Consider the following 72,089-nt stretch of genomic DNA (forward strand, 5'->3'; position numbering starts at 1 on the left):
CTTATCACCAGTAAGCAGTGAGAAACATGCACTTGTTCTATCTGAATGTCTGGGTTGTTCCAGAGACCACAGACGATGCGATCGGCCCCGTGCTGTGGGTCGGCCTCCCAGGCGGTGGACCAGGGCTGGGGACCAGGGCCCGGACCCTGTGTGGGAGCTGATACGGATCGGTCTGACTGCAGTGCTGGGGAACTTATCTGGGGGCTTATCTTCTCTCGTCATTAGCAGGGTCAGCCTATAATGTGTGCTAGTTCCTGAAATAATTATTCTACACTCTCCAGTGTGCATGAGTCAGAAAATTAAAAAAATGCACAAGCATTCCTAGATCAACACAATGCTGAAACTCCCCTGAATTAAACTGACAAATGAAAAGCTGTAGAAACTTTATAATGGCATTTAGTAGCAATACATCCACCTATGCTTGTTCAACTGGCAGTCCAAAACCGATAAGGTAATGACAAAAGGAACTGGTCTAAATAATTGCCTGGAAATCTGGAAGGCAGATCTAAAACATCCTGGTGATTGGTAGGGCTAACTATAATTTAACCATAACGCAAAAGTAATAATTACAAATCCTCCCTTGTCTGTTCTTTAAAGGATTACTTCATATTTATATGACATTTAATTGCTGGAATTTGCCCTGTGCAGCCTGTGTAGCATTTGTCCTTGAGACTATGTGAATGGATAGTTTTATCGGACGATCAGACGTCTGGCCAGGCCAAGTCGGGGACAGCCAGCCTGAAGCTCCACTGGGAGGATACATGCTGCCCAGCTGCTCCCTGCTATTACTCTGTCTACAGGAAGCGCAAAGGATGTGTTTTCACCCTGATTTCCTCTGCGTGTCAATGGCTGCCAACACTAGCCCTGCTTTGACTGTGATCTTATAATATTTCTGACAGACCAAAGGGATTGAGAAGTGTTATTTATTACACTTATTAAATCATTTTCTCCTTTTGAGTTCAAATTAGTCATCGTTGTCATGACCATTCATAATGAGAACAAACTGTTGACAAAGCAAGCACCCTTCGGTGTTTTCTCTTCCTTGTGGCCACAGCTGTACTCACAAGACAACAGAAAACAAAAAGCAAGCTGAGCTAATTACTGTTAGTGCCTATGAGACGGTGATATTGTCAATGAAGAGAATGTAGCCGAAGATGACCCCAGAGCTCCACTGGTCTACCCTGTGTGAGAAATGGTATGCGATGCGATTCTGTGAACATTGATTGGATCACTGTCCCCACGGGGGGCAGGCTCAAAAGGCCACAGCTGGCTGGGGGGCATTGTTTGAGTGCTCCAGCTCAGTCAGCTGTAATTGGACCAATATTACTGTGCTGTGTTTTCTTAAGCAATGTCCATCCCATATCGTTGTTGAAGTAAGGCAAGCAGCCTGTTTATAACTGGGAGTGAATAGTTTGTAACCAAGTAGAAATTTGTTGAATGTTCATCTTGAACTGTGCCTCCAGAGATGATGCATGTAGTAGGCTGACAATCTTCTCTGTACTGTAGCCCTGCCATTTATTTTAGACATATAAACTACTTTTTAAACTCTTAAAACTTTTTTTATATGTTCTTGTCAAATGTACAAACTTTACTTTCCTCATGATGTTAATAACGTACTTACCAGACTTTCTTCTCACAGGTTCAGTCATACAGCTCTCAGGATGATATAAAGGCACACCACAAAACCAATATACACATGAAATCCTGTTATTGTGCTTTTGACTCATGCAGAGCTATGCTGTCTTGAGTGTCTATTATCTCACTGCCAGATTTGGAATTGCATTCAATGGCCTTCATATTTTGAAGATGCTACATTTACAGAGAAAAATAGCATGTTATTTTCCAGTGCTTGAAGAATGTGGTCACAAATTGGCAGGAAGTAGACATTTTCAGGATGGAATATCCCTTCAGACAGCTGGATCATTGTGGAGAGCCATACAGAGACATAAATAGTCAAGGGAATAATTGGGTAGGCCTTCATTTATTTGTTTAACTGGAATGTAGTGGTCACAGCCCAAAACCAGATTGTGTATTCTGTTGTGCTACCTATGAATGCCCTTTCAGTTTAACTGACAGGAATGTGGCTGCGGTCAAGGTCCGGGCTGGTGGGTGAGTCAAAAGGAAGGGCGTAATCCAGAGGAAGGACAAGAGGGCATCAGTAAGCCAGCCACTGTGCCTACTGATATCCGGGTGTGCCTATTCCCATTGTTTAAATCTGGGCTGCCCAACCCTGTTCCTTGAGATCTACAGTACTCTCTACTAGTACTACTATATGCTTCATTTCAACCCTAGCTTGGCACACCTCGTTCTACTAAGCAGTTCAAGAAGATCTCTAGCTGTTGAATGAGGTGTGCATTGTTAGGGTCGGAGTGAAAACGGAGTGACTGTCCTCTCATGATAGCAAAAATAGCAATGCTGGAATATGGAAGCTATGTGACCATAAGATGCTTAAGCAGTTGCTCAGTATCAGATGTTGCTTTTACCACCGCAGGTATTCAACCACAGATATCAGCTGGCTTGCAGTACAGTATGTAAATATGGAGATAATTTGATTGTATTTGAACATTTGTCTTACATTTTACCAGTTGGTTTAAATGTTGACTATTTTAACAGGATACTTTATTCTGCAGATACCGGTGATGAGAGTTGGAACAATGATTATCCGTGTTAGCTGTGATTCCTGCAAACCAATTCACTAAACATACGTGTAACTTTTGTAACTTTTTCTGCATTCATGTAACATAATGTAATGTTTATGTATTTGTTCTGTATGTTTTCATGTTTATTCTTGTTTATTATTCATTTTTCATAGTTACCTGGTTTATGTTTTCCATTACAGTTCTCTATTGTCCTCCCCTGTTATGTCTGCGTCTGAATGTTTACCAGTCTAGTCACTCCCCTGTCCGCGTGTCCCACTATTCGGGTGGTTACGGTAGTTTTCGGGTTTTCAACATTTATTCTAAATTCTTCTGGATTCTTACTTCCTGCTTTTTCTTGGTAGTTAAATGTTGTAAAGCACGATTCTTACTAACTACTACTAATCTAGGTTTTGTACAGTACTAATCCGATTAATACACTTACTGTCTGTCTAACTAACTAACAATCACTTTTATTGGGTAGTTTAGAAATATTCACGTAACTAACTCACTAACGCAATCTCTTAGTATTTCTGCACTGTTCTGTAACTCTGCCTCCCTATGCTATCCCTGATTACTTGTTTAGTTTCAGCAAAGTGTTCGCACCTGTCTCTAACTATCACTACGTCTTCAAACTTTGCAAATGTCTACTCCCTAATCCGGAGCCGTATGTTTTACATGTTTTGTTTTGTGCATCCAGTCCGCGTTTTCTTCTCCCTCCGTTATTATGTTATTACCCTATTATGTTTCCCCACCTGTTGTCTATTTGTTTAGCCCACCTCTTTCTCTGCCCTGCCTAGATTGTCACCTTCCCTCTAGTATTTAAACCCCATTCTCAGTAGGCTTCTTTGTCAGAAGGTTGATCATAGTAAGTGCCGATTTTGTGTAAGCCTTATTATTGAGATTCTTGATAGACACCCCTTTGCCTTGACTTCCGTACCTGCCTTGCCCTCTTGTTTTGTTTGCACTTCTGATTTTTCGACGTTTTCACTTTGTGTTTTTGACTGCGAATTTGTTTTTGCCCTTCTGTACCTTCGCCCTGTGATTTTCTGGATTTTGACCTCTTGCTTGTTTTTCGACCATTCCTTTGCTTTTCGTTTTTGGCTGTGTACTGGATCTCTTGGCTTTTGACTACTGAACATTAAAACTACGATTTTGGATTATCCTGTGGTCTGCGTCTGGGTTCTCTGCACCGTACATAACACATAATTTGAATGGACTGTAACAAATTGAGGTGACTTGCTGTGTCCTGTTGCTTTGAGAGCAAATTCCAGGCTGTCCACATGGCAACTAAAAGCTCTGTCATTAAGACTCAGTAAAGATGATGAGGAACAAACATTAATCTTGTTTCCTTTGTTCAGGGTTGAGCTGCTGTCACATAGACAACAACATTCAAGTGAGGGGAGTGTACGAATTTGACATGTACGTAGCCCCTCAATATTTCATGGACCAAAGAAAAGACTACTTTTATTGCTCCCCTGCCAAGGAAACTGACCTCGGATACATGAAATATTCCATTATATTTCGAAAGGGAAGCTGTTATCTGTGCCAAATATGGTAATCAATGTTTACTGGGTATATTTTTTACATTTTGAAATATTTTATCATGCCTCAGAACATTTAACTCCACTTGAATAAACTTCTACAAACTGTATTACTTAAGGGTGAAAATATGGTCATGGAATGGTAACGTATTAATGATTGCAATGAAAATTAGGAAATGAGACCCCCCCCCCCCCCCCCCCACACACACACACACACACACACTTTTCTTGTAACACACCCTTTTCCTGAAACACACCCTAACTAACTTTCTTCTTTTCTGTCATGTAGATCTGTGTAATGCTGTTAAGGTGTAATCCAGACACAGGCCTCACAGGTTCCCTTACCAGTCTCTGCTGCCAAAAAGAGGTGGTATTGATTAAAGTAGTCTTTATTTTATCTGTGAATGTGGACTAATTCCTTACGCATGCTAAGATACCACACTTTGCCAGTACAGCCCCATGATGCCTGTAGTCAAACATCCAGTCCTTCACTATGATGCATTTAGCACCTGCACTCTCACTGAGCATGTGTGATATAATAGGAAAGAAATCCATCTTATGCTGCAGAAACACAGGCCACAGCATGACTTCCATGTGGATGATATTATTAAACTATTCCTTAATATCTCCTAGCAGGCTTGGAGCTACATGGTCATCAGTTTTACTAATATTACCAGCTGTGTTATTGGTTGCCCTGCTGTATATGGCATTTGTATGTGGATTTTCTCATGCATTTATTGGAGCTTATGACAGTAAACTTCTAAAACAAAACCTAAATATCAAGCTGGTTTATCTCAATGAGGTTCGTTGACCATTATCCACTGAAGCTTTCCAATAACTCCTGAAAAGGGCATCACATATGCTCCATTTCATGTAACTGCTGACCCTACCTGACTGAAAGTTAAGTATGGACAAGCGTTCTGAAACTGATGTTTCAGACAGAGAAAGTTGAGGAGGCCTTTAGATATACTAAAACAATATTTACACAGACCCGAGCATAACAAACAAGAGCCACAAAGACTTTAACTACAGCTGCGGCTTTGCTGTTGACCATGTATTGTATTCATTCTGCGACTGTTGCCTTCATGTATGACCAATTCACATTTAGTGGCATGCAATGTTTTAATGAACACTTCCTCTGTGGTATTTTGTTTTGAATATACTGAATGTACTGGGAGGATAAATATCAGGTAACAAGGGTAGGTTACAAAAGGTTCAGACGACGTCACCCTATGTTTTTATATGCCCCCCCCCCCCCCCCCCAAACATAGAATTCGCAAGTGTATTTTATCAGCGTTCAGTACTGTAACCTGCTGTCAATTCAGGCCAGAAATGCACATGCTCTCCTCTAAAGTATGTAATGTCAGTTACTGCTTCTTATCACACTGCTGTTTCCAAGTCAGGCTCACCCAGACATTAGTCTGAGTAAGACCTGTCATATGCAGCTTAATCGCTGGTTTTGTGGGTGCCTGGTCGACCACAGGGGTTCTGAAATTCCAGTTGCCTGCCAAACGGGCACACATTTTGCATAAGAAAGATACTGTAGGCAATCAATTATTTAAAAATGAATATGTGCCATCGGGCAGTTAAGTTGTTCTTATGCAGGTGCTGCATCTGTATAACTCTCCTAAAAGACATGTGACAAGAAATTGTTAGTATAGCAGGAGTCACACCTGGGACATATGCGCTGAATGTCAAAGCAATATGATGAACAACAACCACAAAAAACACATTTAAACGAGACATTCCTTTTAAACCAGAAAATGTTTGTCTCCAATAGACTGAGGAACTGTTTAATTAAAATATCACACACAGAGAAAATATATGTGATTATATGTGCCTGTACTTTTCATTGTGAAACCACATAAGACAGAAACACTCTCCCTTTCATTGAGCATTGCTGTGAAATGCTTTAAAAAGATTTTGCTTTTAATCTTAGCAAGAAGGACATGCCACAGCGACCCCACATCTGCACATCTTGGCAAAAAAAACCTAATAATTAAACACTGGGATGTTTGCCAAACGTGCATGGAGTACGGCAACTAGACAAATAAACACACAACTGAGTAAAACATTGTTTTACCCTGTTTAGATGTTATCCATGCAGTTGTATGTTTAACTGGGCTTCCCGGCGTGTATTTACAATTAGGTTTGTGAAATCTAACATTGAATGGTTGTTTGTATTAATGGATTCAATATGTTTTGTTCCATTTCTGGCAATGATCACTATGTGTTTAAATACATTATGTTTACCCTCTAATTAATTAAACGTGTTTAACCAGCATACTGTAACTTGTGTTTATGAATGCAATAGTTAAAATACTTAGAAGTATAGTAGTAAAATAAATAGAAGTTAAAGCAAAAGTAAATAAATTACTGAAAATGTTTATTTACAGAACAGTGCACAAAGATACAACATAGTGTTGGAACCATTCATTTTAAATGTCACCCCCAATTACAGAACAATAATTACTGTGGGTCTTGTTATAACTGCAATGGTTTTACGTGGGACTGGACTGAAATAACAATTAAGCATTCAAAATTGAGTATAAAAACTGGAAATTATAAGAAATACATAAAGAGCATCCATAGATTATAGAACGTAAGCAATTCATACGCCTTTGTTGAAAAGAGAGGCTTCATAGCTCTCCTAAAGTCACTGACACCTTCAGAACAATGAGGTAAGCAATAATCATTTAATTAAGACCATGATTAGTTGAATCAGGCAGTTCAAGCAGTTTCCTGGCAGAATGAAATACTGCAGACACTGTAGCACTCCTAGTATCTAGGTTGAGAGCCTGTCCAGTGCCCTGTCAAGTCAGAGATTAATTAATAGTAATTAAAACCAAACCTTTTGACAGTTGAACAGGTGTTAGATAAAAAATTGGCTTATCACTTGAGAAATGCCAAGTACCTGTCAAAACACTGAGCACTTCTGACAGATTTTTGAGTTATTGCTCGTGTGCTGAAAATACTGTAATATAACTGCCATCCATTGATATACTTCCAATGCCATGCCAAAACAACAGATGGAGCAATTATGGGTCAAATATCAGTCAAAGCACAGAGGGTTCTGCATTGAACTTTCATGACTGGAGAAGCAAGTAATTCCCCAATCAGTTTTGAGAATGTGAAGACTACCCTGTACATCCTGGGTGATACCAAGTCAACCAGCTGTTCCGGCTCTGCAACCTAAAATCTAATTGACTGCAGAAATTGCCCCAGAGGACAAGCAGCTAATGCATGTGGATTGCCAAGGGAAGTTACAAGTGAACAACATGCTACCCAGCCAACAGGTTATATTGTGGCTCATTTTGTTGGATTCCTGGGCACATGGTCTTAGACAGATACTTTTAGTCCAGATACATAATATCATACAGTTTAAATTTCAGTAACACACACATATTATTCTAAACTGGAAACATGCTGTGGTTAGCACATATAATATCATGTAAGGCATAGAATGTTAAGTATTGTAATTGTCTTTTACTGAAAATTATACACAACACATTATTATTCAACACATTTAATCCAGAAAGTATTGCAAAGTACGATTTTTGACATCTTTCTTGTGGTGGCAAAATACTTCAAAACAGCATCAGTTTAGTAGCTACTTTTCATTTATGTACAGGGGTATGTCCAAATTACAATGTTGTCATGTTGTCTTGAGACCTACTGGGCTGTACCTTTGCCCAAATTGCTAAATTGGGCTATTTATAAATAATCTTGACTGTTTGGAGATTATTTTCTTCACAAAGTACACAAACAGTATCTACCTCAAATTCCATTACTTTTAAATGAATCATGTTTACCTGGGAGGGCCCACTTCATTCCGGTGTGTAGCCCTGCTGTGTGGTGTTTGGTGTTGTGGTTAAGCCTTTATCCCAGCAAAAGTGAAACAGGAAATTTGTCAGGCTGGGCCATAATTATGGATTCCTATCCTCATTATTGACAACTAATTGGTGTAATTGGACTGAAAGCCTTGGCACTGTGGCATCTATGGCACACTAATTATATGATTACCTAATCACCTTTATCCCCTTAGTACTAATATGTAGTCTTCTAAGTGGAATATAAAGCTTAAGTGTTCCCCTGGCGACTCTGTAGGAGATATGCTCTAGTGATTAATGCTGGTTAAGAAATTATTCACAGATTTCTCAACTTCTAATTTGGATTCTCCAGTGGCTCTCGATTTGAAGGCACATATTTGGGGGTTGAGTTAGTTTTCCCTGGTTCTCCAGTGCAGTGGTCTTTCAACACATTCTCAGACCTGAGGCTCAAACAGAGCAGGACTGAATGGAGAAAATAAAAAGGTCAGTTATCAGAAATATTATAAATCATGTTAGGGTAAATGGTGTATAAGGGTATATGGTGAAACTACTGCATACTTAATATTTTTAAAAGACTGCAATTATAAGCAAACATAGTACATGACATTGTTCGGCCTCCAACTTTAAAATGAATGGTCACATTCTGGCTTGCTTTTATGTCTTGTAGTTCATAGACTTTCGGAGTTGCTTACATGGTTGAATAACAATAACCACAGGCATTTACATGGTTGAATAACTCAAACTTCTAAATGTTATAAAATGTATGAATCTACAGGATGTCCATCAATGGTTACTGTGTTTCTTTATTGAGCAGTAGAGACATAATTCTATTAATTATGATAAGTTCTTTACACCAGTTCTAACACAGATGGTAGTTTTTGCATGTAATCTTTTGCAATCTAGTGAGTAGCCAGGTAGAAACTAGCTAGCATGGTAATATTATCCACCTAATTGTTAGAAAGCTGCCCACTTGACCTATTTGACTGAGCAGCATTGATTCTTCCATTAGAGAAACCTTGCTCGCTCATGATTCATGATCACGGACATTACTAACTCAATGTGCAGCTGCTGTCTGTGGTCCCATTCATAGTAGCACACGCAGTCTTTTTTCCATAGCCTCATATTTTCCACACAGACACCACGTTGTCCCTGTTTGTGGTTCCAGTGCTGGACTTGATGCCACAACCTGTTGCCACTGCCTTTCTTGCTCTTTCTGGCACTTCCTCTTATCAACAGGCTCAAAGCAACAGGGATTACTGGCCTCATCAATGTCATCCATCCAATTGCTTTTGAATGTCAAGTTCATGGTTCAATGTTTTCTATATCTGGAAAAAACTTTAGACAAGAGGAAATGGTTGTGTATTGTGTGGCTGTGTTTTGATAGCACAGACAATGCAATATTTTAATGTTAATTCACAATCCAATAAAAAGAAAAGGGATGGTTTTAAAAACAGCTTGTGCCTGTTCATTGAGGGGTAGTTATAGGAAAGGCTTATTAACTCTTGGTTGGGGTCAACTATTTTTATACCTGTGCATGCCCTTAGCATGTGCGCTATAAATCACAGACAAGTGCAGTCAGCTACTTGTGAGTGAGCTCCCTAGAGCCTCTGGTTATAAAGGCACTTGCTATGACAGTAAACTGGGTCCAATAGTCATACGTTCTGAACTCAACTCTGTCTGTAGCACTGTGACACTGTTTACCTTGTTCTAAGTCCTCAGGGTTCTTTGGGTTATTGCTGCATTAGTTTCTTCTAACGATGTGTCAGCCTGTCACAGGATACCACTTGTTTTCTGTGAAAGATATGCCTCTTGTCTAGGACTGCCTCTTCTGCTAGAACTGCTAGTTTGTCATCCACACAGTTTTTTTAAATTCATTTCAGTGACTGCCAAGTCCATGACATTTTCTGACAAACAATATAAACATAACACTTGGTTTACCTGAAGCAGATTCTAGCAAGGTCATACGGTACAAACTGAAGGTGCCACCATTTTGTAAATTTTTCTCCCGAATGGTCGTCAGTGAGTCCTCGAGCCCTCTCCTCTCTGTTTGGACTGCAGGGCGGCAGTTGTTTGAGGCTCTCAACACCTCACTGTGAAACGCAGGCCAAACCAGTCAGAGAAACGTGCACAAGAGTACGAGCCACAGATGCGTCATTCCAGTGCCGGCCCGCGCCCAGTGATAAAACCTATGGCCAGAGATCAGACATTATGCTTCGGATAATGGGGAATCCTCAGGGATGAACTCCCATGTGCAGATCAGCATGATGCACAGATCAGCTTGTGCAAGCCCTGTTGGACGTCACACGCCCATGAATAATGTCCCACCTCCACTCCGTCTGGGCAGAGAGCCATCACTGGCCCGTGAAACTATTGAGGCTGTTCAGAGCACAGTGCTGATACCTGATCTTCCACAAATAACCCTGTATGTATTCAACCACTCTTGACATTGGTTTGATATAATTTAATTGAGGCCAATTTCAGAATGGCATGTCTCAGAATGTATACCTGTTAAATGCATTAATGACATTTACTCTGTTTGTTTTTTTGTGGATTGAGTTATCTGCTAAGCAAGCAAATAGTATTGAAAACGTATGTATTACATCATTTTAGTTATTCGTATAACATATTAACATATTAGCCAGTTTATATTGAGGAGTGAAAAACATTATGAACAAAAACGTAACTCATGACATTGGTCAGATATAGCAAAGTATGACCCAATAAGGTCAGAATTAATATAATGTCTCCCCACCACACACTAGACAGGACAGTGTTTTGCATATTTGTCAGCTGTGGCTTTCGTCTACTATTCTACAGCATGTATTTTAATGCTGAATATACACAGACAAATCCTTATTACACCCCAATATTCTAATTAAGAGTTCCCACTCTCAGACTGGAATATGTGCCACTCAATGTCCTAACAGTATGTGTGAAATACCCAAAGCCTTTACACAGTGTTCGACGTGCTTGGTCAAAATAAAGCAAGAGTTGTTGGTTTAAGTGTTTGGAAGATAATTCATATTTGGAACCTTGTTTAAACAGTTTCTACAGATTAATTTTGCCCATAAAAACGTTCTTGCCAAAGTGATGAAGTGCACTGTCTGTGTCACCTCAGTAGCCTATGTGTCAGCGTGCAAAAACTGAAGAAGAAGAGCAGCTGAGCTCTGTTGCATGCCAATGTGAAGTTGAGTAGAGCCTGCGGTTATTGTATTTATTACAGTGCTCAAGTTGTAACCGCGGTAGCATAGTTGCTGCATATGTCATCCACAGTTCAAGAATAACCTTTACACCTTTTTCCCCAAAGATATTAAAAATTATCTAGCTATTGAAATATCTTTCCTTTTAAAATAGATTTATGCAGAAAAGATTCAAATCCCCAAATTGGCAAGTAGACTGGAAACACAGCTGGCTTGGGAAGAAACTGACCTGAAGCTCGCTCCTGGCTGGGTAGCTGTTTTCTGACCCCACCCTGTTGGGAGAAAGCTCTAATTGTAGGTTAGCCGACTCCCAAGGCCAGCTGTAGTTTCACTACACGAGTGCACTGACAGTCCACCAGCGAGCGGCAAGGATAACTCCAAAACGTTTTGAGCGTTAGGGAATATACAAACGTATATTTTAAATGTGTTGATACTTTCGCGGAATATCGTTTGTACTTGCGTCTGTCAAAGCACGTTTATTCTCGTCATACTCTCACTATCCAGGGTGCATTCGTTGGCACGCGGTTAATTTGGCTGAGTATGAACTCGTGCGTGAACTGTCTTGTGCCAAAAGTGCCAAAAAGCGTGCCGGGGATCTCCTCTCCCTCAGCGTGAAACACCTTTGAATACAGGTAGGCTATATTTCCGCTTGCTCAGTCACGAACACGTATTACTTTTATGCAATTTTATGCCACTACTATGCAGTTTACTACACATTTCATTCAATTCTACGTTTTCATTGGCATTCCATAACGCAGCAACATTGTGTGTTCGTTAATATTATGGGTATTGTTGGTCTTATCTTTAGTGCGTAACCTACTAATAATAATCCAAATGAAGTTAATTGACATATTTGTTAACCTTTTGCTTGGAGACGAATAAGTTTGTGATACGTTTCTGTGTATTGTCCTAGGGACGAAAGTTTATTCGGAGATTTACGACATTGAACTGTTGATCTGCGTTTACAAAAATGCATAAATTATCAAATGCATGCAACACTGATGATATAAATTGTCATTAATTTGCGTAATTTAGTTGGATAAAATGGTATGGCATAGCATTAGCTAAATATTGTGATGACTGTACATCACAAGAAGAGAATACTGATTTTATTTAATGTTCTGATTAAGATGCTGCTTCCTCATTTTAAATATGTGGTGTTGTGAGAGGTGAATCACTGAGAGTTGAGAATTTAATAAAACTGTAGGAGACATGATTAAGTTCCATGTAACTACAACATAATTACATAAACAGGTTCCTGCAGGAAAATGGAAAACTAGGGTTCAGTTTTTGATATCTGATACGTCTTATAAAACTGTGAAAGTTTTAGGGCACTTGGAAGCACTTTGGTTGCCGAACATACAGAACTAACACTGCTTTTGAGTTTCTTCAAAAGCTTGAAGTTCTCCACCCACACTTTCATTCCTTCTCACACATTTGTGCCAGCCTTCTGCGTTGGGGCACCCAAGCCTTAATATTTGCTTAGTGAGTTCTCCTTGTGCCTTGTTAAAATGTAAAATTATCTTTTGTTCTATTTGTGAATATGTCTGGTTAAATGTCTACAGAAGTGTTTGTTTCAGACTAACAGCATAGATAACACATCTGCTTGATAGACTTTATGGGAACTTGCGCACTTCAGGGTTTTAAGGTATTTCTGAGTTTCAGCTAAGCTCATGAGAACCAGCCACACTGTATGCCTGCATCCTAATGCCTTAGCAGTGTCAGGATTCTTCAGCACCCCACCAAAACCCAAGGTGAGGAACGTGATGTTATTTAGATGTATCAAGCTGGCTGGTAAATGCATCTCGTGGTGACTTTCTGCCATGATTTTAAATGGTTTGTAATTAAATTGTTTTATGGAGCGTGATCTGATTACGATTTTCTGATTACGGTGTCTCCTCTTAAGCATTTTGAAGATTTCATATCAGCATATGCATTTCTGTGACTAAGCACATACAGTACAGTGTGAGAATGTCCCTGCTCTCTCTGGTTCCTCTCCTGCCTGCACATTCTGGGTTCTGTGATGTTTTGCTCACTTAGCCCGGGGCACTAATTCAACCAAGTGTCTTAACTCCTGGTACTTTTTCCCAGTTGTTTTGATTTCAGTCGACAAACACTGGCTTACTAGGGCACACTGTTTATAATCGTGCTCCTTTTTTAGAACTGGAGGCTATCCATATATGGTTGAGATCCCAGATTCCCCTGAACACGCAGATATGGCCTCTTTAATAAAACCCGTCTTCCTTTGTGTACTGAGAATCCGTAACACCAGTGTGTCACAGTCCCTGGTTGTCAGGCTCATTCAGCTGCTGAAGGGGGCTAGCCCCATGAGCTGTACAGAGATTTAGCCCAGGTGGGGTATTGCTATACTCTAGGGCTAAATTCCTTCAGTGAAACTCACATGTACTGTGCCGTACGTGTCGTGTGAATATTTTTCATTATCTCACTGGAATCAATGAACAATTAATCTCTCATGACAACACAAAACACCAGGCTGAAACAACTTTTTTATGATTTCATATCAAAACCTTAATTTCACAGAAGTGTACCCTGCAGGGTCTCCCTGCTGTCAGGAAGACTGATAGAGTTCTGCCCCACTTTGCACTGTCTGAATACAATGGGGCTCTGTCAACAGAGACAAGCAGAGCTGCAAGAAAAAAATGCAGTATTTATCATGGCACTGAACGCTTACTCAACATCACCTCTCCCTGTATTCCATCTTTTTCTGAACCAATGCAGGCTTAAGTGAAAGATATGCTCTTGCCCACTGACATGACAAATAAAAGAACATTTTGAGGTGGTATTACTTACTACTGATCCTTCTTCTAATTGAGAGGTGAAGATTAAGCGGTGCACTTAAGGCAGTGTTCATTTTGTCATGCACCATTAAGGGCATCGATGCAAACTTGCAGGGCGTCTAGAGTTACCAAGGGTCTAGTCAACCTCTGCTGGAGAATGTGAAAAGTTCTTTTAGTGGAGGGCCTCTCACTTTAAGGAATTTCTCTGAACATAAGGTTGTGAACATCTGATGTTTCCTGGCATTGCTCCTGGCTCGAACTGGTAGACGAATTGTGTTCCAAAATCTTGCTCCATTAAGATAAATGAGGATTAACACGTACCATTAAACAACTTGCACAAAAAAGAACAAGATGAATTTCTGAAGTTAGCATTAAATAACAGGCAGCTGTGTCCTTAATGGCAGGTCCATGTTGGCAGACTGAATCTTTGTTTTTACTTTTACTGGCTTTATTCTAAGGATTTGTCTCCATCTGGCCAAGTGACAATAGGCTCCAAAAGGTTCACTTGAATTGTGTCACATTCAGTAGAAGTTCCATATGGCATTTGAGTTTAATTGATTTGCCCAGTGATTCTCAGCTCTTGTCCCATGGGGCCACACTGTGTACATATGCTGGATTATTGCTCCAAAAATGAAAGTAATAAGCGATATTCTGCAGTTTTTTTTTCTATAATTTTGCCTTAAACACATTTTTGTCTGTCTCTGTATTGTATCATTGTTAATTAAATTAGTTATCATATGCCCAAAGCAGTTGACAATATGTCATTATGTTAAGCATGAATTTGTTTAAGGCAAAGAGGAACCAAAATTAATAGAAGAAAGAGTGGTAATGACTGTATTTCTTTCTGCATGATTTACTCAAATCACTATCAAATTAAGACATTAATAAAAAGTAAGTAATTTTGAGCTAAGTGGGAACAGTACTTAGTGTAAGACTGTGTGACCCTAAGACCAGAGCTCTTATACTGGACAGGGCCAGTTGTTGAGGGTGTCATGGCATGGCGACATATTTTATACCAAGTGCTTCAGATGAAATTCAGATGCAGTTCCCTATACAGACCCCACACTGTGCAATGAGAATTGTAATGCAAAATATCCTTGTTCAACTTTTCTGACTGGATGCCCCAGAATAGTGAATGGGAAGAAAGAAATTGGAGAGGTGGACAAAATATTAACATTCGGAAGAAAATACAATTTCAGAATTAGTTGGATAAAAGAAAATATAATTTGTCTCAGCAGGAAACATATTCAGTCTTGATATAGCATTTCAGTTCAATTTGTTTGTATTAATAGCCATGCAAATAATTAAGCCCTGGTCTGACCAAAAAGGGCTGCCAGAATGATGAATATGTTTTATTAGTGCTAAATGAGTAGAGTAACTGGAGCTTTTCCCAGCAACAAGGGAGCAATTTCATATATAAATTATATGGCTTATTGAATTTCAGTGGTTTGTATGAATTTAAAAAGAAGTTAGTTATTAACTTACTTAAATTCCTCTCAATTAATTTTGATGGGGATTTTAGTATGTTTGATTTAGCTGAACTGTGTGTAGAAAAAAGAGAACAATGTTCAAAGCCAGTGTCTAGTGGCATTCTATGCTGGTGTAGGTGTATATGAGGCATACTATACTTAAATGTTTTTCCAAGACTTTTCAGGTAGAATGTTGAGAAGTTCAGCAATGCACAAAAATGTGTACAGTGAGCTCAGATAACCAGACAACTATGTGAATACCCATCAATTTAACATGATATCCCTCAGCCAAATCCTGAGATTAAAACACAGACAGTGATATCTCCCAGTTGTTTATGTGTATATAGGGAATACCTGCATACTGTCATTTTTACTTTGGAGAGGATTAACAATGAAGAACAATGAACGTATTCCGCCTGCTTTCCATGGTTTTGTTTGAGTTTATTGTTTGCTATCTGTCTGGTGATAGTAATTTTACACTTTTAAAAGAAAAATCAGTGATGATTTATTAAGCCTGATGCTTTAATTCGGTCTGATGATAGCCCTATTTTTTTTTAGTCAGGAATTCAAATAAAGACTTCAAAGTGTAATTAAAGGACAATGCATTTATATAATAACCAAACTGCTATTTAGTGATTTCCTTCTTCTGTGTACCAAGCATTCTGTTCTTCCGGCCAAGAATAAGCATGCAGGGTAACTCATGTATTTGAAGTAATGCCCTGTACAGTGTAAATGTTTGCTGTTTGTCTGGAACATTTCAGATCATTATGAATGAAAGCCAACATCTAACAGTACCACGCAAACAGATACTGTACATACTGTAACTGTAGGAGGTTACATATTGTGAGTTCAGTGAGACTCATGAATTTATTCAAATGGCATACAAAATTTACTTATAGGGGCCTGTCATACACAAGGTTACACAAACAACATTAATTCTGAGCTTATTACAAACCAGGGAGCAACAATTTTCTGTTGTCTGCAAAAACAATTCCTCTATGTCAAAGACTTTGCTTTTGCCCCCTGTCTCAAGTGATAACAAAAATGAAAGGTTTTTGTTATCATTATTTTTAAACCAGATTTTACAGCAGATATGTTCAAATGTGTTTAATTGTGAATGAACTGAATCAACTTGTACCTGCTTTTAAGTGGAAAGTTTTGATGTAATTGAGCATACTAACTACTTAATAGAAAATGAAATAATCGTAAAAGAAAATGTCTTTGGTATTGGAAACACCAAGCTGTATTTTCCTTTTTACTGGGCACCTGGGCATTGGTAAAAAACATGGCTTTAATTCAGGTCTCTTTATTGTACCGTCTCGAGAAAAAAACTGTCAAGGAAGAGATTGAACATGCCTTTTTTAAATACATATAGGCCACAGCATTCGTTTCGGATTTTTCACCATGGCCATAATGTTTTTAACTGCTGTGCTTCAAAGATGGCCAATCATAACACTAAGTCAGGCGTAGCGTCCCTGGACGTTCGGATGTTGCTTTACCCATTTGGCACCCATTGAGTGATCGTTTGATCAGCCATGTTGAATTTCCCTTCTCATGAATGGTTCTTAGAGAGTACTCCTGACTTTTATGCAGTTTCTCTTTGCCTGGGACCCAGGGCCAGTGGCTTCGGTGTGGCTGCGGCCCTCAAACAGGCGGCCGTTTGTGTGCAGGTTACACAAACAGTGTGCAGTCCGCATGAGCTGCGTCCACTCGGGCGTGTTATAGCCTACGTCACTTCACAAGTGGGCTGATCAGCTCACACAAACGCACATTTCACAGGCTGCCTCTGAGAGAATTCCCTCAGTTATTTACCCACACGGGTACTGCCTGGGGTTGGAGAAAGAGACGGATCTTTGCTGTTTGCTCCTTACTCTTTTTAATGTTAAGGCCCACACACTACATTTCAGCTACAGTGCCACATTATTGCAAAGTTGACATGGGGAGTGTTAGTAATGTTGCCTCTCTCTTTACTACTGTCCAATAAATAGTTAATGGATATAGGGCTAATTACACATATTGTACCAAAGGAAGTTGTTGGTAATAGGATTTTGCAATACAATTATTCTATAATGAGGATTCATTTGACGTGCATACTGTTTTGAAAGAAGTGAGTGCTTTAATTTATTACTTTGCCTTCAGTATGAAGAAAAGTTTGAACTGGGAGCATAAATTCTCCACACAAGCATTGTTAGCCAGAGGAATTCAGTTGCATTGTTTGGATTGAGAAAAAAAAAAACTAAAATGGCTTGCTGCATTGTAGAGCATCTTTTTCAATTGACCTCAATTGCCTTTAGTGGGGTATCTACTGTACACTGATTAAGGTGAAGCTGAGTAAATCAGATGGATAGAATAACTTTAAGCCCTGGGGATGTTTACACTTTGCTATTGCATTTCAGAGTTGTTAATGTATGAATAATAAGGCGTCCCAACATTAAACACGCTTTCTGCATTAGAGCCCATGTCCTGGATTTCTGATGTATGGCGCCACTCGGATTACAGTAATATTTACACTCCAGCCTGTATTATATAGACTTCACAGGCTATAAACAGAAGTGATATGATACCTGTGAGTTTATGTGGGTGGATCACAGACAGAATATCCAGTGACCCCATGCCTTTCCTTGCTTTGCCGTGACAAGATGCGTACAATGGCCTAGCCTGCATGCTTTTTTCATAGTTTGGAAATTCAATGCAAGAATTTCCGAAGACAGAACAATGGTATGATATAAGAATATACGATAAGTAGAAAAGTAAATGAGAATGGAATTCTTTCCATAAAAAAAGTCTGGAGAACAGTTTGGAATGAGATGTTATATTGCACATGAATTTGCTTTGTGTTAAGACTTGCGGGGTGAATGACCGGAGGCTTTGACTGCTGGGATGAGTGGGAGCGATGGGGGAAAGGGATCCGTACCTTAGTGGGATGTGATCCGTGGGCCATCCTGACACGCGGGTGGGGGCCTGAAAGGGACTCTGACCCTGAAATAAAGGGTTGCTGGTGTGGCGGCAGCATTGGCGTCTCCATTTACCCACAAGTTCAATGGCGCTCAGCTGATTAACAGCAGCAGAATGGGCTACAAGAATACCCAGATGATCATTAACCAAGTGAGTCCCTTCGACAGAGTCCCTCCAACGCTTAGAGCATCGCTTAGCATGAGAAAGGGGGGAGGGGGGAGGGAAGAATGCGAGAGAAAGAGCAACAGTAAGAAAGACCTCTAATACGGCTACTTTTATTGTCAGGCTGCCCATTGTGCGTGCCAGAACGGATTTAGGAATGAGCATTTCTGAAGACAAAAGGAAGCGCTGGAAGGAGTCAGCAGCTGACGAGGTGGGGGTCTTGTAGGGGGGTACTGGTAGGACCCATCAAAGTGGATGGACATGCTTGAGAAGGGTCCATGGTAAACAGCTGAGTATTCGCACACCGGGGGTTCTCCAGGGCTCAGCCCCCCATCCCTACTCCCCACCCAGCACCCCTCCAGAATGGATGTGCGCCACTCCCTGGAAGTTATCTAACCTGCTCTTGCTCTCCCCACACAGGGCAGAAGACTTCACTGCGCTGCAGGCTGGTGTGCACCATGGATGCAGGAATGGAGGCTGGAGGGGTGAGCACCAGCCCCGGACGACCCGGTCCGCTCCGGGTCTGGACCAGGCTGCTCGCGCTGCTTCTGCTGGCCCTTCTGACGGACAGCGCCAAGCAGAGCATTGCCAGGGTCACGCTCGGGTACAAAGGTAAGGGAGTGCCGCACTCTGAGAAGCAGACTGGTGTAAATCTCTGATTGAGCCTTGCTTGCGGAGACTGGATCTGTAAATTACGGTTAATTTTAAAAACAGGATGGTGTCATAGTTTTTCATTTACCAGAAGTCATGGTTGGTGGAACACTTATATGGTACTGTGGTTTCAAGGTTTAGTGGTAAGTGGTCTCAGTTGCAGGAATGGGCCAGATGGTGCATGTAACAGAGATGCCTGAGGGACTGTGTCCCCGGTATATGCACAGAATTACCTCACAGGCTAAACCCAACAGTGATTTATAGCCAAGGGCAAAGCCGGCTATCTTGTGTGTACATGAAAGTTTAAAATTCACACAGAAGGATTATCAACAGCTAAGGTGGTCTTTCCACCTAAAGCCTCTCAGCTGTTGATTTGATTTCCGTCAAATATCCTTCGTTTATATATATCTGATTTTTTCCAGGGCCAACATGGCAGCTGGTATTCCTTTCTGATACTGCCAATTCAAGCTACTAACTGTGAATTATATCACCATATGGGGCCCTAAAGGTCTAACCATCTTTCCAGTCTTATGGGTGACTGCTGGGGAGTGTGTGATTATCATTATTATTGCTGGACGACAGGAAATTTACAGAACAATGGCTCAGCCATAAAACAATGATATATATATGATATAATATATTCTACCCAAAAAGCAGTCCGGAATTTCCGAATGATAGTTTGCTCATATGCATATGAATGATTGCTGCCTAAGTTGAAGTGGTACAAGTGGGTTATGCTGTATTTGATAATCAGCCATACTCCTCCACAGTCAGAAACTCTGTGTTACAAATGGAGATAATGACACTCTGCAACAACTATTGAAGTTTATTTGAAAGAATGTCATTTTCCATCTAGTGTCAATACATAGTAACACTGTTAACTAAAGTTAATATTTGTGTAGCAATGCGTTGTATTAACGAGGGAGTTCGACCACTGCATATTTCCCTTAAATTCCACAATTTGGAAACTGTAGACAAGAATAAAAATGAAAATGAAAATTTTAAAAGTTAAAAGTTAGCATCAGACATAATGGCCGCTGTGTTCCTGTAACATATTAATGTGAGAAGAATGTATGGCAGGTGTGAAGTTTCTGTCTGATCCGGAAGAAAAAACCGATATAAGAATGTAAAACAAATGTCTCCATCATTCGGCATGTTAGTGCAGACCTTTGTTCCTCTACCCTAAAGAACTGCTTTAATGATGATTGATAGACCAGCCAAAATGGAGAGGAGAGAAACAAATAAAAGAAGATTCCATCGTGCATTGTCTGGTGTGGAAGCATTGAGCAGTGCTAATGTCACAGCCCCTGTTAGTTGCAACTCTGAGATACCTCTTGAATCCATCATCTCTGTGTCACTTCACATTTCAACAACGGCATGCCCTTCATAGCCAAGAATGCTGGCTGACTTGTTGCTGTGCGTTCCTCTACTGAATGGATAAACCTCAAGAAAAACTCTTGAAGAGATTAAATGAAAAAAAAAAGAAGAGATTCTGCACATGGTGACAGAGGTGAGGGTTTAGCTTCGTCTCACAGCTTTAATGTTGCCCGATCCCGGTTTGGCATCACATGCAGTATCCATACAATGCACACATCCAAGAACAATTATCACATTATCCCGTGAAAATACAGATGGTTTGAAGGATCACGCTTTATCAACCTTCAAGCATCGTTCTTCCAATGTTTCCTTAGTGTGTCTGTATGAGTTCCCATTTCACTCTGAGAGATGAGCAGGAGGGATAGATCTAGTGGCTATTGATGCTTTTCCATTGTTCTTCTTCTCCTGGCGCCTTGCAGACTATATGACGCTCAACGCACTGGCTCCTAGGCCTTTTGAAGCTACCATTTCACAGCAAGACCAAGAGAAACAGTGACATTTTTACAAATGTTTTAGAGCAGGAGCAAGTCCCCTGTGGGTCTGCCTGACTGTGCTTTCCGGAAATAGACTCTGGACACGTGGCGTGATTAGGACAAGACAAATGGCTAGAATGTACTCATTGTTTAATGAGTATTTTGTCACCTGTCCTTTGTGTTTCTCTGTTTAAATCTGAAAAGCTTTAAATGAGAGGGAAGGAGGTTTACTGTATAGCCAAGCAGCCTCCATACAAGGCACAACTTGCACAACTTAATTATCTATCGAGAATTTAAAATGTAGGCAAAATACTGTACTCCTCCTTTCTACTTCAGTGATTATGACACAGGCAACAAATATACAACCAGCAATCAGAATATTATTATGTACAAAACAAGACTTTTTACGATCAGCTTGGATAACAGTGTCTCAGTGTTTGGTCTGCGTAATTGGAATTTTCCAGGGGAAATTTGTGACAGTTTAGAGTTTTCTAGAAAAGCTACAGTGTTGCCATTTAGTCTCTTTTCCACCCTGTCCTTTTTCTGAGTTTCAAAGGACTATATGTTGAAAGGACTATATGATAAAGGGGCATCCGCTCCACCTAATTCCTAATTAAACAGTGCAGTCCCACATCCTCAGTGAAACCCATAAAAATCTCCTGTCTGTCTCTTTGATCTAAGATGAATGCCTGGCTCTCCCTTCCTATCCTTATTCTATTTTAGACAGTGGGTGGCATTTCTTTGCCGTGCTGTGATATGGGATAATGAAACCCTGCTGGTGGTTTGATTCCCATCATGGCTTCTCTGAAGGCATTGAGTGCTGTGGCATTGAATAATGCAACTCCATTATAAGGGTTATCATGGGTTAGGCTGTAGGCTGCGGAGGGTTGGAGGAGGGTTGGTAAAGCATTGCATTAAGGTAGAAACACTTACATTGGTATATCATCTCCAGCCTACAGCCTACTGTTGTTTAGTATTTGGAATTTATGCACTGTGTTAATTGACGTACCTAAAATATGCACCCAGTAGATGAGGTCTATGAGGTATTTTTTTCAGAAATACCTAAACTTTTGCTTCTGGGTGTTGTTTTGGTCAGATGTTTCAAAATGTTTTTCTGTTTGCCCAACATCTGGATTCCTATGTATGTAGTATGTAAGTGTACTTTAACAATGGTCCTAATTTCAGCAGATCACATTCTGTAATTGAGAACAAAGTCTTTCTAACATCTCTGAAAGAAAAACAAAACCTTGCATCATCGTAGCCAACTGTTTCTCAGAGGCAGCCCGTAGCCTATGTGTCAACTGAGCGGCTATGTGGCATGTGATCTTGTACAAATAAATGGAAGGATTACGTTTTCAATGGCAGCGTTAATCAGATGATGTTGAATTACTATGAAAAGTAGTGCCCTACAGGAGCCCTTTTGATAAAGAGTTGGCTGGAGCAGGGCTCTTGGTAGTTTTTCACAGGCTCTTTACTCAGTGTGTTTACAAACTAGATTAGAATAAGTCCGGCTGGGCTAATCTGCAAGTGGTGTACCAGGGAGGAACCATGGATGTGCAAATATTGATTGTGAATAACTTGCTAAGCCCCTTGTGCCCGGAGGCCAAATCGCGCTGTCTGTCCTTTCAGCTTGCGCCTTCCTTTGTGGGGTTGCCGTGGCGATGTTTGATCCGGCCGTGTTCCTGCGTTCGGTACATGGTTCCACGCACGGTTCCTGGAGTTGTTGGGTCATGGCCTCTGCCGAAAGCTCACCGCCAGGCCAAAAGGTCTCCATGCAGATTGCAGTGAAGAAAGTGTCAGAAGGCTTGTCTAATCGTACCTAGCAGTCACAGAGTGACTTTCACGCTGGGTTTTTTTCTTTGTGCTAGACCTACCGAAGAGGATTGTGCAGAAATCCAAATGCAGGTGATTATTTCTCCAACTGGCTCAGAGTCAGTTGATCTTTGAAAGGGTTGTTGCGGCAAACCCTTGAAAGCAAGTGTCTTACTTCATTCTGACAAGAGCTTTATTTAATAAAATATAACTTGTTTGATTAAAGTGTTCAATTCTTACTTTGAGTAGTGACTTGTTAAGACGGCACAGAAAAGATAATTGTAGGTAAGCAGCCCTTTTTGTGTATGTTAGAATTATAGCCAGTCAGCAATTGCTTTTTGTTATGTCATAGCATAGTTGGATTGTGGGCTTATGAGAATACATTAAAATCTTCTCTCAATATTACACTTTTTTATTTTTATTTAATTAACCTAATGTTTTTGCCAATAAGAACAGTAAGCCCTAATTATTTTAACCACTGTCACAAAACCAGCATTCAGCTATAACAGGATTCCACAGTCTCGTATCATGAAAATATGATGTGTACAGGTAGTTTTAGATCACTGACTTCAAAAAATGTGGGTAAGAAATGTGGGAAATCAACTGTCTGAATATGCCAAAGTAGAGTATAAAGTAGTAATTTTAAATTGTTACACGATTCATGTTTGCACAGGTGAGTCGTCAAAGTGATTTCTTGCCAATTAAAAGACACTTTATTATGCATGTTAGAACTGGGATTTGAGTGTGAAATGCGGTTTAGAATCGTGAGGGAAAACAATAAAAAGTATTGCTGTCTTACTTAAAAACTTTAGAACTTAGTAAGCAAAACAGTAATAACTCAAATCACTGATGCTATCATTCAACTGCTGTTCAGCAATCAAGGTGTTGATCATCAAGTATTCATTTGAAAGCAGTGTTGCAAACAAGAGTGAGTCGAAAAAAGGCAATTTTTCACTCAAAGGAAACAAAACAGTGTTGATGACAATCTTTGGTCACGCCAGTCAGGTTCGTTAATACCTAAATCAGGTTCAGTTTCAGGTTATAAGCAGATAGATATCTCCCAAGGAGATGTGGTTTCTCTGGCCGGGAGGTTAGGCCCACTCTATGAAAGGTAACCTTTTATGGTGGATGTGCCATTTCAGAGTCTCTGGTATCTGAGTGGAGACTTTGATCGTGATAGCATCTGCACTCTTGCCTGACAGACATGGCCAGAAGCTATGCAGGGTCATGTTGGCTTTACATATGGTGGCCATTGTGTCAGTGGCCAGATCTGGACTGGAGTAGGAACAATGTTCTCTTACACTCTGATGAGATTGTCATCGGTGGCATAGTGGTTACCACTATTAATGTCAAAATTCGTATATGCCAACACCTACATTGTAATATAACTGGGGGTTGCATGTGATATTTCCCTTATCCTGCGAGCCTTTCTGGTATGTCTCCTGTTTTTTCATGGCCTCACATGAGTGACCTGGTTATTAATGGCGTCTTAGAGAGTTCTCTTGGTGGAACACCATGGACTGTCTCTGTGCTTAAATAAAAAATGTACATTCCTGTGAAAAGTCAAATCCATGACAAGAGCTCGTTTTGTTCCTCAGCAGCAGGTCCTTTGAGCAGCCATCAGGGCATGACTGATAAACCCTACCATGATGAAAGGCATTGTTCTCAATGAAAATATGAACCATGCAAATGGGAAACAGACCTTATGCAGTTCTGAGTTATTGTGTGTCAGAGAGAGAGGATTGTGTGGGTGTATGTGCATGCATGCATGTGTGTGCGCGTGTGTGCGCGTGTCTGTGTGTCTGTGTGTGCGCATGTATACAATGCTTATTGTGTGTTGTGTGTCTGTATGAGTTCTTGTGTGGTGTGTGTGTGTTCGTGTGTGTGTGCATGCATGCATGTGTGTGTACAACACGCGATTCTGTGAGCGTGTGTGTGTGTGTTTGTGTGTGAGAGCGTGTGCGTCTGTGTGCTTGTGAGTGTGTGTGTGTATAGAAGCGAGCTGACTTGCTGTCCTCTCCCCGTACAGAACTGGTTCAGTCTGGAACTGTGGCTCCCTTCCGTGAGGGGCTGCACTCCCACACCCTGCTGCTGGACGAGGAGAGGGGCCGACTGCTGCTGGGGGCCAGGGACCACATCTTCATGCTGGACCTGGAGCAGCTCAACAGGAGCCCAAAGAAGGTACAGCAGGAGAAAGGGCCCTGATCGAGAGACTCCCTTCATATCCCTCTCTCTGCAGTATCGCTTAACTTACAGGCTGTCTATGAGCTCATGTCTAGAATTAAATTACACATTTAGACTGATAATTTCTGTAATTGAGCATCGTTTCTGTTTTGATACTTTATTTGTTTTGAATTCCAAGTTGAATGTTTCTGTAACTACCACTTGTGACGATAAGAACAATTGTCATTGTTTAGTCGTCGTGTGTTGCCCTTTAGTTATAGAGCCGTCGTCGCCCAGACATGTAGAATGTACTCAGGATGTTGAGAGCATGCAGAACACACACATGGTACAATTAATGTTCCCACTGCTCAAACATGGGCCGAGGTCAAGCCAACGCTGCCAATGAGCTGTTAGTAGTGGTATATCCACCAGACAAAAATTTCACAGCAAGCTTCAATGTGTACAGTAGTCGTGTCACAAACTGATGCACCGTTTCTGAGGCAGAATTTAGCCTCATAGTTAGCAAAGTGGCTAACTCTCAGAGCCGCGGTACGGTAGCAGTCACGCTGTGAGTGAAGGGGGCAGGGAGCTAACGGCCGCTAACAGTCTGACAGCGACCTACGCGGGAGTAGCGCTGGCACTGCGGGATACGCGGTAGATGCATTCACGCTGTGCTTTCACACCGCCGAGCGCCAGACAGTTGCAAATAATGACAGAGCGGCGGTGCAGGATTTCGGCCGCCGTCTTCATTTGGATTGGCCGGCCGCCAGCGGGCCGCAGTCCAGGGCAGGCCCGGAGTGAAAACGATACATCATACGGTAAACACTCTCCCGCTGCCCGGCCCATGAAGAAGCTGCAGCGTCTATCAGCCACGGCCCTGGCTGTCTCCTGTGAGGAGTGTCTGTCTGTGCTACACACACTCCGTCCGCAGACAGACATAATCCCCGGAGCGGGCCGCGGTCTGCGTTCAGGGCTGCACACCATCAGCACCGTTGGGGTCAGGGGTCACAGCAACACCTCCGGGGTCCCAGAAACACCGTCGCCGTTTCTCCACCTCGGTGACGGGCGTTGTATGATGCGCGTTGGCGTTTTCCGTCGTGTGCGCAGTCGATTTTTCCGGCCCAAATCTGTTTCTGAGCCGTGTCTTGGAGGGCCGGGGGTGTTTATTTGATTTCTCTCACTTTGCTTTAGCCTCACTCAAGCTGTGAAAGTGTTGTTTCCTCATCAGCGACACCAGCACGCTCCAGATAGTATCAGCGCCAGATCTCTTTTTATAAATAAACTTGTCAAGTACCTTAAGTAAAGTGTGCTCTGTGTATTGATGAATGATTTATCTCGGCCTATGCGTAAATGTTTGGGAAATGTCTTTGCCCAATCCCTGGAAGTGCTGCCTGTGGGCTGTAATGTTTGAAAGCATGGACCTGAGGGGTTTTTAAGGTAAACAGTTTTATTCAGGTTACCATGATCTGCCACATGCAGCTTAATAACTGCATTTATTCTAATTTCACGGGAAGCCAACATCAAATGATTTATCGTTTGGGACAATTGCATCACCACAGGTTCCTGCAGTGCATGCTAGTGAATGCAGGCATTTTGAATCCATTCATTATCTGTGGTTTGTGGTCCAGTATTGAGACATAAAGAGTAGCCTCTTGTGTTGCTCTTTCTCTCGCTCTCCCCCACTGACTGCCCCCTCTCACTTTCTCTTTTTAACGCTCTGCCGTTCTGCGCCGTGTACTTCCTCCCACTTTACCTTGTCTTTCATTCTGTCTTTCTCTCTCTCCTGCCTGATGTCTCTTTCCAGGCCGAACAAATCCCACCCAATCATGTAAAAAGATTCCCACGCTGGCACACAGGCCAATTAATTCTCAGCCGACTCCAGGCCCAATGAAAGCTGTCAGTCACTGTCAGAGAGCGTGGGGGCGCTCTGTGGGGATAATGCGGAGTCAGGCCATGGCAGGATGGGACACGGTTGTCTCCGGGTGAGAAGATTTAGTGCCTGTCACACACCAACCTCACCATCACGACCACTCTCATAAACTCAAGCCCACGGCAGAATGCCAGGTCTCATGACAACCGCAGTTTTAAGAACGGTTTCTCTGTTTCTCGTCCCTTTTTTGAAGGAATGCCACAGCAATAGCTTATTATTATGATAATCTTTTAAAAAGTGGGGCCACTGTCACTGGGTTTCTGTAGCCTTTTGTCCAAGAAGTGGGGCAATGTTTCTTTTTTTTTGTTTTGTTTTTTTTTTCTTGGAAAACCTTGCCTTGTGCATGCCAATAGGCAAAGGTATGGGAAAGTTGAGCCAAATTCCCCATCCGCCCTACGTGCTTTGGCTCTATTACTAGGAAAATCTCCCATTGATGCATCCTCCTCTCTCATTCCCCTTATTTCCTGAACAAATATTGCCTTTCCGAATGCCGTAAAATCTGCTGCAAATGACTTCCTAAAATGTTTAATCACAGAAATATGGAGCGCTGGTTATGGAACTAGACTTGTGACCAGAGGGAACTAAGAGTACTGTTGAGCATGACTCTTCATATCAGCGCTTCAGCAAATATTCCGCTGTATAAATTCATCATCTGTAGTGCAAGTTTCTCAGTGAGAGAGTCTGCTATGCAAATAAGTAATACGAGTCCATTCCCATGATTAAAGTAAGTTGAGTACATTGTAATCAGTAAAAACTATTTGAAGTAATAGTATACATTTTGGAGTAAATATATGGTTAAGGAATGCTTTATAGAGTGCCTTTTCGTATGATATCATGAAATTAACTAATTAAACTTAGAAAAATAGACACCCTTGATAAAGAAGGCTGTATAAATTAAACTGTTACAAAATGGAAAAGTATGTTATTTTATTTTGCTGAGAAAAGAATATCTTATTTAGCATGTATTCGATTAGATATGGTATGTAATGGTTGCTGTGCCCCTGTAGTTATTTAGCATGTATGCAATGTATTTCTACCTAAAAAGATGCATGTCACAATTCTCACACAGCTCTGATAATTATTTTAAATACAATCCAGCAGAAGAAAATGAACACATGTAAAATCCATGCAAGGGTTTATTGTGGGCAATCAACAAAAATAACCCACTGGAGATTGTTAAACCACATTGTAATTTAAATTGTAACTGGGTGTTGTGGTCAGATGAGACCAAAATTAAAGCTGGTTTTGCATACCAGAGGTGGTTTTGGCATCAGGAGAAGGACGCTCATGTTGGAAAGAAGGTCATCCCTACACTGGAACGTGATGGTTGGTCTTAATAGCATGGGGGTGTTTTTCATCTGTCAGCGGATCCTGTGTTTCCTCTGAAGATCAGTGGGATGATAAACTCCAACAAGTGCCAAGGAATTTGGCCAAAACATGCTTGGCTTCTTGACAAGAAGCTCAAACCTGGCTGCAAAATTGATCTTTCAGAAAGATAATGATCCCAGGCATACCTCAAACTGGATTGAAAATGTGTGCTTTGAATTAAAAAGGGCAGTTCACCAGTGCAGACTGAATTTTAATGCTTGTATTATGTATTAGTATGTATCTTTTTTGTCTGTCATTATCAAGGTAATAATTTGGGGGGCCCTTTATACCCCACTATAAGCAATAGAGGTTATTTATGAAAGGAAAAACACCAGCACTAAAGTTAATCACGTTGTAGTATCATATAGAGTACATCATAATTCATTTCTGAGCTTTATTTGAACTCCCTTATGGAATCCAGTGCAAACATGTTCGCCTGTGTTCTCTGCTGAAGATGCTGGAGTTCAGTGTAAGAAGGTTATAGTGTTGTAAGTTATTGGATATTGAATCCTTATGGCTTCAAACTATTAGAATTCGTAGCTTGTGGAAGGGGAAGGGTATGAAAAGAAAAGATGTGTGTGCTTGTGTAAAAAGTACATTTTAATTGTTACTGCACTCTATATATACTCAGTGAGCACTTTATCAGGTAGGCATGTACACAGCTTCAGCTGTCAGGTCAGGTCAAGAGGTTCAGCTGTTTTTCAGACCGAATGTCAGGATAGGGAAGAAATGTGATCAAAGTGACTTTGACCGTGGAATGATAGTTGGTGCCAGACATGGTGATTTGAGTATCTCAGAAATTGCTGATCTCCTTGGATTTTCACACACAGCAGTCTCCAGAGTTTGCAGTGAATGGTGAGAAACAAAACAAAAAACATCCAGTGAGCAGCAGCTATGCGAGCAGACACTGTTGTTAATGCAAGAGGTCAGAGGAGAATGGCCAGACTGGTAAAAGCTGACAGGAAGGTGACAGTAATGCAAATAACCATGCATTACAACAGTGGTATGTGGTCTAAGTAGATAGGCTACAGCTGCAGAAGTCCAAATAAGTACCTGATAAAGTGTTTTCTGTGTGTATATTAGTCTATATATGCTATATAGGGGGTTACAGTACACTACACTATGTACTCTTAATATTATTTGTTCATTAAATCAGAAATCAGATAAATAACTTTAGATATCATTGGAGTGTGCTTACCCTTTATATTTGAGGTGACTGGTGGTGTAGAGATAGCACTGAAACTTTGTATGAGCCTGCTGCAGACATGTACCTTTAAGAGTGCAGTTAGAGAGATACAATTATTTGTTAAGTTTTCCCTTGGATACTTCAGTTGGAACCAGCAAAGAGGGCTCAGGGCTGTAGACTTTATTGTGCCTTAATTGTGTTTGGGGAAATAGGCTCGTAACATTTTGATGATGTTGTTCTTGCATTAAATCTGATTTAGTGGCGAAAACATATACCATGTGACCATGGGTTGTATGATTGATGTCAGGTTAAATGGCTTTCTTTGTGCTATGAGGCCATAAAGAAAAGAGTATAAATGATGTTCCTCTTGAGGGCCAGTTTAATTTCTTCCATGTTTCTGAATAACACAGACTGTGAGAGGTACTATGAATGAAAACTAACACTGGTGGAGCAGTTCTGCTTGTGACTGAAGTGTTCCAATGCAGTGTTATAGTAGGGATTACATTGCTGGTGAATGACCTTCATTGACAGGTTTAAGTGTTGGACTGGCCACAAAGCATTACTGTGGGTTACCTTAGCTGAAAAGTCACAACATGCTTTGGAAATTTTCATTTTAATAGAGGGGCAACTGTATATTGTATAATTAATGCAAAGCTTTAAAACCCAAGAGCATTTCGTAAGAGAACCAAGGATGTGAGTTGAATAAACGTGCACTCTTACTCTTATTCTTATGTGAAATTTTCTTATGAAGAAATACCCTTAAAGTAATGCAGAATATTCAGCAACCAAGCACACAGACACACACACACACACACACACACACACACACACACATGCAATCTTATCTCACCAGATTATGGACAGGGACATACTGAGGTTCTGATGTTTTAATCCAATAAACTAAGTTTATGTAATGTTCCCACACTAAAGGCTGACTGATTTATAGAGGGACCACAGACTCTGACAGTTTTCTTTAAAATGCGTGCTTTAAAAGTAATTGTTTATGTAGTTTCTATAAATCATGTTCTTTCCTGCTGGACTGCCTGAACAGTGGATAGTTGAGCTCAGGCTGACTGGCTGGTCTGTAAGTCTCATCATCTTGGTAGTTTTTGTGCATTTTGAACACAAAATGAACTGTTGTGCCATGCTGTGTTTTGGTGTTGTGACAGTTGTGTGAGTTTTGGAAAAAGTGAACTCAGTATTAAAATATACTTGTTAGCATTTCAAAAAAAAAAAAAATCAAAAAATTTTTTGGCCTGGAATACTGAAGACGTTAATGTGTAGAACAGGTATGTCATACTGTATCTCACACAGGGACAAATCTGTACTCTTCAGCCGCGCTCACCCAAAACTTGGAGCAAGCAGTCATGTCTGACCTAACCCTACACAATGTTCCATACCCCAGTATAGTGCAACCATTCCTGGGCCTCTAGCAGAGAGCTGTACTTCACAGTGCAAGGAGAGGGAGAGGGAGAAGGGATTTAGTCTTTTACAGTGCGAGCCGGACCCACATTTTGACTCCACGCTGCTTCAGAGCGCCTCAGTGTAAGTCCTTTCACGTGTGTAATTATAAGGTGTTTCGCATGGATTCCGCAGGCTGCTGTTATGTATGGTGACGGGTTCCCCCACTGAAGGTCAGAGGCTTGCATGTTAATCAGTTAAGCTTTTTATAACACATGTGTGCACATACAGGGCAGAAGGGATGGTTTACCCTCTCCTCTGCTCAGATCTGTAGACCCGCTCTCTGGAAATACATGCCCACTATACTAATAATCATGCCTTTGTGCCCGTAATGTGATCTTCAGATTTCCTGCGGTTCTTTTGTTCACATCGCAGCCCATTGCCTTCATTATGTTCCAGACATATAGGGGAAAAATGGGTGTGGCCCAAAAACAGTGACAGTGAATGGAAAATGGTGGTTTTGGAATGCAATATAGCAGAGTCGCTGACAGCTTTCAAAGACTGCCATTGTTTAGCTGAAAATGACTGTGGCTGGTTTTCATTCATTCTTAGATAAGTGGTGTAGAAGATGATTCTCCTCTTTTAGATAAGGCAAATTACATTTTGGCCACAGCCCTCATTTGCGTATGGAAAATGTATTCTAATGTTGTGTTTATGCATGTATTTTTGCAGATCAGCTGGCCTGCATCGAAAGAGAGAGTGGAAACATGTATTTTCGCTGGGAAAAATCCCCAAGTAAGTCTGTATTTCTCTGCATATTCAGCCACTGTAGGAATATGTTTCACTAGCAAATTTCAAATGACATCTTACAAGAGTTTACTTTTCACAAATTAAAAATTAATTGATTTGACTTTCTCACAGCTGCGTGACTTGTTTGCTCAGTAATTAAAGTCTAGCGTGTTGATTTAAACTGTTTTCTTTCTGCTTTCAAAAATGCTAATATACTGCCTGTAGTGGCTTTCAATTCCCCAAGCCAGTCAGTCTCTTCCTTCTTTCCCTCTTTAGACGGAGTGCTCCAATTTTATCCGGGTGCTCCACAGCTACAACCGCACACACGTGTATGCCTGTGGGACTGGGGCCTTCCTCCCGGTGTGTGGTTTTGTGGAGATCGGTGGACGTGGAGAGGTAGGGGACGTAGAAACAACACTTCGTCCAACCCACATTGTTACCGCACCCCAGCACAAGTACAATTACAACATGTTTTTGATCAGGTTTGATTTGTCGATTTTTTTTACAATGAGGGTTAGACTGCCATAACTAGTTGCTTTGCTATTGTCTCAGAAAACAGCCCAGATTCTCCAGTGTATATACTGCAATAAACAAAAGCTTTCATTTAATTTATTTATCCTCTCAGTATTCCATGGCAGAATGTTGTTAAAATAATCTGTTTAAAACGTCTTATCTGACATATCAGACATGGCATGTTTTTGACACCGTACTGAATAAACGTTGTCTCCTGTCACAGGATGCCACGTTCCATCTCCATCCACACAGCGTTGAGCCTGGGAGACTCAAGTGCCCCTTTGATCCCTGGCAGCCCTTTGCCTCAGTTCTAACAGGTGAGAAAAATCCTTCCACTGCTGTCCTGGCCCTCAGATAAGCCTGACCTTCGCCCTCCAGTTCAGACTGATTACTTTCCTCCCACCTCTGTCTCGGTTGACCATCTCTGACCCAGAACTCTGACCTCATATTCCTGTGAATGTATGCATATTCATATTTTATCGAAAACAAATAACATTAGTGGAATCAGAGAGCTGGAGCTGGTGACCTTTAGACAGGCCGGCAGAGATGAAGGGATTGGAGAGACCGGCGAGCCGCCCCCAGCCCTTTGAGGTTCAAACTCATTTATGCTCTGAGGGAGGGCAGATTAAGAGAATATATGGCCTCCACGTTAAACAGGGGAAAAAATAATCCTCCTAATCTCCCCTCATCTATCTGCTTCGCCATTATTTATTCATGCTGAGAGATTTTTCTCTGACCTGCGTATGAAAGAATTTATGATCTGAGCACCATTAAAGGCCCATGAATCTCCGCCCGGCCGTGGCTGGCGATGACGCGGTCCTCACTTTGAAGGGCGCTGGTCAAAGGCTCGGTGATTAAGAGGATGGGACCATGCGCAGGCTCCTGTCCGTAATGAGAGCTGTGATTTATCACCTCTGCGGGCTCATTCCCACCTATGCTGGGAGATGCAGCTTCTTCAGGGCTCTTCAGGCTTTGTGTACAGGCAGGCCTGGTGCGAGGCTTCGGCCTACGCTAACAGAGAGCAGCGCTCCTCTTCTTGTTCAAAGCATTGGTGAAAATGTTGTATTGAACTGTATCGCTAAGCATGAATGTACAAAAGGAACAGTCTGTAGACTGCTGTAATGCTCCTGTGATAAGCATATTTGCGCTCATACATGTGTAAATACATTTATCATAGGAGTATTGCAGTAGTGTGCATTCTTTTCTTGTCCCTTTTCATTTTCTGACCTTCACCTTGACACAATTTTTGTATTGGACTAAATTTAAACAGTGAGTAAGGTTGCAATTTGTATCTGAAAGACTCTGATTCTTCTTATTGTTAGTCCAGTAATCAAAGTCGGAATTATTATGAGTGGTCATTGTAATTATTATTCTATAGCTATGTTTTGTAAGTTCACTTCCATGGGAGGTGTGTAGCCCTCTAGCCTGGCTTCCTGAGTTCTTCAATAGAAGTATAAGCTGTATAGACTTTGAGAGGCGTGACTGTGTTTCACATACTTCAGAGTGCTGCCCTTGCATAGTTGAACATAAAGTTCCTAAACTGGAGCTTTGGTGACCCACTGTTTAAACATCACCCTGAGCCACAGGAGAAAAGAGCACAGAGTGCATCATCTCCTTTGTGATAAGGCTGCTGAAGTTGTGGACTTTTGAGGAGGTGTTGGATCTGCAGGTCTCTCCGTGGTACAGTACAAAGATGGAAGGACCAAATGTCTGAGCAGCTCACTGAAAGACCCTCCCTCCGCGGCCTGACAGAAGCAATCAGAATTTGATTTCTCTCCATTCTAGCGCAGTACCATTATGAGAAACTAAAGAGACGCGACCAAGCAAACATCTTATAAACGACGTGGTCTCAAGTAGAGAGCAGTTTTTATTCCGCTTGTATAAACACGTGTCTGTTGTATATGGCTGTAAACCAAACTGGAGAGGCTGGGAATAATGTACACATGACTCATTCTAAGAAGCTGCCCCAGTTCCCTGTGTTTAGTTTGTCTTCCCCTATAGTGGCAGGCAGAACACTTTGTTTGAATTCAGAAGGGACTTCATGAGAACTGGAAAGATGATGCACCGATGCACTCCCTACTGTTTCTGAAGGAAGTCTCCCCACACACTGCAGCTGCGCTAATTTCATATTGAACGTATAATGAACTTATAAACATTAAGAAAGCGGCTCAATACAGTACATTTTGTGCAGGGAATGAATTAAAGATGGGTTTTGTCGCAATCCAACCTGGAGTGCTGTTAAGCTTCAGTTTTAATTGCTTCTGAAAGGTTTCCCCTCATAACCTTTTGCCATGACTAAGTGACTGATCGCTTTTGATGGACCTCAGCTCTCTTTGCTTACAGATCAGTATCTGTACGCCGGAACGGCGTCTGACTTCCTCGGAAGGGACACGACGTTCACCCGCTCCCTCGGCCCTCCGCACGATCAGCATTACATCAGGACGGACATATCGGAGCATTATTGGATCAACGGTAAAGATAAATCATAATTATGTCAGAACGAATGCAATGTGACACGCTAGTGGCATTCAGCCGCTTTCATGTGGTCTCGAGAGTTAGGAGGATCTGTTCTAAGAACAGAACACATTTGGCCAATGTGTTAATACATGTTATGTTTCCCATTATTGTTTTGCACGTGTCACGAAAGCACATCTTCAGTTTCGGGGCCTCTGTTGTTCCTTTTTTTCATAAATTAAGTTTCCATACTAGAGCTCAACTTACCATCATTACTTTTTAACATCTGGGTCAGAGTGAATGCTTCCATGAATATGAAGGCCTTGTATTTTCACAGTATGGTGATGATAAGTTCCAGCCAAATAGGCGATTGTACTCCCTAGGAAAAAGGGAGTACAAATGAACTAATCTACTTTCCGACTTCAATTGATGCTGTTACTTTTTTCCAGCAAAATAGTAGACACTGCAGCCCTCTTAGGAATGGAGTTCAGCATCACTGAGCTAATCTATGTTGAAGGGTTAATGTGCTTATTTTCCCAATGAAGAGTCCACCCATTCGTTTCTATCATGTTCAAACAGGAAGGTCCACAGACACCCACTTATATTGTGTTCCCACTGCATACTGCAGCCACTGCCTTGCCCCCTGTACTGTGCTCCACATTGTCTATTTATAAAGGGCTGGAACGGGCCTTTGGTCTGGGTTAATGATACACTGAACTGCTTCAGCCTGTTTCATGGGGTTCCAGATGTTGACACACACCTCCCTGACATTCTAGAGGACTGCTCAGATCCTTTTTTCCTGCCTTCCACCCAAACCCTTTCTTCCTCCTAGATTTTTGTTGGAAACGGCCCTAGTACAGTACAAACAAAAGCCCCTCTATATTCGAGAACGGGCACACATTACCTCAGTATAAACTCTCCCCAGTGACCAACAGAGCTGCACAGATTATGATATAATGTCCATAATGTTAATGTAACACACACAAGCATACACACGCACGCCATTAAATGTAGTGCCTATCTTGCACATTGCAAAGTAATGTGCATCGTTAATATATCTGTCACAGATGTAATTTCATTTTATTCTGTAACGGAGTAGTCTTAACGATGATATTACCAGAGTGGAGGTAGAGATGACATGCTGAAGTGGAGGCAGCGCTGGACTTTGACTGTAAATATGCATTATACACCTGTGAACGTCACTTATTCGTGGACTATTCAGCTGTCTGTATGTAAAGTTAAAAAAAAAGCTGTGTGATGATTTGTGATGAAAATAAACACATAAATTGTCAACAGAAGCCAAGTTTATAGCAACCCATCCCATACCTGACACCTACAACCCTGACGATGACAAGATTTACTTCTTCTTCCGCGAGGCGTCGCGGGACGGAGGCTCTGGCGATAAAAACGTCCTGTCCCGAGTGGCTCGCGTCTGCAGGGTGAGTTCCACCGGGGGAGGGGGGGGAGGACGGACCTCACGCCCGCGCGTGGATGTCCCGGCCTGTGCGCAGGAAGGGCTGGAATTACCAGCTTCCATTTGATTGATCTCGGATCTCGAGCGCAGCTCGTTGCGTAAGAGGTGTTTAAACCCCCCTGGGGAAGGGAGCTTCCTGGTACATTCTTCTTTTTGTAATCTGCTGAAAGAGGGTCGAACCACTCCTGTCAGGGGGGATTAAATCACGGCTAAACTCCCCTCTGTTAGTCGCAGAGGTCCAGAAGAAAGCTCTTTGCAGCAACTTAAAACTTCTTCGAGTTGGTTATATAGTGTTTCTGGTTTAACCCGATGCCTTGGAAAGGCAACACTTTAGGTCTTTCTGTGGAAAAAAGGGAGGGAGACTATAATTATTTTTTAACCAGCGCGTTAAAATATTTTGATGCTAGCGTTTATGTTTATCAAAAGGCCACTGAACACAGACAAAGTCAATGAAACATTTTCCATGGGTTTCTTCCACAAACCCTCAGATATGTATTGGAGTGATGAATTGATGAGTTTGAAATATCATAGTATTGTTTGAAGGTGCAGGAATAATTGATTCAGTGGTTTAAATGGACCAGAGAGGATATTGAACATCTGGTTTTGTGCTTGGATAGGAAAGAGGTGCGGATGTGTTTTTGTCCTTATTGTCAGCATCTCATCAATTTAGTTCTGACACCACAGAGGCTCCAGACAACCAGGCACAACACTCTGAAGCAGTAAATCCTGGGGTCTGTTTTCCACTTGATGCTGGTTGAGGGTTTAGTTTACAATTCTACACAAGTATGGGGCAACGTGGCAGTGGTCCATCATGGGTAATTTAGGAAGTCATGTTTGGGAAAACAATGCTGGAATTCCATGAAATAATAACCAAGTGATCTTGAATTTGATTATCTTCATCTGCATTTCATTGCCATTTTAGATCCATAACAACTTCCATAACATCCATCAAAGACTTACTGACAATTCTGGCTTCACTATAGCAAAAGGGTATATAAAAGAGTTTTGTAGTAGTCTAGTTGTTTGTGACTTAAAGTATATTTTACATGCCCACTGCTTTTGGATCTGGACTGAAATTTCAATACACTTTTACACTCTAGACTGATAAATACTACTCACAATTCAGTCACAAAGATATTATCTACCTGTACTTTTGAATGGTAATTGAATTATTTTTAATGACATATATGTAGTCTACCCAAAGAACGTATCTTCTTCTGTCAGCTCCAAAGACAAGCTAGCCCCCCAATAAAAATTCCACTCTCTACTGCAAAATTCTTGTGTCAAAGCCCACCAGCTTTATTGCTTTAGGAGCAAGCTGTAATACTCGTTAAAGCAGGACTCTTTTCGGGATAATTGGAATAACAAGAGTTAGGTCATCTTTGAAGATTAAAGCATTGAGAATACAGTGTTATTAAGCCTTAAGGCTCTTTGTGTGTTGTACGGCGAGCATTATAGTAGTTTTACTGCGAGCTTGGCTTTTACCTTTAGGTTAACGGTCACGCCGTGGTCTATAGAATCATTTGTTCAGGTCGTTCAAAAGCATAACAGGAGAATCCACTGAAGGGTCTCCCCTTGGTACTCTGAGGAAATCCTGCTTTGTGAAGAGAAAACTCAGGGCGTAATGATATGCAAATCTGACTGAATAATTAATTGCCATGGTTGTTCTTGCTTCAAAAACCTCCACCTCCCTCCTGTTCTCTATTTGTATAATTCATTGTTGGCTCCTCCTAAGTGCCTTGAGAACTAATTAGAGCTAGCTCAGAAATGTTCCATTCAGCTACATGCACCACATGCCCAAGTATGTTGTGTGTGTTAATCAGGGGAAAAGTCTGTAATGTAAAGATCCTTTATGGCGACGTTTGTTTTCCAGAATGATATGGGAGGACTGAGGAGTCTGATCAACAAATGGACCACATTCCTCAAGGCCAGGCTGGTCTGCTCCATCCCAGGGCCCGATGGTGTGGATACCCACTTCGACGAGCTGCGTAAGTCCCACCCGACAGAGCTCTGAACATTATGAGCAGGCAGACAGGAAGTGAAGGCCTCAGCTGCCATTTTTCCTTTCTGTTTTTAGAGGACATCTTTCTGCTCCCTACCAGAGATGAGAGAAACCCAACTGTCTATGGCGTTTTCACCACCACAAGGTACATCCACGGCCTGCTTCCTGTTCCAAAGGAAGTGATGTCACATAATCCCAGAATGTAAATGCCCATTAGCGACTTTGCCCAGAGATTTCTCTTGGGCATACATACATTGGGCATACATACATGATATACAGTACATCCTATGACTGTCTCAAGGGCTTCTTTAAGGGCTTGTCAAAGCCCTTGTTATAAAGCTGTTGATAATGCTTTCTAACATATCAAAATGAGCATGACATTATCAGAATCAGTCAGAATATAGATAGTAAATCAGGTAGTACATTTCCATTTTGGCTGTTAGTATTCCACACTGGTTTGGAAGTAATTAAGCCATATTATCCTAAAAGAAACTGTGTTAAATTAGCATGAATTCACAAGACTTTTCAAGGCTATAAAGCAGCCATTTCATGCAGTTTCCTAAACAGTGCCATGCTAACAATTTTATAACTGGTTGTTAATTCACTTCATACTTTTTTGAAGAATGAATTTAGAAATAAGTTAAAACATTGGTGGTAAAGCATGTATTACAGAGCAATGGTTTTCTAATTGTATAAAAAGCTCTTGCAAATATTGTGTGGCATCTAGCGGCATTGTGATCATCACTAGGTTGAAAGTTTGTACTGTAAAATCAGTTGCCTGTTAGTGAGAAAGGTGAAAAGTGACTAAATCAGCAGTGTGTTTTCAGTTCTGTGTTCAAGGGCTCAGCGGTGTGTATGTACAACATGGCTGACATCAGAGCCACGTTCAACGGGCCATATGCTCACAAAGAGGGACCAGACCACCGCTGGGTGGAGTACGAGGGCCGGATACCATACCCGAGACCTGGGACTGTAAGTATCTCGCATTCTTTAGCCTTGTGTATGCCATAGATTATAATAGCACTTATGTATAGTTATTTTGGTACTCTGGGTATTCTAGCTGCCAACCGTGATATGCTGCTTGGTAAGTTGATGTACTCTTCAAGAGTTCAAGTTGTATCTATGTGATCGTGCCCGGATCTGTACTGTCCTCTAGGGTCCTGAACGTACTTGTCCCTGGGTTTGATTTGTACGTCGCTCTGGATAAGAGCATCTGCTAAAGGCCTTTAATGTAATGCAATGTAATGTAATGCATTCACACGGAAGTGAAACTGCCAGCATCCCATACCTGGAGGACAGAAAATCCCAGGGTGCAAAAAGAGTAGAGCAGAGTGTTCACAGAAGCCACTGCTCAGCTGACACAGGGGCTGACCATATAGTAGGGCAAAGGGCAAATAAACCGGCCTGATTTAATGGTGACGTTCATTAAAGCTGGCGTACAGACATGCAGTGAATTTGTACTTTGCATAAAGATATTTCTCTGCTCTGAAGGGGAAAGGTGATGGTTCAGTGCCCTCCTGTTGAATTCTTTATATTTAAGTGCTGTGGTAAAATGGAGTCCCTGGGGTCTTAGCTAAGGGTCATCTAAAGTAACAATTTCAGAAATGAAAACAAGAGTTAGCAGCATATTAATGACGCTGTCAGGGCTGGTTCTCGTTGTGACGATAGTGAAGGATTTTTTATTTACCAGAGCTCTACAAAGGATGAGGGTTCACTCTGCTAACAAAATAGCCCAAGGCTTGGCCTGGTTTATTTGAACAGTGGTATTATTCACTGTCTAATGAATCTGATTGCCTCCCTTTGATCTGTCTGCTCTGTGCATAGTAAGCACTACATCATTTCCCACAAATAGTATTTCTCAGGTACACTTTCCTCGTACATTAGCATTGCTTATATCCAATAAATTGTCTTCATAAAAATAAAAAATAAAAACCCACTCCCATTTTGAATTTCAGGAGCTATCAATCTCATGGGTTAACCCCCAGTTAACCCTCCTACAATTGGAAACTTGATTACTTTATACTTTATACTGTATTTATAAATCTATTTTAGAAAATGCATATGGTATGCACTAATCAACATGCCTTTACAGTTAAGTGATGATTTTGAATACTGGGATAATAGGAAGATGGAACTAGGCAACTGCTGAACTTTATTTAATATTATAGCCTTTATTATGCAGTAAAAATCATTAAATCACAATGTTTTGATGCCGTTATAAATATCCAGGGCCTATCTATCTAACAAATGAATGAACTGTGAATTGAAGCGGCTGATGAATCACTGCTTCCATTATATCAAAATAAATTATTTTAAGATTAGCTGGACAAATGCACTGCAGTTCATATAGAAATTCTGCCGTTTTATATGAATAATTATTTTCTTTTTTTAAATTCCAGACGCAGCCTATGCTTTATTTTTGTTGTTCATTGTTCACCACTAGAGGGAGACATTTTCATATTTTCAATTTCCTAACATTGTAGATCTTGCTACAGGCTGCAGTCACTGGACTTCCAATTAAATTATTCTGGGGGTAGGCTGAAACTTACCAATCACCACATCCTATGGGATGTCTTAAGATATCATCTTGATATCATTATACACTTTGTTAACATATTGGTTTTTTTATCGCAGTGTCCAAGCAAAACATATGACCCACGGTTCAAGACAACCAAAGACTTTCCTGACGAAGTGATCAGCTTCATTAAGAGCCACCCCCTGATGTACAACGCTGTGTACCCGGTCACCGGCGCGCCCGTGTTCACCCGGGTTAACGTGGACTACAGGCTGACTCAAATAGCTGTGGACCGTGTGGTGGCTGAGGATGGACAGTACGCTGTCATGTTTCTGGGGACAGGTATGATATTACTGAGGAAAAGCTGAATACGTAAAAGGAAAAGGCTCTTTCTGCTGATACCTATTTTATATATTTAATTGTCAAAGGTTAGAATGCATTTTACTTTTTTATCTTGTCAATTTGTTTGGTTTAACAAACAACTTACAAACTTACATCACAGCCATCAAACATGCAGGGTCAATTGAAGCATGCTTAGCTGGAGTTTAAACCCTGAGACTGCTTTACAACTGGAACAGCTATCCATATATGTGAAATAAGGGTTAGTGGTTCCAGTTATAATGACATTCTGTGGGGTTTAAATCTGAGCTGTGACTGTCACTCCTCTTTCCTGTCAGTGGATGTACTGTCCGTACAGTGTAGTTAGGGCAGTGGTTATCTATGTCTTTATCTTTTGTGTTGTCTATCCTTAAAGTGCATACGCTAACAACAAAAGATATAGTTATAATTGTTATAATAGTGTTAAGGTTGGAGAAAAATCTGAAGGGTGCCTGTATTAGGCCTGATGCAGTCTACTTTTCATTAAACTGATCCCAGTGAGGCTCCAGTGGACGGGCCCTTATGCTAAGTATGGCAATCCGATGTCAGAAAATGGGCTCCCACGCCAGAAGGCTTTTTTCCTCATGTTTTCTGGGGATGAAAACGTTTCTTTGTACTTACATAAGTTCACCAGCAGATGGAGCCATGTCCTTAAAGATGTATTTTCTGAAGCACTGGTTTCTGATTTGGGTGCTGTTGGAAAAGGAATGCAATTCATATTTTTCACTTCATTATTGTGTGACTCTGGTTTCAGCGTTTCTTTGTAACACTATAATTATCTGTCCATTTTTACAATACACTTCTGTTGTCTGTGGCATTTGCTGCATGTATAGCGTTCTCTGTGAAATGCTTTTAAAACTATTTAAGTTGATTAGCCAGAAAACTGACCTTAAGGTTGTTTTTTTACCCAAAAACATGAGGACTCATTAATTTGTCTAACTTCCTCTTTCCCGTCAATTCCATCACTCTATTAAATGGAACGCCAGACTGAAACGTTAACATATTTTCACTGCATTAGTTGAGACATCAATCAAACAAATCCCATGTCGCATTGTCCATTGTTTAGATACCTGGAATTATGAAACTATAAAAACTGTCAAACAGAAAAGCAAAACAAAGAAAAAAAACTGCCTACAGCTAATGAACAACACAGTATGCCTCTCACCAATGAAAATGAGTGTGTAAACCAGGTTTATTGGTGCATTATACTGCCAACCAAATGTTTCCCCACATTTAGAACTGAAAGGACAGATAGTAGCTGTTGTAGGCACAGAGTGGGGAGACATTGAGTTCAGACAGGGCTGGAGGCCCTAAACACAGCTGTGTTGTGTCCCTCCCAGATGTGGGGTCGGTTCTGAAGGTGGTGAGCATCACGAAGGAGAACTGGGCCACGGAGGAGGTGGTGCTGGAGGACCTGCAGGTGCTCCAGGTGAGAGGTGGAGTGAGAGCAAAGTGGGACAACTCGTCTTGTCAAAAGGGAGGGGGAAAAAACCATCGTCTTTAAGTGTGCTTACATAGTCCTGCAATGCTGGATACAATACCCGACCTTTAAACTCTGCTCAAGGAAACGCTGTCTAGACCGGGCCTATTCTTAATCAGAAGTATTTACCCAGGTACCAGCAGGGGTATAGCAAAAACAATGTTGTTTTTGGAGGGATGCTTAGAGAGTCTTGGGGAGGCGTGTTTCATGACATTTAGCCTTTAAACAAAGCCAGAATTGCACTCGTGCTTACAGACACATCATGTGGTCTTATGAAGTATTAATACCGTATCTAAATACGGAACAAACGCTCCCAGGACAACTCCCTTCGAGTGCGTGGAGCAAAGCCAATCGAGTCGCACAGTCTTGTGTTTGTGCTGAGCGTCCACTGGGAGACGGACATCTTTAAAAATGACTTCTCCTCCTCCTGTCAGCAGGCTGCCTTTGTATCAGCGCCCCTCCCTCCTTATCATCGCCTTCGTTTGGGCTCCACTCTGCTTGTATAAACAACAATAACCAAAGCACAGTGCAGCATCGATTCTTCCATCCGCACGGCACATGAGGTTTTTTGACAAAAACAGAACCTGTTTTTAAACCTCTCTTCTCCGCAGGTCCCTTCACCAATTGTGAATATGGAAATTTCCTCAAAACAGGTAAGGAAATCCGTCAGTGTGCACAACACTATCTAAATCCGTGGAATTGAATGTCCTCTTTCGAGATGTCCTCCACATAATTGTTTGGTAACACAGAGGGGAACGAGCATTGTTACAGGAGGTCCAATTCCCAAGTGGATTTTTGTAACCTTGAACAAAGTGACAGGAATGCAGCCGTATATTGCAGTGATGTACGCCTGATAAGCTTCATACAGCGTTTTTAATAGAAAAGTCTATGAACCAAGGGCACACAAATAATAAACCTACAATAATATTTTTAAAAATAATATTATCAGTTTAAGGTTTAGTGAGTAAGGCGCACAGCCGTGGCCCCTCTTCCTCTGTCTCCCCTCCGCCAGCATGCTCCAGAAACCCTACAGCTGGGAGTCTTTGAAGGCCGTCTCTCAGGCCTGCCGCTAATTACCAGGATGTGTGCTTTAACAGCAAACAGATATCACAACCTGTCCCTGCCCCTGCACTCAGCACAGACTGTTATCTCATACCAGTTCAGTGTAAGTTCAGGAGGGCACTGCATAAAAGCCTGTCATACCTAGTGTTTTAGTCTTGTAATGAGACTTAAAATTTTACTTTTTTCTCTGAAGTAGAAAATATTAGCCTGTTTTAAGTTACCGTTTGCTTAACAAGTGAAGTTTTCTGTGAAATTGGCAATATTCTTTTCTAAAAAAAGAAGATTTAAATAGTGTAAATATAAGACAAGAATACTACGAGGGGCTGCAAAAGATGCAGTTTCAGTACTCTGCAGGAGAGTACAGAGGCCTCAGACTTGCATTTTCCCTCCGGTCTTGTATCTCAGCTGTTAGCAAGTCACAACAATTAATTGCTGAAAAGAGCATTAAGATGTTTTAGTGACAGGAATTCAGAATGATGAGGGTGCGGTCCTGGGGTTCACAGTCAGGATGGGTGCATTTCCCAGAATGCAACGGTGAGTATCACCCAGGGTTAAGCACCCAAGGGCCATCCCGCGTGCCTGTATGGCAGAGCAGGGGCACGCATAAATCACAGCCCGAATCAAATTTACCTCTGACGTGGGAATCAGCTGGGACGAGTGCCGGAATTTCACCCGACCCCTGATTGGAAACCTGGGCCCATATTCATCAAGAGTTCTAGACTTGGAGTGCTGACCTGGGATCAGTTTTGCCTTTCAGCTCATAATTCCCTTGGTTATGGAGAAGGGAACAATGACCCTAGACCACCGCTCCTATTTTATGAATATGGTGTTAGGCTGTTTGGCTTTCACTGAGTGTGTGCATAATGTGTGTAACGTAAATAATGTCTGTAATGTATATAATATGCATAATGCCTACACAATCTTTTCCCTGCAGTAGCAGTTGTACACTGGCTTTCACTGAGTGTGTGTATAATGTGTGTAATGTTTATAGTGTGTGTAATGTCTATACTGTGTGTAATGTATATAATGTGTGTAATGTATATTGTGTGTAATGTATATAATGTGTGTATGTCCCTTGTAGCAGCAGCTGTACGTGGGCTTTCACTGAGTGTGTGTAATGTGTGTAATGTATATATTGTGTGTATGTCCCCTGCAGCAGCTTCTGTACATGGGCTTTCACTGAGTGTGTGTGTAATGTGTGTAATGTATATATTGTGTGTATGTCCCCTGCAGCAGCAGCTGTACGTGGGCTTTCACTGAGTGTGTGTGTAATGTGTGTAATGTATATATTGTGTGTATGTCCCCTGCAGCAGCAGCTGTACGTGGGCTTTCACTGAGTGTGTGTGTAATGTGTGTAATGTATATATTGTGTGTATGTCCCCTGCAGCAGCTGCTGTACGTGGGCTTTCACTGAGTGTGTGTGTAATGTATATTGTGTGTATGTCCCCTGCAGCAGCTGCTGTACGTGGGCTTTCACTGAGTGTGTGTGTAATGTATATTGTGTGTAATGTGTATAATATGTGTAATGCAGGGGACATACTGCAGGGGACATACACACAATATACATTACACACAGTATACACAGTATACACAGTATACACATTACACACAATATACATTACACACATTATACATTACACATAATATACATTACACACAGTACAGACATTACACACATTATATACATTACACACCTTATACACATTACACACAATATACATTGCACGTGGGCTTTCACTGAGTGTATGTGTAATGTATATTGTGTGTAATGTGTATAATGTGTGTAATGTATATTGTGTGTAATGTGTATAATGTGTGTAATGTATATAATGTGTGTAATGTCTGTACTGTGTGTAATGTATATTATGTGTAATGTATAATGTGTGTAATGTGTATACTGTGTGTAATGTATATTGTGTGTATGTCCCCTGCAGCAGCTGCTGTACGTGGGCTTTCACGGAGTGTGTGTGTAATGTATATTGTGTGTAATGTGTATACTGTGTGTAATGTATATTGTGTGTATGTCCCCTGCAGCAGCTGCTGTACGTGGGCTTTCACTGAGTGTGTGTGTAATGTATACTGTGTGTAATGTGTATAATGTGTGTAATGTATATTGTGTGTAATGTGTATAATGTGTGTAATGTATATTGTGTGTATGTCCCCTGCAGCAGCTGCTGTACGTGGGCTCCAGGGACGGGCTGGCCCAGGTGTCCCTGCACCGCTGTCACATCCACGGGAAGGCATGCGCAGAGTGCTGCCTCGCCCGGGACCCGTACTGTGCCTGGGACGGCCAGTCCTGCTCCAGATATGTCCCGGCCTCCAAGAGGTACGTCCGGATCCACCCCTGTCTCCTCAGCGTTATCAGCCCTTCCCCCCTTCAAAGCCAACAGTGGAGGTGTGGGCTGCAGACTCCCTGAGTCCACTTGTCAGCTGATGCCCATTAAAAAGAAATGGATTTTTTTTTTTTTGTTCTGGGGCCAAATGGTTTTTGGCTCATTATTCTCGGAGTCCTTCAGAAATAGGGAGTTGTGCACGACAGGTATTCTTGGTGGAGAAGTTGGCCAAAGTTTTTTTTATTTTTATTTTTTTTTAATTGAAGGGTCTGAGATTGATCCAGACCCTGGCGCTCTCTCTCTCTCTCTCCAAGGCCTCCCGGTTTTGTTCTCAGTTCTCAGTGAGAATCGGAAAATGAGATTTAGCTTGGCAGAAAGTTAGGGAGCGGAGGCGTCCTTTTGTGCCACGGGGTATTGTGTACTATCTTCCAGGCCAGAAAATTGATTACAGACCCTGGCTTTTCAATGATTAATGTCCGCTGTCAGTGTTGTTTTGGTAGAGGTCCGGTGCATGTACGTCGCAGTAGCAAGTGACACAACCTTGTTATTTCTGCAGAAATGAGCTTTCTGCAGCTCCCCGGGGTGGGTTATGTTATTGTATTTCTGAATGTTTGAAAATTGATCTTGAGAAGGGCAAGGAAACACAGGGTGAAAGCGCCACAGGACACCAGCAAGGGCGATGCTGACATTTCAGGTTTTTCCCCCAAACGCCTTTCCCGTGTACCTCGAAGATATATTTCCAGCATATTTATCACTGTCATACGCAGTTGTCATATTTGTAAGACCGATGCGCATGGGTTATCAGGGGTGAAAAATCTCTTTAAATCAGCAGCAGAAACGGCAGTCTTTAGTGCTCCAGGGCGTCCCTTCCTTAACTCAATGGCAACTCGGAATGAACCGTCCTCTTCCCGTCGAGCTGCGATGTGATTGGACGCATTGAACAGGAAGGACGAGTTTGATGAGACGGGCTCGTGTTTGGGTTCACAGGAGAGCCAGGAGACAGGATATAAAACACGGCGATCCCTCGAGCCAGTGCTGGGACATCGAGGACTGTGAGTGCATTTCACCGTTTCTGCACGGACTGTTCAGTGTGCCATTTTAGGGAAAAGTTATGTAATGCCAAGGAATCAATGTGTCATACTTTATGAGTGAATGTGAACTTTCCTTTGCCTTGGGACGTCTGCACGTTTCATTTGTGTGAGTGAGCTTGATCTTTCCTTTTGCCTTTTCCAGCATAAGCAGTAGAATCAATGATGATATGTGAGCTCAGCTGTGTGTGAATACCTGACTGTGTCCCTTCTGCCCCTGCAGCTGCCGGTATGGAGCAGGCTGAAGAGAGGCTGATGTTCGGAGTGGAGCACAACTCCACGTTTCTGGAGTGCGTCCCTAAGTCCCAGCAGGCTCTGATCCGCTGGTTCCTGCAGAGGCCTGGATCCGATCACCGGGAGGAGGTAGGACCTGACCCTGGACTCGCCTGTAAATCCGATCTCCCTGGACTGTACTACATATCCCAGCCTCCACTCTGGAGCCAGAGAAGTACAGCTGCACATAAGCCTGGATCTAGAGCGGCTCTCAAATAGACTCTACCCTGGACCCAGAGGAGCTTTGCAGTGTAGCAGGGCCTCTGTTGTAAAGTCAGAGAGATCCACGTATATGCAAGGGCTGTTCTACCCTGAAGCTAGAGCTACCCTCTACACACAATTCAGGTGATGGGGCAGAAGTCCAGCCGGCCAAGCACTCTCAGGCTATACAGTATGTACCTATGTATACAGTATTTAAGAGCACTTCTACCCTGGAGGTAGAGGATCTACCCTATAGTGACAATATCTCTCCTACGCAGAGGTGATGGGGCTGAAATGCAGTAGGCCAGAATAGACTCTCAGAATAGAACACGGTTCAGTTGGTTTAGTCAAAGTGATGATAGGAAGGCCTTCAGTGCTAGGACCCCAACTGAAACAAGCTTCACCTCTGAACCTTTAGGCAACCGTCCAGCGTCTTTACCCATCATAGCCCTAATGGCGTTACTGTGAGCCGTTTTGTTTTTGCTGAGAAAGTAAGCCACTTTCCATACAATAATCCTTACGTCAGGCATTCATTTTACTAATCAGGCTTCAGTAACTGAATGCCTGCCTACGTATACGATGGCTACATTTAGAAAAAGGGAGCGAGAGATAACAGTTTAGCTGAACGTACTGAGAATTTATCAGATACTCATTCGAATGTAATGTCGAGGGACTGTAACTTGTATCTCCACCAAACGTTTTGCTCTATTTTTAAGTAGCACGTGTCTTTAGAGACACGGCAATATTCAGAACAAATAATTGGACTAAATAGTCGTATAAAGCTGAGCTGAGCATTTTTAACGAAAGGAATTTAGGTGACTTAGGTCATGTGGGACTGTGACTAATGTCTTCCGCGCAGGTTCTCTGAAACTGAGCACATCCTCTTCTGTGCGCGGAGGATTAGGCGGGTAATTCCGTGGCTAATTCAGACGTCACGCCTGCTTCACTGGGGAAGTACCTTGCTGAATCATGGCTTTTTAACATGTGACACGTGTCAGGTCAATCAGTGAATTGTTGCTTTTGGAGGCTCAGTGTTTTATCATGGAAAATTGCCACATTAATGCAACCACCACCCGCCACGCCCGGCAGCGTAACTCACAGCAGGATCACCTGGGTGTTTGGGTTGGCGGTTACATGGTTTCCAGGGGAATGAGGAGAGCCAGTTGCGGCCCTCGTGTGCTCAAACCCCTTGGCTCCCAGCCACACCAGTAACATTTGTTAAACTGAGGCCATGGGCCTCACCGAAGTGTGCTGGGATTTAATCTTACCGTCCTAAGGCTAAAAGTTAATTTTCAAAGACCTGAAATATATATGGAACTCTTTTTTTAAATGAAGATTACTGTCCGAAGCATCAAGTCAGTTTTGTTTGTTGTTTGCCTTTTTTCATGGGCAATGCCAACGGCACACACTCGAGTAAATAATATTTTTGTTTAGTTTAGTATTTCTCTACTATGGAAACTTAAGGAGGTTCAATGCCCAAAATGATATCAATAATATTCAATAAGATATCGAGGCTACAGCACTCCATGTGTGGATGCTGATATCACACATTGGTGACTTGAGAGGAAAAAGGAAAAGGAGGAGGGGCTACAAGAAAAGAATAAATAAAAATGTGTTTGGGCCTGTCTTTTATTAGAAACCGCGCTTTTCATGTCATGAAAATGACCTCAGTCTCCAATAACATATCCACATCAATGGCTGTGATCTTTCTCGAGTGTTGAGAAGTGCACCCACGGAGAGTGTGTGTACATACATTCACTGCAGTTTTCTTTGGTTCCTTAGAGTGGCCCCATGTTACCATCTAATATGAATGCATTATTTCCAAGGGCAGGAGTTCAGTGCAGTACTGTCTCTCACACTGCGCAGAAACACATATAATGTACCTTGAAGAACATGAGCAGTGGCGCCAAGTACAAATATGTTCAAAGAAACCAGTTAGAGGGTGGCTGGTTAAGAACATGAGGAGGGCGGGAATCCAATTCTCTGATAGCGGCACCTCCTCCTGCTCCACTCTGAATGCATTTCACGAGACGTCCAGGAGGCTTGAAAGCTCTCCGCTTCACAAGGAGACGAGTGACAGGCGCCAGAAAGAGGGAGATATGGAGGGAGAATGCTCTAGAAGATGACACGCGTCTCCTAAACGGGATGACAGGGACTGGGGCTTAGTCAACGCCTCCACTGACAGCTCTATACCCGCCCATCCCAGAGGAACGCAAACACTAAAGACAGGTGTGGAAACTTCTAGAAAGGCCCGACTGTTTTTCCCATTACAATCCTTCCCTGTAGAGAAAAAAACACATCTCTTAACATCGTGTCCCCCATATGCTGCTGTGAGTGTCTGGAGCTAATGGTAAAAAAAGAAGTATGAGAAATGTGCAATGTGATACAGTGTAAACGCTGTGATGAACCACATGCATGCAAGTTGCTTCTCTGTTGCATGTTTATGGTGGCCTGGTTATTTAGGTGGCTGCAACATGGATCTTGTAAAATTTTGTTTTATTAAATGCCTGGGATTTCAAACAGAGGTATATATTTAAGTCTGTCTACAATTACTTACACTTTACTTTGCATGGAATTCATTTGCAGAGTTCTGAAGCTGAAGTCAAATCACTGCATATAATTTCACTCAAGCTGTCCATAAACAATGAACTTTTTTCTTATACTTTTATTATATAGATAATAGATTGCTCTTTGCTCTTTGTTTAACTTGGGTAAGACACCTTCTGTACAGTTCTGGAAAAAAGTCAGCAATAGTTCCAACCATTTAATCAGAGATTATGGTAATGAAGTGTGAACACTTGCTTCTTAGTTCAGTCATATGCTTGAATTGCTTTTGAGGCAATCTGCAATTTTGTCTTTGGTTCCAAGGAATTATAAATGAGTTTAGAGATTGCCGGCGAACTTCCTGGTGTGTGCAGTCAGTCGGAGTGGCTCCCTGATCTCTCTGGGTTCTCTTGATGGATGTGCTGCTGACTCAGCTACTCTTTCCACCGCGACACAAGCCTGCGTTCTTATCCATCTTCAGGCCGCGATACGCGCTGCGAAAGGCGCTGTTGTTAATAGCTTGTCTCGGACAGAAATGCTCCCTCTGCTGTAATGAGGCTCTTCGGCCGTGCAAGCGGGAGGATTGGGCCCTCTCGCTCATGAGCCAGCAGTCGCTGGTGATTAATAGCCCGGCTCTTTAACCGCTTCCTTAACACACAGGTTCGGGGCCTGTTACCGCGCCCAAGGTTGTCCTGGTTATCGATCGCTCAATTCATTAGGAGCAGCTCGATGGTGGACTGCTGGGACAAGCGCTTCTGAGGCGGAGGGCTTTGATTTAGTGGATGGTCAGTGGAAACCAGACAGCAGGGAATTCATGTCCAGAAAGACAGTTACTTGATTTTCTTTTTCTGCCACCGGTCACTTTTTGAGAAACTTAAAGGGAAACGGCTGGTTTTCATGTTCTTCTGGTCTTCTTTCAGTTCTCATCTCACTGACTGCGTAATCTGCTCGTGTGCACAGTCACGTGCATTGTGTGTTTCTGCTCTATTTCAACCTGCCCCTCGATCATGTGACGGGGCTTCCGGTCATTTCCGAACACGACGTGACACGGAGCGTTCCCTCTGCAGCTGCTCGGCGCACCTGCGTCCCGCTCCAGGAACACGGGCGTGTTTTCCTGTGTAAAAATGAAACTGTAAAAATATATTAACAGGAAGAAGCAGTGCATGTGCGTGATTGTTGACAGGACCAGACTGTACTCGGATTTCCCCAAAGGAAAAAGAAACGTAAACAGTGACTGATCAGCACGCTGTATGAAGTGCTCGGGGCACATTGAGATTGCGTAAGTGTCCGCTGTTACCGGAGAACGGGCTACACCCTCTTTAATCCAGAGTGAGCATGTGGCTTTGAGGCTGAAGCCGTGCCTCACAGGCAGTCTGGGGAAGGCTGCCGTGTCCCGGCCAGGAAGGAACGGGTGGGATGGGGGCCACGGGGCCAGTCGGAAGCGGACGACCTGGCAGAGGGTGTCTCTGGACCTGTCACCCCACGGTCCTGGCATGGACAACCCCACCTCGCCTCTTCCCGGTACATAGAGGCTCATGGGAAAGACGGGAACTTAGCCTGTCAGTGGGTCATTCTGCTGAGTAAAAGACCCCCCTCCACCCCTCCTGTAGGGTCCTGCCCACTGGTCTCATCCCCTCTGGGTGACCTGAAAAAACATCCCGTGCGTCCATGACGGCCCACGGTCTCCTTCCTCAGGCCTCATCCGTTACTCAGGGGTCAGGTGGACGTCTCTGCGTTTTATCCCACGGCTGAGCTCTGCAGCGTTTGCTTCGGCCGGTCAGGACACATTGAGGAAATCCACACCCTCATTCTTATATAATCTATTAGAAAAATATATTGGGGATAATTAGGACCATTCCAGTTCTCAGAAGTACATGAAATCCTTTAACAACATTTACAGAGCTCTGTTATGTTTAAAGGATTTATGCGAAGGGCAGGGCAAGCTCTGTGTAAAGCTGCCCTCCCAATCGGGGCAGTGTAAAGCATTCATGCTTTGCTATTAAACCCGTGCCCTCTCCTTAGTTCTCAGACCGAGATTTACAACTGCCAGTGTCAGGTCTGCCCCAGAGGAAAGACTGTGGCGATGGTGATTTAGCACACGAGCAAGAGCCTTTCTCGCCGTCCATCTGGGCATGCTTAAGCACAGAGCCTTTGTGCTTTAGTCACAGATGCCTACCGTTTCCCCGGTGATTCCCGCCAATTCCAACTACCTGGGGTAGACATCAAAGATTCTGAGCCAGACCTGCTGTTGTGCTGAATTGTTTACTAGTTCTGATCTTCGTTATGGAGATGACAGCATCATTTTATAGATAACACGCCTGTTTGAATATAGCGCTTTAGCTGCGGAGCAATGTGTTAGAACACTGGAAAGGAATACATGTGGGAATATTTAGCAGTGTGAGTGAATGGAACTGGTTGAATGGGAGTTCCTACAAATGTATTTGTGTATTAATTCACCACATTGAATTAATTAAATGCTTGAAACTGTGGAAAATTGTGAAGAAATTGTGCTCTCAGTCCAGAGCTTAGCCCATGGGAGTTCACGTCATGCATCAGGTCAAGAGACAAAAGAGAATAAATAACAAAAACTTCCATTGCTGCACTAGATGACCTTTCATTTCCATAATCTACATCAAATTGTAGTTAAGTAAACATTTGAATTCTTTCAAGTTTCCATACCTAGTCCAAAGTGATGGCCCAAAGCAAAGTCCTAGAGGTTGAAAAGTCAGCATTTCTGTATTCCTCATGTAAATCTTTCACACCGTCTATGTTAGCTGAAGCGCATCGTATGTTCATGGCTGGCTGTTCCATCAAGTTAGGTCACATCATACAGGTTTCTCGTTTAACTGTTGTCTGTGTCTGAGGACACGCACAGATCACCCCCCTCTGTGCTCTCCATCTCATAATCTGTTTCACCTTAGCGTAATCACCTTTGACTGCAGTGTGCTTCGAGCCTCCCTCAGTCTGATGCAGCTGCATAGTTTTAGACCCTGACAGCACCGTGACACGTGGTGAATCGGGAAAGCACAGCCCGTGTAAAAAGCCCATTAGAGCATTGTGTAAGAGGCTGACCTTTTCCCGACGACATCACTTCCTCATGTCCCACGCCCTGCCAGCCCCTTGTCATCTTAATGCTGCTGACCTTTCAGCTTTTCCACAGCCTTTACCCCTGCTATCAAACTTTATTTGCAGTCATTAGCCTGCAGAACTAAAGCTGTGCATAAATCTGCTTTTGTAAACTTTCAGCTGTGTGTAGCATGATCATTATTAAACCCTGAACAAAATAAGTAAGAGATTCTCACCCAGGGTTGAGTAGGTGCTTCTCACATGTCTAATTAACCATAATGACTGGTACAATTAAATAATTATAGGTTTTCTGGATACAGAAAGCAGACAAGAACTGTAAAACTCCAGGTTCAATTTGCCCACCCAGTCCCAACTAAAAGCAGGTGTTATTGTAATGCTGTGTAATGGGCCACTTGTGTGTGAAGTTGGTGGCTTTGAAGTGCAGAATTTTACTAGGGCACACTTAAGAAAATGCAGGTGTATCTCAGGGGGGCGTGTGAACATGCCCGATTGACCCCCCTACCCTCCGCCCCCTAGGTGAAGCCCGACGAGCGGGTGATCCGGACGGATTTGGGGCTGCTGATCCGGGCTCTGCAGCAGAGGGACGCGGGGGCGTATTTCTGCATGGCCCAGGAGCACTCCTTCACCCACCCCCTGCTGAAGGTCACGCTCCGGGTCATCGACCCGGGCCACCTGGAGCCCCGCACGGGCCGCACCGAGGACCTGGCCTCCGAGGCCCGCCACCGCTACAAGGACTACCTGCGCCTGATGGGCGGGCCGGCCCTCAGCATGGACCAGTACTGCGAGACGCTGTGGTTCCGCGACAGGAAGCAGAAGGCCAAGAACCGCCTGGGGCCGGGGAAGTGGAAACATATGCAGGAGATGAGGAAGAGCAGGAACAGGAGGCACCACCTCCAGCCTGGGGCCCGCGGAGGGGCCACGGAGGGGCCGCACTGAGACGGGGGGCCATAGCACAGACAGGGCCACCTGGACTGTGAGAGACAAGCCAAACTGCCAGACTGTACTCTGAGCACAGAGCGGCTGGGGTATAACCAGACGAAAAATGCATTCATTTCAGATATTATGTGTAAATAGGCCAATTACCTTGTACAGTTGAGCATGCGTGCTTTAGTTTTGATTTATAATATTTGAGAATCAAATCACTGTAACCAAACATAGTGGTTGTACCAAGGAAGATGGCATATTTTTTTTGTATAAAGCTGATGTTTTGTAGGTTGGTAAGTCATTTCTAGCGTGTCATTAGCCAAAATACTATTTTTATTTATACAGAGGTTTTAGATCCTCATAGCTTTTATTTCATGTTTTAGAATGTATGATGTTTTTTTTAGAATATTCATATTTTATTAACATATCCAGAAAAAATAATCTTATTCCACCAGTTCATTTAATATAAACCATACGTATAGGCTCTTCCCTGATCAAAACTGATTGAATCCAAATTCCTACAAGCGAGATTACGGTTTCAGAAAATAGCCTGACCTTTATTGCTCAAGGTTATACTAGCGCACGGAGAACAGTAAATGGGAAATCAAGCCGTTTTTGATGATCCACTGATGGAAGAAAAGCTGGAAGCTAATATGGTCACTGTGGACAGCTGAGCTCAAAAATCACACCACTATGTGATTGGTCTGGAGTGAGTGAGAGAGCATTCTTCTGATGAAATGCCTCTGAACCCTATTTGTATAGTGTGTGTGTGTGTGTGTGTGTGTGAGTGAGCTTGTGTGTGTCTGTCTGTGTTTGCAGGGGTAGACTATGTTCCTCACTCTTTGTAAATGCATCCATCTGACACAAATTCATATTGTCGAATTTTAGAACATTTCACAGCCTTCCCTTCATGTAAACAGCACTTGCTGCTGTATGCATTCCGTGAGTGTATGTATAACCAAGATCTCATTTTCCAACTCAATAAAAACGCGAATCAACCCAACCCAACCAAATAATTCAATTTTATGTTGCAACAAATCTGTATGTAAAACCCACTCATTGTGCTACAGTACGTGTGTATGTGTGGCTGTGAATACATTGAGAGCAGTGTCATGTGGATAAAAGCCCGTCTCATATAATCAAGACCAATGAGGTGCCATTTTTCTCCCCTTTGTCCTCTCTTATCAACTCAGTCCTGTTTACTCTAGAATAAGTGCAACTGGCAGCCGTCAAGATCTCAGCTCTTTAGTGATGTCATCTCAGGTTGCTTCCCATCTGTTGTCGGTGAGGAGCTGTAATTCACCAGTGTAGATTGCTTTATCAGTAGAAATGAGTGGGAGTGGTGCTGCTTTGTGTATTAAGCCTATATCCTGCAGCCATTTTGCATCAGTCTGGGTGTCTGATGGGAATGCTCCATACATCTGGTATTCCTTTGTGTGCTTTAAATGGGATTGTCATTTTTCCATTTCCCTTGGGAGCACCATTTAAGTAAACTACTGTTGAATAATGTGCACAGCGCCTGATAATGGACTGGCCCTACTGCTGCAGGTGTCATGCTGCCATTATCTAAAGTGTACAGCACAAGTGAGATGGGACAAAAGCCTTGATTGAAGCCTCTTTTTATTTCCTACCTCCTCTTTCATGCATTCGGGAGGACATTAGGAAGATTTTTCATGTTGCAAAAAAATATTTCTGCCAGTATAAACAGATGTACATATTTATGGATGGTGAGATGGATAATGAAAGTGCAGTTTTAAGTCATAAACACCGCAGGTGCTCCATAACGTCACTGATGAAAATCATGCATTTTTATGGTACAGATGTTATATCCTTATTTCCCACAGTCAAATGACCCATCCTTGAGGAATAGGCTTCTCGGCTGTTTTGAATAGCCTAATAAAACCTCTGCCCTCATGCGCATAAGTTCCCGAGGACCTTGGGACAAACTTTGTCAGTTGTGGTTATAGTAAAAGCTCAAACTGCTTATCCCAAGGTAAGGCCTCATGAAATTTGCTGAGTGCGATCTGAACTTACCCTGAACTGCATCCTTACACACAACAACCTTGACAGCACACAGTGGCTTGTCACTTTTCTTCAGCTAGGTTCAAAGGGAGGCAACGAAGCTGGATATCATTGACGACCACAGAACAGATCAGACCCATGTGGACACACGGGAGCCACAAAAGAATAGGCAAAGTTTTACTTTTTTTTTGACAGACATTTGTCTGTCAAGCAAAGCCCATCCTGTTAAAAATGTAATTGTACAGACAGTCCCCTCAGCTGGCAGCTAAATAGAGAAGTGGATAACCACTGAGAATGCCCCTTCTTTTGAAGGCCTAGTCCTGCAGTTTGGTGACTGAGTCTTGTATCCTGTTTATTCTCCCCCTCTTGTGATCGACAGTAGAACTTGTGCTCCAATTCACATCGGATCCATCTCCAATTCCTCTGCCAGCCAGACTCCCCCCTGTGTAAATGACCACTGTTGGCTACAATGGAGCTTGGCTCACCCTGGCCATCTCTACCTGCCTGAGCCACAGAACCATATCTGTTGTGCTGTAACAGAACTTCGCACAAATGGATCATTTAAATCACCACTTTCACATAGAAACATGCTATGAAGATGTTTAAATTGTGGATGCATGTGTTACAGCTGTTATGTAGAGTACTCGTCAGCTATCTCCTGGCACTGCCAAAAGGCTTTTCAAAACAGACTGCACTTATTTATATACCATGGGAGTTGGAAATGTTTTTAAACACACATCGTCTCTGTCTGAGAACCAGGCATGGTTCACTAATATCAGGTATAAAGTCAATGTACCAAGCAGACTGTTTCTGTATACTTGTATCTTTATTCCATCAGAAATAAATAAATAACCTAATGTTCCTCATCTACACAGATACATCTTTCCTCAGCATTTTTCCTCCTTATTTGACAAAGCCGCTAAATATTTCAAGTGATGCATTTCAGAGCACTGGCAGACCCATTGTTTATTTATCACCTGCTGCTCAATACAAATGACTTCTCTCCAGTCGCAGAAGGATGTCAGAGTCAGAGCGTGAAGCACGAGGGTAATCAAGCACCATTTTGAAAAGCCGTCAATCCCATTATCCTTCAGCTGCTTTCTTCTATGGTCTATTGTGTGGACCAGTTGTAATGAGACAATTTTCCACATTTAAAAAAGCAAACATTTACAAATGGATAGCACGTTTTTATAATATTCAGATTTGTTGTGTCTGTATAGGATGAATGTTTACTGATGATCAATACTTGAGAGTAGAATCCTTAAAAATCTTGGTTTCTCTTTCTGGCAAGGAAAACCAGTGTTGGTAAGTACTGTAACTCAGAAACAAAACAATGCAAACAGGAATGTAAAATCCTGCTCAAAAAAACAGAAAGGAATCTGGCAAAGCCATCTCCAGTTCATCTCTCAGTGCCCTCTGCAGTACCTTGCCCAACAGAAAGCACACTGCAGTCGCTTCATTTAACAGGCGCCTTGCAAGACACCCTCCTCATTAACAAATCCAAATCTGTGTGAATGCAACCCACGTGAGTCAGAGAGAGAAGGGTGTGACCAGGCCCTGACAGAGCACCAGCAACGCTAACAGGCTAACACAGGAGTGTGCTTTCCTTCCTTCCAGATGGAAATCAAAGGACACGGCAGAGTAGGAGAAGTTAGACCGTTTCCAGATGAACCGTGACTTTCAATGACAACTCAGTGCAAAAGAACAATAAGTGTAAACATCGTCAACGCATTGAAGACTGTGCTTCTGGCTGCACTACGGTAAACAGCCCTATATGCGACCATGCACTCTTCCATTCAACGGCAGAGTGGTTCCCCCGTGTTAATGTTAATAATGTAATTTAGCATCTCTGCAGCAAAGCAGCTTAGAAATAAATCCACCCACATGTTCAATTCCTGTTTGTCAAACGTATACTGCAATATAACTTGAGATGCCTGCAAGCAAAAACTTTGCTTCAATTTAAATTATATTTGGCTGTAACTCAGGAATGAGTTCAACATTATAGAAGAGTGATTATTTATAGAGATAACATTTCACATTGAATTATGCATGTCTGGAATATAACTGATGTAAATGAGCTTGAAATGGTTCCAATCATATTAATAAGAAACGTATTTCCTTGAATATGAATCAACAAACTTCCCCAAAAAATACATCGCTCAGAATCAGAGTCATTTATACCCCACTGTTTTATCCCAGCTCCAGAAGAGCCAAAATCTGAAAGTTTACTTTTTTCTTTTATGATTATTTAAAATAAAATGTGGCATACCAGTAACTGAAAGCACTTTAGAGGTTTTTTGTCTTTCTGGAATGCTTTCACAGCAAGGTCATTTCACGGTATCCAATGTAAGGGAAATGTCTTTGTGACCTGGCATAACACCACTTGATTACTCCACCTTGGGAATTACGCCCAAATAAATAGTTTGTAAGAATTGTGGATTGGTGATCATAGGTATGTTCAACTAAATTAAAAAGCAGAGACGTGGATTAAATAATAAAACAGAGTTTATTCGTTACAATCCTAAAAAACACAGTAGAAAAACCCACAGGATCCTCAAAAATACAAAGTTAGCCGGTAGGTCTTCCCGCCGCTAGGGGCGCCACTGAGTGCGTGCGGATGCGGGTCCGTGGAGGGTGGAGGATTTACCGAAGGGGAACCGAAAGGTCACTCACTCGTGAAGGTGCCAGCAGACATACACACACACCCACTGTAAATCGGTGAGATACGGACACGGTGAATCAAATATTCAAAACTTCTACACCCTATAACATGCAGTGAAAAGAACGGCACCACTTCCGACGACGCCGTAGCAACCTCCACGCCAAACCAGATCCCAAACCACGTAATGCAACGTAAACAGTAAGCCGCCCCAAAGCCCCAACTCGATCAACAGTTGGTTTGTCAGTAGTAAGAATGTATTAAAAATACAAATACGGAACCCCAGGGAAAAGGTGGGTTCAACACAGTTTAAAATCACAAACGGTCGGAGATCCACATAGCCAGTTACCGGCGTATTGGAACTGGAGCCGGTAACATAACGATAAACGCGAATTACTAATCACGGCAAAACAGCAGCTAGCAATGTCCTATAATGGCAGACAATATTCGTTAGTGCACATGCAGTGTGGCGTTCTTGTAAACGCAATATTGTAGCGCATTATAACCATTACATTACTTCGGAAGCTAAATGATTAAAAGATTAAAAGAAATACCTCAACAGGCTATGCACGTGCAGAGCCTCAAACTCCACCACTTCGTCTATGGTGACCTGCAACAACAATTTTAATCAGGCTTACATGGAACATTGGCTGCAAGTAACAGAGCAAACTGCAACATACCTTGAAGCCAGACAGGAACCTGCACACAAGCAGGGAAGAACAAGAACCCCAACAGGTAAGGCATTTCCTTGTTCTGGCCCCCAGAAAAGATTGATATGCGCGTCAGCAAACCAGATACCGGAATGCATATTAACCTAGCCTATTCGCTAGTTAGGGTGTTTAGTAATTAGTAACATGTAACCTGTTACATCTTATTTACAGAATGATTCTGAAATCTACTTACTTGTTGTTTCTGCAACACTGCTATTGCAAGGTAGGTACAGGGAAAAGGTAGCAGGCTTTTTAATGGCTACCATACTGACTGGTAGGTTGCACTCTGAATCAGAATTCCTGAATTCAGTATGAGCTGACCCAGGTTTGACCTGGGTTTAATCCTTCTCCTACTGTGTCATGGAAATGAGGACTCCTTGTAGATTTAACAATTAAGAAGGAAATGTTTAAATTTGATGTTATCAGTTTAATGAGAGAACCATCTCATGTCACATGACCAATTATCTTTCATCTACAGTACTGTAAGTGAGATTGGGGAGGAGGGAATCAGAACAGCCCACACAAGTAACTGAACTGTTATGTGTAATTAATCTGGACAAACATGTGAATATTGCATGTGACTAAGATGTGTGTTGCTTGCTTTGTCTAGTGATTTATTAATCATGTATTAGTGGGTTGGCAGAAATATGCCTTTACCCTTTGATAATCACCATAGGAATCTGTCTTAGCTCCAACCCATGGATCCTTGGCAAGCTAAAGCCGCCACTCCAAGTGCACTTGCTGGGTAGCACCTGGGATCGCTTTGACTTGGAAAACTGTGGATGTGCATTTCACTGCCTAGTATGGGGAAAATAGTTCCCCTGAAAAACATATGCTGGAATTATTTAACTAAATACATTCTACATTATATTCAACATCTACTACATTATGCCAATATTGACCAATACAAGAAACAAAAATTTTAGCTGGAGGCTAATGGTCAAGAAAACTTGTCGTCCTTGTTATTACTAAAAATACATTAATTTTCCCCCTCAAAGAAAGCATTCACATGCAGATACTGGAAGGGTCCCGATCTTAGGCTCTTGTATTAAAATGGCCAAGCGACAAAGTGTCTTGAGTGACGCACACACGGAAGGGTTTGGGTTTCTCAGCCCCAGGTCAGCAAATCTTGGAACATAAGGATGTAACATAATCAATGAAGCAACTCAGGTCAGTCCGCAGGGGACCAAGACAGCATATGGATTACAGTTGGTTGAATATTATACTGAATTACAAGAGTGTTTAATGAAGAACTGCTGCTGAACTGGAGTTCCTCTGTGGGTCAAAGGGGCCAGCACACCAGACGCAAATTGATCTTGGAAGCATGACACCTTTTCGCTTGTTGGGAAACTTTCATCAATCAAACGAAGATGGATGTCTTTTTCAGCGTATGGAAAACAGGTTTCAGTGGGCCTTCAGGACCTCAGGAGCCATGAGCCAAACCTACGCATTTAAGAAGAATGGAGGGTAACTGGAATCCTTCCCATGCCTTAACTGCCTCATTTTTCTGCCAGGCATTGTTGCAAGACCTGGCATCCTCACTGAGCAAGCCTCAGTCGGCCTGACATCTCCGAATCCATAAATTAGGCTGACAAGCTCTAATGATGTGGCATTTCGCATGTATGCCAATGCAGAGAAGTGGGAACACATAACAGTTATACACAAACAAAGCTCTATCCAGGTTTGCAGGTATGTTTTTTAGCAAAGGGGCTTCAAAATAAAGTTATCACAGAAAACTAGCCGCAGACGTGCTTAAGAACAGCAGGTTTCCAGCTGATGTGTTTTTAATAATATTGCAAACCACCTACTGTAACCTGTCTGTAATTCTCTTAAAACAGGCAGATAAACTGCTTGTTAGCTTGGGGTACTGATGATGGCCTGAGGCAACCAATCTAAAAGTGTCTGCAAGATAAACAGTTGTTCCTGCAGAACTGGAAATGATAACCCTGTCACATAAAAGTGATTTACACTTCTTCTGATAACTGTCATAACATGCAGGTGGTATATAAAAAAAGTACCTCGAAATGATTTCTCAATTCTTACTGAACGCTGTGTCAATGCAACAAAATGTTGAAATTATGATGTTTATAGTTTTGTGAATAATAGTTTCAAAGCATTTAAAAATATAACAAATCATTTAAATTAATATTTTATGTTTTATGTTTTTATACCACATATGTTTTTATTACCCCTACTGTATAATGTGTCAATAAGTTAATAAAGTTTTCAAAATGCTATTCGTATGTAGTGTAATATGTGGCCAAGTTATATGGTTTCAAGTTCAGATTACTTTTTTCCTTAGTCCATTGCAGAGAACATATAGGATTACTTGCATTTCAGCAAATTGGCATCCGTATCACATTTCATGATTACAGGGGTGTGCTGGGGACTAGGCCTCCAGAGATGTCCCTGGGAGTGTTGATAAGGCTCATGATATTGTGAATATCAAATCTGTGTGGGAAAGCCTTGAAGGAGAGCATGCTTTATTTGCATACTTTGTACTGTAGCTATTGAATACAGTATGTGTTGTCTAAGGTAAGACCAAAATATAGGCCCTTACTATGGACTGTACGTACAATAATATGCCATATTCATAGTTTGAGGAACATATGCAAGAAAGTGTGCCTTTCATTTTTCATACAGTAAGCTGTTAGAAATAACACATATCTTGACCTTAGCATGCTTTTCAGAATTTATTTACAGCTTCATTCATCCAAATGATATATTTTCAAATCTTATATATGATCTTATCAGCAATATAAATCTATGGACCTTATTTATCATCATGCCAGCACTTTTAGATGTATCCTGGTTTAGCACAGATGCAAATGGAAACCATTGGTAAATGAAGAACACAAAGCAGATATTATCACATAAGTGTTACACATTCATTAGAAAAAGGGCGCCATTTGAATTAGCATTAGTGCGATAGAGAAGAGGGCCAAATGTGAAGGGGATCCGGGGAAGGAGAGGGGAACATGGGCATGAATATGGAAACTGAATTGAATAAAAACTTTCTAAAGTATTTCAGGGTGGCAATACAGATGATGAATTATAAACAGCAGGTGGGTGGTCCTGAGATTATTCCCTGTGGTGAGCCATTAATGTTTTCCAGGGCCTTTCCTAACAGGAAAAGGGATAAACAATCAAAAGGTCCGAAGTGAAATTTGGATATAGAGTTGAAAAGTGAAGGTGATGGCTGAGGGGAACCTTACAGTCAGCCTCCTGATGGTTCTATGTGTGTTCACTGTAAACAGTGTGACATACTGAGTTTTCATTCGGAATTGGCACGTCTTAGAGTGATCCACATGACCGTCATGAAGCATGGATGTCATTGGAATGACAGCTGTTGGCTGGGAGTTTGACTGAAGACAGATTTCAAGTGAACAGCGCCAACATTTTCAGCAGCAACTGCATGTGTGTTTCCGATCCCAAATACTGGAAACGCCTTAGGACCTTACATGGTCAGAAACTAGTGAATACTGTAACTGCTACATTATACTGTACAGCAATTATCAATGTTAAAACTGAGTACTCCCCCTAATGCTGCTAATACTTACTCAGTACTCCACCTAATGTAATTAATCCATACTGGGTACTCCACCTAATGTAATTTATATATCCAATGTACTCCACCAAATGTAACAAATAAATGCTGAATACTTTACCCAGTGTAGCTAATATACTGAGTACTACGCCTAATGCAACTAATATACTGAGTACTACACATGTACTGCACCACTTCACCTGTCTGCAAGCAATACACAGGTCCACATAACATTTGTTAAAATTTAACATTATACTTTCCTAACTGCTGTATGGATTCTACTAAAATAAGACTTAAAGACATGATAAAATATATTCTATAAGTATGAATTAATTAATTTAGAAAATAATGATCTCTCCCTGCTTTTTGCAGTTATAGACCAGATTTCTTGTTTCCGTAGTCTCAGCACCCTTGAATAGGCTGAGTTTTATTTCCATTAGGAAGTTCCATCCTGACTGTTGCTCATGGTCCCTATAGCTCATAAGATGAAAGTACAGAGCAGGTGCTTAGGTTGCTGATACTGGGATCTTCTCAGCACCTTTTCTGGTCTAGCTCCCAAATCACTTTCAGCACCATTAACCGTTCTCCGTGAGTACCGTTGAAACCAATTACACGTTGAGGTGCTTTGGCAGAGGCCAATGCCGACCAGTCCAGCTTGTTCCCTAAGGTAGTGTGCACACTGTTGTGCGTGTTTGGATTCTAAAATGTCTGTTCTTGGATCCGGAAGGCTCAAGGTGTGAATTTATTTTTATCTGGCCATCTCACATAGGGTGTTGCCTGCTTATTCAGGCCTGTCTTTCTTTACTCAGGAGTTTATTAGCCCATGGAATCAGTCCACCCGTGTGATGAATGTGTTTTATTTGGATGTTGAGACGAGTAAAGAGGTGCTGATGGAAAGAGAGGAGAGGAGACTGACCATAGCTATGACTTTAATTCTGCAGATGGCCATAAGCAGGCTCAGAGCAGGTGAGCTGGCTGTTGGGCTGTCTTCAGGATTTAGCCACCTATTACATGACGTGTTTGGGGTGAATGCAGTACTGCTGGCTTAACTGTTTCAGGCAAAGTCCTTTAATTAGTCCTCCTTAGTAGTCAATGTGCTTGATTTGTTCAGGTTATCAAACACACAATCTCTGCGAAATATCTAGTGTATAATTGCAAATTCTCAAAACAGATGTGTGAAAAACAATATACATTCTTTTTTAACAAACCTCCATGTCTAGTAAAGGACATCACATATTTAGTTAGTTTCAGTTGGCATTAGAAATCAGAGACAGAGCCTTCAGAAATATTTTTGCAATAATTTGCCAACAATTAAAGCATGATAAATGTATGTCATTCATACATTTATTATGATACTTAAAACAGAAATGGGATGCAATAGCAAAATTATTCGGATAAAATAACCACAGCTATGAACTCAAAGGGAAATAATCATTTTATTAATAAACAGATCATATTTAGTCAGGAAAATTATATTTCTTCAATTTCGGTTGGGCCAGCAGAAAATGATGGCCTTGATGTTCTGCCAGTGACATTAATACATCCTTTTTGTGAGTGTATAATTATGTAACTAACATGATCTGCTTTCATGTGTAATGATGAATACTGCATGATGTCATTAGGATTAAACTTGTCATCACTGAAATTTGTGAACATATTTCAACTGAAGACAGCTTTGGCTCAAACATGTCTATGTTTCTGTTTGTCTTCTGTTTGTGTGTGTGGCTTTCCATTTGTTTTTTTCAAGATTAATTTATTGAAACATCAGAATTATCTATACTGTAAATCTAATCATAAAAGAAACATGGCTGTGTAGTAAATAAAATTTGACATGCACAGGTTTTTATATTGAGTCTTCCTGTACTCTTCTGCTTCAGTTCCAAAGTATATTACTGTATGATATTCTCCTTTTGAGCTGAAGATAATGGCCTGGCATTTTAGGCTATATGACATTTAACCCTGTGAGTTCAAAGTACAGAATATGAATGTAATATTGGTCCATATGGTCCACTGTCAAGCTATACAACAGAATACTTTTCTATAAGCACTTTAAAAGCATGCAGATATTGCCAGTGCATGGTTTTAGATGGCCAAGTGCAGAGCCTGGTGCTGTAAGTGCAAATCAGCGGCAGCTGGTGCAGAGCCTGGGACGTTGACTGGGCTGTAAAGTCCCGAGAAAGCAGAGCTTCCCACTATGGATATACCCGCCACAGCGTTTAACAGTAATACCAGCTTATTTGAATGGAGTTTCCATTCCAAGATTGAGAGAGTTTGGCTTCTAAGAACTATTTTGTTTTAATTCTTCAAAGGTTTCGTCAACTATTTTGTTCTTCGAAGATATCAGAGATATTCCTGGTGAACTTTAACTTCTTCTCTGAAGTGATTATGCAGTATGTTTATGAAAGCATTTATAACCGTATGTGATTACATTTTTTCTGTGGGAAATATGCAGTTTCAGGGCATGAACAGGTCTCAGCCTCTCAAGCCTCAAAGCTATTTAAAGCTTCAATAGTTGTCTAATCTTGACCTATTGTTGCTTTCAATCTCTATTTCCATTGCAAATGTTTATTTTAAGTCTTGGGTGCTGAAATGTAACATAAAGCCAAATTGCTCTGTTAAGAATCGAAAACACCCCATAGATCACATGTGGTTCTGATACAGTGCGCTCAGATGGATCAGATGGATACAGTAGCTTGGTCTGGCAGCAGAGAAGACAACTTTATCAATATTTGAAGCTTTACACTGTACATTTGTTCACAAAACCAGTCTTGAACTGGAAATGCCACCCTGAGTTTCTGGTATTTTTTTGTCAACATGTCCTTATTAAAATGTGCCGTCAGTCAACTCTACATGTAGTGAGTGCAGCGATATAACCACAAATAAATGTGCGCGCTCCTGTTTCCTGCTTTACTATGGACTCCAATGGGGTGGGCACTTACAGTCTGTGTGCGAGTGTTAGACAATGGCAGTCTCAGGTTGGCACTCCCACTGAATATTAATCGAGGAGCTGGGCATTACTACTTGGCTTGGGAGCTGTTCTTCAAGAAAGGCTAACAGTACTGACTAGCAAGCTTGCCAATAAAGAAATAAAAATATATATTTATGGTGTTCATTTTACTTTTGTGTTTAAGTTACTGAAAAGAAAATGTCGCTGCACTGTAGTGTGGCAGATTACAAATAACACATTTTTATTGGGGAGGAAAGGATGGAAGGAATATATTTTTTAACAAATAACGGTGAATAAATGATGGTGAGAAAAACGCTGTCCTTTGCCTGGTATGGGAGGTCAGGGGGACGAATCTTCAAATTCAAATTACCTACCCATTGTAGTTCTTCCAAAGTGAGCAATGGTAGAGATTACATCATGATGTATTGTATACCTCATACCACTACCACTATTTTTGTGCAGAGATTGCTTCGGCCAGCTACTGAGTCATAATCAGTTACGTCTTGATTGGTTACATGAGGTTCATTTTTTTTTTTTTTTTTGGGTGGAATTTCCCTGTAATATTAATTGAAAAGTTGCCTGCAATCTGTATTTTCCCCAAAACATTTTGCTCAACAGCAAGGAAGAGAATGGCAAGGACTGTCTATGAGAGTTGAAGTCTTGCAGTTCTTAAAACTGCTATGATCAACTTCCCAGGCCTGCAGTGATTTTCATTGATTTTCTGGAATGGGGAGGGTAGGTTAAAGAGCAAAACCCAATGTAATGACATGATTGATGCATTTGGGGATTGCCATGGGCAAATGAGAAGAGCTAAGGTGTAAAGTTTTGGGAAATAGGCATACAGAGTTCTTGCCCCTGTCAGAAAGCAGTGATGAAAGGTGAGGTATCCCTGTGCAGTCAGCGAGCAGGGACATGTAGTCCCAGGTGGTCTAGGGATTGGGAGTGTGCTGACTAGAGAAACTCCTCTCCTAGAGAGAGCTTGTTATTTCAGAGCTGGTATATTTGTCTTTTCTGAAAAGTGCGGAATATTAGTTTTTATAGTGGAGCCACAGATCAGCCAATCTTCGGGTGCTGGGAGTGTCAATATCAGTTTACCTACGTGCGGGTGCATTGTAAGATCGCTTAACCCTCCTGCATAATTGGCAAGACTATCTAATCTGTTTTTTTTCTTTCTTCCATTTTAGTGAGTGTATTCAGCTGTTGTGTCTTGGAGACACATTATTTGAAAAACAATTGAGTCAATCAGAGGTCACTGGAGTTTTGGCTGTGAGCAAGACTTTAGAGTGAAACTGCAGATCCCCACAACAATAACGCAAGTGGCAAAACCTTCTTTGTGATTGGAATGATTGTATGACCCTCTTTTTGGGCATGAGCTCAGTGCAAGAGAACACCAATGGTTACCGGAGCCTCTTATTTGTCTCTCTTTAAAAAAAAAAAAAATAATAGCCTAACATTTACAAATTAGAATTTGAAGATATATAAAAAATGAACTATTTTTGAAACTCCAGTTTTGTCAACTGTTTGTCAACTGCTTGAAGTGGTCAACAATATGCCACACACCAGTGTATTATGTTAAGGATGTGGATGATTAGGAATATCTACAATAAGGGCCCCTTAATAAGGGCTACAATATAATCTAAATATGTTCTATACTTAAGATGTAAATACTCATTCTTTTCATAGAGAAAGATGTTGCTTCATGGACAATACAGTATTTGACCTTGAAGTGTATTGAGGGTTTTTGTACATGTGATGCCAAAGCTTTACCATCTGTGAAGACAGACAGGATAAATAGAATACACTCCACTGTAATGGTACAGGGGCACAATATGATATCATTCCTTGCTATGAGTTTTTATGTTCGGTACAAGTGAGGAAATATATCTTGAAGCTACCATGTCACTGCATTTCATCAAAATGAATAAAATGAGTAAATGCAAGGCAATCTTTGCTAGGTGACTGGGGAGTGAAGTCACAGTTTCCACATCAGGTTTGATTTGGTCTTTAGGTTTTTTCCCTTCACAGATAGTCTCCACACAAGGGCCAGAGAAGCATTGCTGTAATTTACCCAGGCAGCTGCACACAGGAGGGGTTCCAGGCAATCTTACCACTTTCACAAACTGCCATCCCACTTTGCCTTTTGAGAGAATCCATTCTCTGTTTACTTCACTTGCGTGATGAATGCTGACACACATACAATACATGCACATGCCCGCAAACATACATACGAACATGGACTCATCCAAACATGTACATGCACACGCATGCCCAAACACACACATACCCCTCAACAACATTATCCTATTCTCCATATGCAAATGCAAACATACTGGCATGCCCACAGAAACATAAATACATAATACTTGGTGGTTTGAACCTGAATAAAAGACTCATGAAATATATATATATATCTATATTTATGCATGAATGCACAAGCTGGATAACCACAAGTTAGACACAGCACACATTATGTGCTGTCATTATTCATCCATTGTAGTCAATGCTGGCCTTTGAAATATTGGCACAGAGATGCACAGAGATGCACAACACCCTTTGCAATATCACTCCTGCCAGCCGGAGGTTTAAGTCTGAAGCCCATCTGTTGCACCATTTCTCTTGTCACCAAGGCCTCTGTGACGAGTCACAGCACGAGTAGACAAAAAGAGAAGGCATTGCACACCTAACTGCCTCTGCTCGTTCTTGTGCTGCGAATACAGCAAACGTGGGCCCGAGTTACCCATCGTGCTCTGGCATGAGCCAAGGTCTTTCGCTCGTATTCTTGTGTCTTTGTGGAAATCAACAAGGAAAGCCAAATTCCTAAATGCAATTAAACAGATTGAAAGGGGGAAAAAATGAAAACAGATGCTGAGGGCAGGTTCATGTGGACGTTAAAGGAATTGCCATGGAGACCAGGACTGAAGTGTCTGGATCCTGGCAAACCTGGCACGCGATGCAAGAGCGCGCCTAATGCTCGAAAGCCGAAGACTGTAAGCAGCCTTTTAATAAACAAAATGCTCTTTACAGTATGTTGCTCTGTCTAAATAGCTCTGTTTTTAATTTGAATGTGTAAGCTGCATTAAATATATTGTTAGCATCAATTATGTACTGTAATAATGTGAAATATTTTACTACTTCATCTATACGATGGGGTTTATGAAACTACCATTTTTAGGTTTTATTTTTTCCATGTTAAAAAAATATGTTGAGTTAAATATTTTTGGTGCTTAAATGATAAAACTTTCTGATTTAATTTGGTGAATATAGCGGGGGTGGGTGTCACTGTGTGTTCTGAGTCCAATTTGTGAAACATTGCCCATAATGTGAGTTGCACACTTGCAATTCCTTACAACAGCAAATTGCTAGCTACAATTTATGCTAGCTACAAAGTTACAGCTAAGCATTCTGCAGAAGCCCTCAATAATAGCCTGCTTCTAAATCACTTCAGTTCAAAATGGTAATCAGTTTTTTACCTTTTTGCTGAACATGCAGTATAGTAACTCAGCAGGACTGTAAAATAATCCTCTGCCCCTTCTACAGAAGTGCAAGGATGGCAGCAAAGTGTCTCCATTTCCACCAATGATTCTATCTCAGGAGCAGAGTGTGTTTTTGTACTTTTTTCGATTAACACAAAAAGAGCTACATCCCCACAGTTTCATGGCAATGAGAAGCACTTGGCAGTGGAGTATCAGGTTTTCACTGCAGGGATTAATATCTGTGCATGGCTGGGTGGCATGTTTCCATAACAGAATGCAGTACTGGTTTCAGATGCTGTCATTTTCAGACCGCCAAGCGACTGCTCTGAGCAGCGTCTGTCAGGGAGAGCCACCAGTCTGCCCACAACCACGCGCACAAAAGCAAGTCGCTTTTAAACGCTTCAGCTCGAAATCCTGCTTATTTTCGTCTGGGATTCGCAGCCATCCAGAGCCTAGGGTACCCAGACATAGATACACAAACACACACAAACACTCACACCGAGTGTGAGAGGACTCCTGGATTGTAAGGTCAGAAGAGGGACCAGGAATGTACTACCACTTATTCATGCTGTCAGCTTCTCGGTGACCCCCGGTATGATATGTTATAGCCTTAAAGAGACCGCTGGATTCGTTTCACCGCTAAACCTGACAACACCCCAGGACTGAGTCCTGAAACTGAAGCAGTCGATTAGACAGTAAACCTCATAAGAAAGGTAAGTAGGGTTATTTTTCATTTTCATCAATGTTAATGCACTAATGAGACTCAATTCCAACAAATCCATCCATCTTGCGAGGGGGTTATTTAGAAATAATTGATGCTTATTCTCAGATTCATTGTGAAAGGGCAGGTGTGTGTTCTGGTGCAGTCATTTTACCGATACAGAAATTTGCGTGATATTTAAGATTGTCATAATGCATTGGTATTAATCAGCTTTTCATAATGTTTTTACTTAAAATTACTGCATACTGTGCACCAACAGGTACGAATGAATTGCATAATTCTAAATGTGGTTGTTTTGGGTATTAATATGACCGCAGCTACCCAATCAAAAACATATGCTCTGTGACTATATCTCAGCATGATGTAATGCTTGGGCAGTTTATGTATGAATAATCTCACAGAGTTTCTTTTAAATCATCTTTTAAACTCCTGACAGCTGTAATGCTGAATATTTTGCACATTGAGTCAATGCAGTTATGGCTACAGATTGAAATCTCCAGGGAATCTGGACCTTGTTTTCGGTAAAATACTTTGAAGAGCTCAACTGTAGAGTGTGAGGGCATCCACTGAGGTATGGACTGGTGCTATGAACAGTCCCAAGCAAAAAAACAGCTGCTTCTCGAAAGTCTCTATTAACCCTTTCAGTACCAAGCCCAATATGAAGTGGCTCCACCCAATTGGTTGAAAAGGTATAAGGATGAGACTGCGATACAGCACTCTTGGGCTTTTGTGGTAGTTATGCTTCAGTGCTGCAAGGGTTAAAACCTTTTTATGTTATACAGTATGTTATATGTACCAATAATAAATACAGATTTTTCACCAGACCTGCTGAAAAAAATTATATTAAAAATCTGTACATTAATAACATGCATATGTAATGTATTTCCTTTGATACTCATTGTATTTCTATATTACCATATACTGCTATATTAATCCTGCAGGTTTTGAATATTCAGAAGAAATCTTTAGCAGTTGGGGGGGCAAGTGTACACTGTTGCCATGGACACAAAAAATGTAGCATAATTTGAACTTCTTCCTTGTGTTAATGCTGTTCACTGCTCCTGAATGCAATTTTCATAAATTAAAATAATATGTAACAACCAACATATACTGTATAAATGTATGATTCAAATGTTTTTTGTCCAATACCTATGCAATGCCAGTTAGCCTTGTTTTAATGATATATGAAACATATTGTATGTACCTTGGGTTATGAAAGAAGTGCAGTGTTGTAAAATCTAATTCAGTTGGCCTGCAGTTTTTTCTACACAGTATACTGTTTATATTTATTTATTTATTTATTTATTTGACATGGAAATACTCCAAAACACTCTCTGAACTGGTCACTAATTGGTCTAAATCTCATTATGTTCTGTAATTGCCTAGAAAGCTGCTGAACAGTGCAATTGTGAAAAACACATTCAGCAACAACAGGGACAGAACAAAGAAACTCAATGATCTTATTCACATATGTACTGTTAATTGATTGAATCAGCACAACTGTTAAATGTCTGCAATGATTTCTGCTGAAATTTTGGAATAGCCTGCTTATGAAGGCACAAGGAGGCTGGGAATTGTCTGTTTTCCGATTCCAAGTAGGGGCTTGGATGAACATTGGATTTTTGGGAAGGATTTTGGGCATCTGAAACCTGCAATTAGTGAATAAGTAATAAATAGGTTTTGTTTAATGTCTTCTCCAGGAGTGATGACTGTCCTCTGATTCTTACATACCGATTTCTCACAAAGTAGAAAAAACTTAACAGTTTTCAGTTGAAACGACATGTTATTCTTTCAGCAAGGTTAGACCTACATTAGTGTGTGATCTATCTTGTGGTTCTAGTGTTAGCTACCAGTACTGCATTTGTACATGAAAAAAAGAAACACATTCCACCATTCAATTGCATAGCAATCATTATATTATATATAATGCTGAATAAG

At 41.5% G+C, this 72,089-nt stretch overlaps 1 protein-coding gene across 3 annotated transcripts; it reads left to right on the forward strand.

Annotated features, from left to right (window-relative positions):
* The first annotated feature begins 7,349 nt into the window (after positions 1 to 7,349).
* On the forward strand, positions 7,350 to 55,075 carry sema3d (sema domain, immunoglobulin domain (Ig), short basic domain, secreted, (semaphorin) 3D). Of its 3 annotated transcripts, none has more exons than XM_061251323.1 (18): positions 7,350 to 7,476; positions 19,015 to 19,206; positions 24,937 to 25,088; positions 31,688 to 31,750; positions 32,021 to 32,140; positions 32,481 to 32,574; positions 34,601 to 34,729; positions 36,008 to 36,150; positions 38,059 to 38,173; positions 38,263 to 38,332; positions 39,015 to 39,159; positions 40,822 to 41,044; positions 42,421 to 42,509; positions 43,172 to 43,213; positions 45,791 to 45,948; positions 46,943 to 47,007; positions 47,267 to 47,406; positions 53,665 to 55,075. In XM_061251323.1, exons 2-18 carry the CDS (start codon positions 19,053 to 19,055, stop codon positions 54,082 to 54,084), a joined length of 2,322 nt encoding a protein of 773 aa, XP_061107307.1. In that variant the 5' UTR covers positions 7,350 to 7,476; positions 19,015 to 19,052; the 3' UTR covers positions 54,085 to 55,075. The 3 variants fall into 3 exon arrangements, with proteins under 3 accessions (XP_061107307.1, XP_061107304.1, XP_061107305.1); XM_061251320.1 differs by lacking the exon at positions 7,350 to 7,476 and adding an exon at positions 8,303 to 8,493; XM_061251321.1 differs by lacking the exon at positions 7,350 to 7,476 and adding an exon at positions 11,561 to 11,842.
* Positions 55,076 to 72,089: the final 17,014 nt, after the last annotated feature.

This window comes from Conger conger, chromosome 8 (genome assembly GCF_963514075.1).
Source record: "Conger conger chromosome 8, fConCon1.1, whole genome shotgun sequence".
Taxonomy (NCBI): domain Eukaryota; kingdom Metazoa; phylum Chordata; class Actinopteri; order Anguilliformes; family Congridae; genus Conger; species Conger conger.

Coding starts and splice junctions, on each gene's coding strand:
- sema3d (XM_061251323.1), top strand. CDS start 19,053: ATGGATGCAGGAATGGAGGCTGGAGGGGTGAGCACCAGCCCCGGACGA. Junction 36,151..38,058: donor GAGTGGCTCGCGTCTGCAGG/GTGAGTTCCACC, acceptor TTTGTTTTCCAG/AATGATATGGGAGGACTGAG. Junction 39,160..40,821: donor CATACCCGAGACCTGGGACT/GTAAGTATCTCG, acceptor TTTTTATCGCAG/TGTCCAAGCAAAACATATGA.